The sequence below is a fragment of the Schistocerca cancellata genome, chromosome 3 (assembly GCF_023864275.1).
Source record: "Schistocerca cancellata isolate TAMUIC-IGC-003103 chromosome 3, iqSchCanc2.1, whole genome shotgun sequence".
NCBI classification, from domain to species: domain Eukaryota; kingdom Metazoa; phylum Arthropoda; class Insecta; order Orthoptera; family Acrididae; genus Schistocerca; species Schistocerca cancellata.
In genome coordinates this window covers 391,281,480-391,353,568 of record NC_064628.1, presented here as the reverse complement: position 1 = coordinate 391,353,568, position 72,089 = coordinate 391,281,480, and the positions used below count along the sequence as shown (strand labels likewise).

Genomic DNA, 72,089 nt, shown 5'->3' with positions numbered 1-72,089 from the left:
CCCAATCTAATCGCGCTTTTCTCCTTTCCTCTACCAATTTCTAGCATTCCTCATCAAACCACGGTTTCCTCCTGTTCTTCTTAATTGTACCTATTGTGACTTTCGCTGCCTCTTTGATATTATTCCTCACAGTGATCCACTGTTTATTTACATCCTCGTCTTAATTTTCTTGTGTCCTGAGAGCATCAAACCTATTTGAAATTTCTATCATGTGTTGTTGTTGTTGTGGTCTTCAGTCCTGAGACTGGTTTGATGCAGCTCTCCATGCTACTCTATCCTGTGCAAGCTTCTTCATCTCCCAGTACCTACTGCAACCTACATCCTTCTGAATCTGCTTAGTGTATTCATCTCTTGGTCTCCCCCTACGATTTTTACCCTCCACGCTGCCCTCCAATACTAAATTGGTGATCCCTTGATGCCTCAGAACATGTCCTACCAGCCGATCCCTTCTTCTGGTCAAGTTGTGCCACAAACTTCTCCTCTCCCCAATCCTATTCAATACTTCCTCATTAGTTATGTGATCTACCCATCTAATCTTCAGCATTCTTCTGTAGCACCACATTTCGAAAGCTTCTATTCTCTTCTTGTCCAAACTGTTTACCGTCCATGTTTCACTTCCATACATGGCTACACTCCATACAAATACTTTCAGAAGTGACTTCCTGACACTTAAATCTATACTCGATGTTAACAAATTTCTCTTCTTCAGAAACGTTTTCCTTGCCATTGCCAGTCTACATTTTATATCCTCTCTACTTCGACCATCATCAGTTATTTTGCTCCCCAAATAGCAAAACTCCTTTACTACTTTAAGTGTCTCATTTCCTAATCTACACTCCTGGAAATTGAAATAAGAACACCGTGAATTCATTGTCCCAGGAAGGGGAAACTTTATTGACACATTCCTGGGGTCAGATACATCACATGATCACACTGACAGAACCACAGGCACATAGACACAGGCAACAGAGCATGCACAATGTCGGCATTAGTACAGTGTATATCCACCTTTCGCAGCAATGCAGGCTGCTATTCTCCCATGGAGACGATCGTAGAGATGCTGGATGTAGTCCTGTGGAACGGCTTGCCATGCCATTTCCCCCTGGCGCCTCAGTTGGACCAGCGTTCGTGCTGGACGTGCAGACCGCGTGAGACGACGCTTCATCCAGTCCCAAACATGCTCAATGGGGGACAGATCCGGAGATCTTGCTGGCCAGGGTAGTTGACTTACACCTTCTAGAGCACGTTGGGTGGCACGGGATACATGCGGACGTGCATTGTCCTGTTGGAACAGCAAGTTCCCTTGCCGGTCTAGGAATGGTAGAACGATGGGTTCGATGACGGTTTGGATGTACCGTGCACTATTCAGTGTCCCCTCGACGATCACCAGTGGTGTACGGCCAGTGTAGGAGATCGCTCCCCACACCATGATGCCGGGTGTGGGCCTGTGTGCCTCGGTCGTATGCAGTCCTGATTGTGGCGCTCACCTGCACGGCGCCAAACACGCATACGACCATCATTGGCACCAAGGCAGAAGCGACTCTCATCGCTGAAGACGACACGTCTCCATTCGTCCCTCCATTCACGCCTGTCGCGACACTACTGGAGGCGGGCTGCACGATGTTGGGGCGTGAGCGGAAGACGGCCTAACGGTGTGCGTGACCGTAGCCCAGCTTCATGGAGACGGTTGCGAATGGTCCTTGCCGATACCCCAGGAGCAACAGTGTCCCTAATTTGCTGGGAAGTGGCGGTGCGGTCCCCTACGGCACTGCGTAGGATCCTACGGTCTTGGCGTGCATCCGTGCGTCGCTGCGGTCCGGTCCCAGGTCGACGGGCACGTGCACCTTCCGCCGACCACTGGCGACAACATCGATGTACTGTGGAGACCTCACGCCCCACGTGTTGAGCATTTCGGCAGTACGTCCACCCTGCCTCCCGCATGCCCACTATACGCCCTCGCTCAAAGTCCGTCAACTGCACATACGGTTCACGTCCACGCTGTCGCGGCATGCTACCAGTGTTAAAGACTGCGATGGAGCTCCGTATGCCACGGCAAACTGGCTGACACTGACGGCGGCGGTGCACAAATGCTGCGCAGCTAGCGCCATTCGACGGCCAACACCGCGGTTCCTGGTGTGTCCGCTGTGCCGTGCGTGTGATCATTGCTTGTACAGCCCTCTCGCAGTGTCCGGAGCAAGTATGGTGGGTCTGACACACCGGTGTCAATGTGTTCTTTTTTCCATTTCCAGGAGTGTAATTCCCTTAGCATCACCCGACTTAATTGGACTACATTCCATTACCCTCGTTTTGCTTTTGTTGATGTTCATCTTATACCCTCCTTTCAAGACACTGTCCATTCCGTTCAACTGCTCTTCCAAGTCCTTTGCTCCCTCTGACAGAATTACAATGTCATCGGCGAATCTCAAAGTTTTTATTTCTTCTCCATGGATTTTAATACCTACTCCGAATTTTTCTTTTGTTTCCTTTACTGCTTGCTCAATATACAGATTGAATAACATCGGGGAGAGGCAACAACCCTGTCTTACTCCCTTCCCAACAACTGCTTCCCTTTCATGTCCCTCGACTCTTATAACTGCCATCTGGTTTCTGTACAAATTGTAAATAGCCTTTCGCTCCCTGTATTTTACCCCTGCCACCTTTAGAATTTGAAAGAGAGTATTCCAGTCAACATTGTCAAAAGCTTTCTCTAAGTCTACAAATGCTAGAAACGTAGGTTTGCCTTTCCTTAATCTTTCTTCTAAGATAAGTCGTAAGGTCAGTATTGCCTCACGTGTTCCAGTATTTCTACGGAATCCAAACTGATCTTCCCCGAGGTCGGTTTCTACTAGTTTTTCCATTCGTCTGTACAGAATACGTGTTAGTATTTTGCAGCTGTGGCTTATTAAACTGATTGTTCGGTAATTTTCACATCTGTTAACACCTGCTTTCTTTGGGATTGGAATTATTATATTCTTCTTGAAGTCTGAGGGTATGTCACCTGTTTCATACATCTTGCTCACCAGATGGTAGAGTTTTGTCAGGACTGGCTCTCCCAAGGCCGTCAGTAGTTCCAATGGAATGTTGTCTACTCCGGGGGCCTTGTTTCGGCTCAGGTCCTTCAGTGCTCTGTCAAACTCTTCACGCAGTATCGTATCTCCCATTTCATCTTCATCTACATCCTCTTCCATTTCCATAATATTGTGCTCAGGTACATCGCCCTTGTATAGACCCTCTATATACTCCTTCCACCTTTCTGCTTTCCCTTCTTTGCTTAGAACTGGGTTTCCATCTGAGCTCTTGATATTCATACAAGTGGTTCTCTTATCTCCAAAGGTCTCTTTAATTTTCCTATAGGCAGTATCTATCTTACCCCTAGTGAGATAAGCCTCTACATCCTTACATTTGTCCTCTAGCCATCCCTGCTTTGCCATTCTGCACTTCCTGTCGATTTCATTTTTGAGACGTTTGTACTTCTTTTTGCCTGCTTCATTTACTGCATTTTTATATTTTCTCCTTTCATCAATTAAATTCAATATTTCTTCTGTTACCCAAGGATTTCTACTAGCCCTCGTCTTTTTACCTACTTGATCCTCTGCTGCCTTCACTACTTCATCCCTCAAAGCTACCCATTCTTCTTCTACTGTATTTCTTTCCCCCATTCCTGTCAATTGTTCCCTTATGCTCTCCCTGAAACTCTGTACAACCTCTGGTTCTTTCAGTTTATCCAGGTCCCATCTCCTTAAATTCCCACCTTTTTGCAGTTTCTTCAGTTTTAATCTACAGGTCATAACCAATAGATTGTGGTCAGAGTCCACATCTGCCTCTGGAAATGTCTTACAATTTAAAACCTGGTTCCTAAATCTCTGTCTTACCATTATATAATCTATCTGATACCTTTTAGTATCTCCAGGGTTCTTCCATGTATGCAACCTTCTATCATGATTCTTAAACCAAGTGTTAGCTATGATTAAGTTGTGCTCTGTGCAAAATTCTACCAGGCGGCTTCCTCTTTCATTTCGTAGCCCCAATCCATATTCACCTACTACGTTTCCTTCTCTCCCTTTTCCTACACTCGAATTCCAGTCACCCATGACTATTAAATTTTCGTCTCCCTTCACTATCTGAATAATTTCTTTTATTTCATCATACATTTCTTCAATTTGTTCGTCATCTGCAGAACTAGTTGGCATATAAATTTGTACTACTGTAGTAGGTGTGGGCTTCGTATCTATCTTGGCCACAATAATGCGTTCACTATGCTGTTTGTAGTAGCTTACCCGCATTCCTATTTTCCTATTCATTATTAAACCTACTCCTGCATTACCCCTATTTGACTTTGTGTTTATAACCCTGTAGTCACCTGACCAGAAGTCTTGTTCCTCTTGCCATCGAACTTCACTAATTCCCACTATATCTAACTTTAACCTATCCATTTCCCTTTTTAAATTTTCTAACCTACCTGCCCGATTAAGGGATCTGACATTCCACGCTCCGATCCGTAGAACGCCAGTTTTCTTTCTCCTGATAACGTCATCCTCTTGAGTAGTCCCCGCCCGGAGATCCGAATGGGGGACTATTTTACCCACGGAATATTTTACCCAAGAGGACGCCATCATCATTTAATCATACAGTAAAGCTGCATGCCCTCGAGAAAAATTACGGCCGTAGTTTCCCCTTGCTTTCAGCCGTTCGCAGTACCAGCACAGCAAGGCCGTTTTGGTTATTGTTACAAGGCCAGATCACTCAATCATCCAGACTGTTGCCCTTGCAACTACTGAAAAGGCTGCTGCCCCTCTTCAGGAACCACACGTTTGTCTGGCCTCTCAACAGATACGCCTCCGTTGTGGTTGTACCTACGGTACGGCTATCTGTATCGCTGAGGCACGCAAGCCTCCTCACCAGCGGCAAGGTCTATGGTCATGGTCATGTACCTTCTTCTAAAGTTTTCATCATTTAGCTTGTCAGTGTCGAACCTAACAAGTTCTGCACTGTGACACCTTGACGTTGCTATAGACAGCCGTTAGTGAACTTTGGCAACTACAAGAAAATGATCAGAATCGCAGTCTGCTCCCCTGAAAGTCCTAACATACTCTATGCTAATGTGCCATATCCGATCTACAAGAACGTGATCAATTTGGTTTCGGGTGTGCCGATCTGGAGAGACCCAAGTTGCTTTATGAATGTCCTTCCTTTTGAAATATGTGCTGTCAACAATCATGTCTTTTGAAACAGCAAAATGAACCACCCTTGTGCCATTATCATTCGAAATGTTATGCAAACTTTCTTTCCCAATTGTAGGCCGGAATGCTTCCTCCTTCCTTATCTTCACATTAAAACCATCTATGATTAATTTTGTATCGTACGAGGAGAACTCATCCCACAGTTGATCTAGTTTTTCATAAAAGCTGTCTTTAATAACCTCTTCGGTGTCCTCAGTTGGTGCGTGTACATTAATTACTACTAGTCTATTCCACCTGCCGGACAACATTATAACTGGTAGTCGGTCACTAATGAACCTTATATCTCTGATTGCGTGAGGCACTTTTCTCTGTACTGCGAAACCTGTTCCGAAACTGTGAGCTTTCGCACCTCCATAGAAAAATGTATAGTTACCCCTCTTTATGCTACCCTCCCCCTGCCACCGAGTTTCTTGAATAGCTATAATGTCTACATCGTATGTATCTAATTCGTCTAAAAATGTCTGGAACGTTCCTGGCCTGTTCAAACTTTTAACGTTCCATGTTCCCAACCTGAAAGTTCCTTTCGACCTGAATCTCTTCGAAGTAGGTTCTGCCCGGAGATCCGAATGGGAACCTAGTTTACCTCCGGAATATTTTACTTCAAATGGACCCATGCCCATTAATGTTACTGATTCCTGATGAATATATTTGATAGTAAGAGAAGAAGAAACAGGGATGGTTCATCACGCCATCGCCTGCTCCCCACCGGCTGTCCGCGACTGCTTATTTTTTGTATTCGCAACTACCCTTCATATCTGAAGCCCATATCCCCTATCCACAACCTGGGGACGCGCTGTTCCGTGGTGGTAGGGGCCCACGAGACAGATATTTCAGTGCGGTATTCAAATTGTTCCCACACTCCAGCGAGCATGTCTTGAGTTACAACTTCCACAGCTGCTGTTATGCGATGTCTCAGTTCATTCATTGTTGCTGGTAACAGAAGTACATTAACAGAGTCTTTTATAAACCCCCACAAGAAATAATCACATATAATCAGGCCAGTAATGTAAAGTCATTTGGTCGAGGGCGACCGATCCATCGTCCAGTAATCCTTTGATTTCAAAATTCCCGGACTTCCAGATGCCAGTGTGCTGATGCCCCACCCTGATTGAAAATGAAGTCATTCGAATCAGTCTCCAACTGTAAGAAAAGAAAGTTGTCAAGAATGTCGAGATATCTGCTTCCTGTAACAGTGTTCACGGCAATGAAAAATGGACCATACACCTTAACTCAAATAACTTAATAGTTAAGATTTTTTTTAAAAGTCAGATGATTCGTTTTGATGCACCATGTAAAACTCGAGAGTTTGCTCTTTCGAACAGTACGTTGTTCACGCACATATCTGAAATAACATAATACACTCCTGGAAATTGAAATAAGAACACCGTGAATTCATTGTCCCAGGAAGGGGAAACTTTATTGACACATTCCTGGGGTCAGATACATCACGTGATCACACTGACAGAACCACAGGCACATAAACACAGGCAACAGAGCATGCACAATGTCGGCACTAGTACAGTGTATATCCACCTTTCGCAGCAATGCAGGCTGCTATTCTCCCATGGAGACGATCGTAGAGATGTTGGATGTAGTCCTGTGGAACGGCTTGCCATGCCATTTCCACCTGGCGCCTCAGTTGGACCAGCGTTCGTGCTGGACGTGCAGACCGCGTGAGACGACGCTTCATCCAGTCCCAAACATGCTCAATGGGGGACAGATCCGGAGATCTTGCTGGCCAGGGTAGTTGACTTACACCTTCTAGAGCACGTTGGGTGGCACGGGATACATGCGGACGTGCATTGTCCTGTTGGAACAGCAAGTTCCCTTGCCGGTCTAGGAATGGTAGAACGATGGGTTCGATGACGGTTTGGATGTACCGTGCACTATTCAGTGTCCCCTCGACGATCACCAGTGGTGTACGGCCAGTGTAGGAGATCGCTCCCCACACCATGATGCCGCGTGTTGGCCCTGTGTGCCTCGGTCGTATGCAGTCCTGATTGTGGCGCTCACCTGCACGGCGCCAAACACGCATACGACCATCATTGGCACCAAGGCAGAAGCGACTCTCATCGCTGAAGACGACACGTCTCCATTCGTCCCTCCATTCACGCCTGTCGCGACACCACTGGAGGCGGGCTGCACGATGTTAGGGCGTGAGCGGAAGACGGCCTAACGGTGTGCGGGACCGTAGCCCAGCTTCATGGAGACGGTTGCGAATGGTCCTCGCTGATACCCCAGGAGCAACAGTGTCCCTAATTTGCTGGGAAGTGGCGGTGCGGTCCCCTACGGCACTGCGTAGGATCCTACGGTCTTGGCGTGCATCCGTGCGTCGCTGCGGTCCGGTCCCAGGTCGACGGGCACGTGCACCTTCCGCCGACCACTGGCGACAACATCGATGTACTGTGGAGACCTCACGCCCCACGTGTTGAGCAATTCGGCGGTACGTCCACCCGGCCTCCCGCATGCCCATTATACGCCCTCGCTCAAAGTCCATCAACTGTACATACGGTTCACGTCCACGCTGTCGCGGCATGCTACCAGTGTTAAAGACTGCGATGGAGCTCCGTATGCCACGGCAAACTGGCTGACACTGACGGCGGCGGTGCACAAATGCTGCGCAGCTAGCGCCATTCGACGGCCAACACCGCGGTTCCTGGTGTGTCCGCTGTGCCGTGCGTGTGATCATTGCTTGTACAGCCCTCTCGCAGTGTCCGGAGCAAGTATGGTGGGTCTGACACACCGGTGTCAATGTGTTCTTTTTTCCATTTCCAGGAGTGTAGGTATGATTTTTTTTTAGTTGGATGATTTCTTTTGATACAGCCTGTACTTGGGTATATTACCACTAATTCTACGGGGACGTTCTGAAAAGTAATGCCTCTGGATTCTCTATGTGGAAACTATTAGAATTTTTAAATACATCAAAATTTATTAACGTGCTACATCTTTAGCATTCATGTATACATATTTACTTCTCAGTACAGTCACTTTAACGACGAACACTTTTCTCCCACTGAGAGACCAGTTTGTTGATGCTGTCACTGTAGAATGTTTGACATTGTTGACGGAGCCACAACCTCACTTCTGCTTGCACCGCTTTGTCACTATCAAAGTGAAGCCCTCGAAGGTATTCTTTAAGTTTGGGAAATAGATGAAAATCAGCTAGGGCAAACTAGGACTGTATGGAGGATGGTCGGTGACAGTGAATCCAGGACGTCGGATTGTTGTAGATGTCGCAGCGCTCGTGTCTGGCCTCGCATTGTCATGCTGAAGGAGAGGGTGCTCCGTGTGTGGACGGTTGAAGCTCGATCACAGCTTGTGTCATGGTGCTAGGTGGCATGGTCTCCTGACCTTCATTTCTTACATATTCCGTCCTCACAATCGTATTCTGCACATCAAGACGCTTCACTCGAACCCAAACTCGATAAGGTAGAGTCAATTTTGTATGAATTCATGTAAGTGATATGCAAATCTAATAAGTAAATCGCAAGTGCGCACCGAGGTTGAAAAAGTCGAGGCTGTCGCACACAACATGACGCCCACAGGACTTTTCGTTCTGAAGAGGCACCCAGCCCACTGGGAGGCCCATCCCTTCAGAGGGGTGAGTCGACATACCTACTTCGTTCTGGAGCGACCGCCCAGAGAGAGGACAGCTTTTGCCAGAGCGAAGGGATAACGACCCCTGTGTTCGACTTAAAAGCAAATTCTGCTACATTGTGTGGGAGCACCCAGAAGATGAATTTTTTGACAGACTGAGAGCGTAGGTACGCTCTCACAGGAGGACAGTATATCCCTAACTGAGATGCTACATATTTCCGCATTGGTCGATTAAAACGATACGTCATTCTCCCGTTTAAAAGAGCAACCCTGATTGGCAGAATATTTCTGACACAAAGAGCCAGAGGAGTGAGGGAAGACAGCGAATGATATACCCTTGCAATTTTTCCAGAAAAGGGGCCATTCCATTGTCACTCTTGGAGCAGGAACACGTAACGAGAGCGAGTGTGTTCGTATGTGTACGCAAAGAGCAAGGAACAAAATCTCTCCTCAGTACTTCACTGGGAGAGCACCTCTGTCGTTAATGAATCAGAGTGATACTCTATATTGAGTCGCTCGGATTAAGCGTTGTTCACTGTGTTGGCTGCCACACTTATTGTGCGGTGTGTGAACATGGACAGAGTACTAGGTAAATGCCTGCGAGGGAATATTGAGTGGCATCGCAGTGGACTGGTTATCTGACTGGTCTACCACGCCAATAGTTAGTCTAGGGGCGGATAGGAGTCCTTGGCTTCATCAAGGCGTGGGGAGAGTTTGATTAGCAAAGGTCAATCCAGACAGAAAGAGATAGTTGTATTATTTGTCAGCAGCGAGCGACGCAGGCAGCAGTCGTTGCAGCTCGCAGTATTGTGCGCTATAGCGTATGTGAGCCCCATCTGTCTTCCATAATAATACACTCTATTACATTTCTCATGTGACAGCCTTGACTGTACCTAGAAAAATTATTCAAATTGTGTAGGCGCGGCTCTAAGCCATTCAGCCGAGTAAAAAACATTCTTAAAGGAAAGGAAGAAAAGAACCTTTCCATACTTTGTAAAATAATAGCATTCCTATCCATAAGAGGCAATCTACTGTTCCGAAAAGAACCCGGAAATTTATTATTTTATAAGAAAAAGTTTCACTTGATTTCTCAGAATTTTTTGCAATAAATAATATTTTTCGTTTGTTTAATGTTTTTCTTACACTAACTAGCAATACCCCAGTACCCAAGTATTCCACTAGTTACGTAAGAATATAGAATATTTTTGTGTCTTTTCCTTACAGCGGATGACTCTACAAGATATTTGTTGCTGAATATTTTTCAAGCAGTTCTTGTTGGTACATTAGGTGCGTCTGTCTGACTTCTGTAGTAGTGTGAGGTGGAAATTGTTTCTTGCAGGAGCCAAAGGGTACTTGTTGGATCAATCCATTGCGCAACTTGACAAAATAAAACCCACACACTTACAACGGGCCAGGAAAATCCACCGAGTAATATGCATGACATGTACCTCAAACGGTAAGGAGAACAAAATAAAAAATGTAGATATTTTACTTTTTAAGCACGTCCTCGTAATTACCAAGACACTGGTATTTTACAGAACTATCAGTGGCATTTTGCGAACCCAGGACAAGTCGAAGATATCATGAAACCTCTTGAAAACAGGCAGTAGTAGAATTTTGCACAGCACAAGAGCCTTTGGCGATGGGGCCTGCTTGGGGCCACATCTCAGGTACTTGCACGAGTTTATTATTGTAGCTAACATTCGGTTAGAGTGTAGTTAGTGCCCAAGTGTTCTGAATACTGCATCTAATGATATGAACCTTGATCTGTGCAGTTCAGCACACATAGGTGTAGAACAACTGTGCGTAGGTTCTCACACACTATCTGATCAAAAGAATGCAGACACTTATTACTGGACATTAACACTCTGCTGTCCACACGTCTCGTACAAATTTATTCGCTTGGCGCCGGCAGCGCCAAGTCGGATTACTTGGCTTGTCGCTGGCTGCTTTTCACCTTTCCGTTGATGACAAGCTTCAAACACATGGAGTTTTGCGCGCTTTAATTTTCCGGAAATCCTCTATTTTGTCGTATCGTTCCACAAACTCGAATTTTCTTTTCAAGTAACTTCTCTGCAAGTTCTACACTGTTATAATAATTATCCATGTAGAGGTGATTCCACTTTCCATCAGAAGGTGTCAATAGTTCCGTCACTGTTTTTGCTAAAGGCTGTCCAGCGCCGGAATATATCTTGAATGAGGAAATGTATTCCGTACTCGAATCACACAGCATCCGAATGAGTATGTCGTATTTCGCAATTTTCGACGGATTGTGAACTTTAAAATTTAACCGTCCACGCCACGGTAACATTCCTTCATCAATTGAGATGTTTTGACTTGGATTAAACGTTTCTTTAAACTTTTTGGAGAAGTAATCAATTACGAATTGCACTTTGACAAGCCGGTCGGCACTATCCAATTTATTATTGCTGTCTGAAAAATGTAAAAATGATAATATTTGTCTGAATCGGTTGCGGGACATCGTTTTGCGAAATATCGGTGTGTCTATCAACGGATTCGTTGACCAGTAATCATCGATCATTGTTTTTCTTACAATTCCCATAACGATAGCAAGCCCAAACCATTTTCTAAGTTCGGGTCCCGTAACGTCGACAAATTTGGCATTTTTTCAATCCAGTTTCCTTCTACTGCAAATTTGACCGTAGTACATTGTGGTTTCGTTGCTAATACATTCAAATAGATCGTCCCAATCTATTATTGTACGATGTCCTCGACGCTCTGTGTATATTTGGGAAATATGTTTGGACCCGGGGATCCTTCAAATTTATAATTGGTCCTGGCTACTGTGTACTGTCTTCTTCGTCTGATTCAGCCGAATGAGTTAGCAATCGTAGCGTTCGCCGAATTCTTCTTGGACGTATTTCACTATCTTCCTATGATTCTCCTTCAATTTTATTTTTTTGATATCCAGTGTCTTCTTCCCAATCAGCCACGTCGTCCGGAACGTCAGACAAGACGTCCGCGCATTCATCGTAAATAATCCTATTGTCTCTTTCGTCCGCCATGATGAAAGGGCACAAGTACTTATGAAAACAAAACACTTGTTGACGTGTGTAACTTATTGTAACCTAAACAAAACACCAACAGAATGCAAAAGATGCTGAAGTGCTGTCGCCGGCCACTGCGCGATACTATGCTCACGACACCACTCCGGTGTCGCCGGACGGCATAGTATTAATATGGGTCGTGTTCACACTTGGCTTCTATGACGGCTTGACCTCTGCTGGGGACATTTTCGATCACGTGTCTGAATGTGTGTGGAGGAACAGCAGTCCACTCTTCTTCAAGAGCCGAAACCGGACAATGTACTGCTGATCGACACTGGGGTTCGGAGCGAAGTCGACTTTCTGTTCCATCGCGTTCATGCCAGGACTCTGGGCAGATCAGTCCAATTCAGGAACGTTGTTATTCAGGAACCATTGCATCATAGATGCTGCTTCGTGACAGGGTGCATTGTCATGCTGATACAAACAGTCATCCTATCTCAACTGTTCCTCTACTGTGCACAGCGCACAGTGCTGTAAAATCGTTACATGGCAGCTTTTTTTCAAAAAACTGTCGTGTAACGTGTTTATCAATCCTACATACACTATGTGATCAAAAGTATCTGGAAACCCCCAAAAAACATACGATTTTCATATTAGGTGCATTGTGCTGCCATCTACTGCCAGGTACTCCATATTAGCGACCTCAGTAGTCATTTGACATCGCGAGAGAGCAGAATGGGGCGCTCCGCGGAACTCACGGACTTCGAACGTGGTCAGATGATTGGGTGTCACTTGTCTCATACGTCTGTACACGAGATTTCCACACTTCTAAACAGCCCTAGGTCCACTGTTTCCGATGTGATAGTGAAGTGGAAACGTGAAGGGACAGTTGCAAATACTATGATAGTTAGGCAGGAGATGACAAAACTTGGATTTCATGGTCGAGCGGTTGCTCATAAGCCACACATCACGCCGGTAAATGCCAAACGACGCTTCGCTTGGTGTTAGAAGCGTAAACATTGGACGATTGAACAGTGAAAAAAATGTTGTGTTGAGTGACGAATCACAGTACATGATGTGGCGATCCGATGACGGGGTGTGGGTATGGCGAATTCCCGGTGAAAGTCATCTGCCTTCGTGTGTAGTGCCAACAGTAAAATTCGGAGGCTGTGGTGTTATGGTGCAGCTGTGGTTTGTTTTGCGTGGCACTATCACAGCACAGACCTACATTGATGTTTTAAGCACCTTCTTGCTTCCCTCTGTTGAAGAGCAATTCGGGGATGGCGATTGCATGTTTCAACACGATCGAGCACCTGTGGTTACACGACAGTAACATCCCTGTAATGGACTAGCCTGCACAGAGTGCTGACCTGAATCCTATAGAACACCTTTGGGATGTTTTGGAAGGCCGACTTCCTGCCAGGCCTCACCGAGCGACATCTATACCATCCATGACTGAAGCTGCCGTTCCCCAAGAAAAATTCCAGCACCTGACTGAACTTATGCCTACGAGAGTGGAAGCTGTCATCAAGGCTAATGGTGGGCCAACACCATATTGAATTCCAGCATTACCGATGGAGGTCGCCACGAAGTTGTAACAAATTTTCAGCCAGGTGTCCGGATACTTTTGATCACATAGTGTACATATCCGTCTGGTAACTCAAGTCAAATCTCTAACGGTGCATGTGAACTGCAAGCATAATTAATCCCCATCTCTTTTCATCGTGGTGCAGTGATGGAGTCTTGCAATTATTGCAGCCTTGGGGCTTATAGCTGGATTACGAAAGCGAAATTTCACTTGTGGGATCGGCAAGTCGTAAAAATGTTTTGTACTGGAAGCCAGTTGTACTGTGCCACCCTTTAGATACCGCAGACTGGTCAGAGATATCCCATATGAACAGGATCCAACAGTACTGAAACATGTAAGTCAAAAGCAACCTCAGACAATGTAGCTTACTCTCGGAATACTACATAAGTTGTACTGACAAGACCTTACCTACAATCAACGGCGTAATCAGAGTGACTTGAAATAATCGTTTCTATTCACACAACGATATTACGTAAGATTTGATATTCAGCTTCTCACGCTATAAATCACACTATAGGTCCCTACGACATCACTATGTTCAAAGGGATGGGCACAATAACACCTTCGTGGTATAATGGAGGCTGTGGTAGCTATCTGGATGTTACACATCTGGCCATTAAAATTCCTACACCTCGAAGATGACGTGCTACAGAAGCGAAATTTAGCCGACAGGAAGAAGATGCTGTGATATGCAAATGATTAGCTTTTCAGAGCATTCACACAGGGTTGGCGACACCTACAACGTGCTGACATGAGGAAAGTTTCCAACAGACTTTTCATACACAAAAAGCAGTTGACCGGCACTGCCTGGTAAAACGTTGTTGTGATGCCTCGTGTAGCGAGGAGAAATGTGTAACATCACGTTTCCGACTTTGATAAAGGTCGGATTGTAGCCTATCGCGATTGCGGTTTATCGTATCGCAACATTGCTGCTCGCGTTGGTCGAGATCCTATGACTGTTAGCAGAATATGGGATCGGTGGGTTCAGGAGGGTAGCACGGAACCCCATGCTGGATCCCAACGGCCTCGTATCACTAGCAGTCGAGATGACAGGCATCTTATCCGCATACCTGTAACGCATCGTGCAGCCACGTCTCGATCCCTGAGTCAACAGATGGGGACGTTTGCAAGACAACAACCATCTGCACGAACAGTTCGACGACGTTTCCAGCAGCATGCGCTATCACCTCGTAGACCATGGGTGCGATTACTCTTGACGCTGCATCACAGACAGGAGCGCCTGCGATGGTGTACTCAACGACGAACCTGGGACACGAATGGCAAAACGTCATTTTTTCGGATGAATCCAGGTTCTGTTTACATCATCATGATGGTCACATCCGTATTTGGCGACATCGCGGTGAACGCACATTGGAAGCGTGTTTTCGTCATCGCCATAGTGGCCTATCACCCCGTGTGATGTTATAGGGTGCCATTGGTTACACGTCTCGGTCACCTCTTGTTCGCATTGACGGCACTTTGAACAGTGGACTTTACATTTCAGATGTGTTACGACCCGTGGCTCTAACCTTCATTCGATCCCTGCGAAACCCTACATTTCAGCAGGATAATGCACGACCGCATGTTGCAGGTCCTGTTCGGGCCTTTCTGGATACTGAAAATGTTCAACTGCTGCCAGCACATTCTCCACATCTCTCGCCAATTGAAAACGTCTGTTCAATGTCGGTCGAGCAACTGGCTCGTCACAATACGCCAGTGACTACTCTTGATAAACTGTGGTATCGTGTTGAAGCTGCATGTGCAGCTGTACCTGTACACGCCATCCAAGCTCTGTTTGACTCAATGCTCAGGCGTATCGAAGCCATTATTACGGCCAGAGGTGGTTGTTCTGGGTACTGATTTCTCGGGATGTATGCACCCAAGTTGCGTGAAAATGTAATCACATGTCAGTTCTAGTATAATATATTTGTCCAATGAATACTCGTTTATCATCTGCATTTCTTCTTGGTGTAGCAATTTTAATGGCCAGTAGTGTACTTCGTGCCACACGGCAGAACGGTGAGCGCAGACTACTACAGGGACGTTCTGGTGCGACAGCTACCTCGTGGCGTTAGGGAGAAACGTGCGCGTCTTGTGGATGGCGGAACTTTACTGCACGAAAACGCAAAACCACGCAGATCAGAATGCTTGCGGCGACTACTCCGGCGCTGGGGCCGCAGAGAACTGGAGCACCCCTATCGCACTCTCCTGACTATTCGCCCTGTGACGTTTATTTCATACGAGAGGCAAGGGAACCACTACGTAGTAGGCAGTTTACGACACGATAGGACATTGCCAGTGCTACCCGACAACATATGACTCAATTCAGAGATGGTGCACCAAGTGGCGACGGAGATGGTACTTAGCGCCTCCCACATCTTTGGCAGTGTGTGGTGAATGTTCCAGGGGAACACTTCGATGTCCTTTAGACCGAGCTTTGTCATGTCAGCTGTATGTCTGCCGCGCAATAACCATTTTCCACAATGAAACCAGATTTGTCCTGCACACTGCCGTAGTAGTAATGTGAAGCACAATGTTCGCGTATTCCTCTGCGTTCAATAAGCAACGCCCCAACTTAAAAAAAAAAGCCATTAATTTACATAGACAATCGTACTTGTTGATGCTTCACATTTGATGTTTGTTCTGTGCGCCGGTGAAGTTTCGAATCGTTCTGGTAGATGGCAGAGCCGTAGTACAGCGTCAATATCGCGTCTAAATACGACTCACATTACAAGCGTGCTGCTATTGAATTCTTGTGTACAGAAAAAGAAAGCGTGGTGAACATCCATAAACATATGTGTGCAGTGTATGGCGATGTTGCAGTTGATAGGCGTACAGTTGGGCGATTGGTAAAGTAAGTTACAGCCTCAGGAAATGCACAAACAGAGCTCCATGATCAGCAACGCTCTGGACGTCCTGTCACAGCCACTGCTCCAGACATGCTGAATCGTGCGGATGCCATTAGCCTGCCGACCGGCGCATCAGAACTCGACTATTGGCTCTTGAGCTGTCGGTCAGCACTGGAAGTGCGCGTGTGTGTGTGTGTGTGTGTGTATGTGTGTGTGTGTGTGTGTGTGTGTTGGGGCTTATGGGCGCTCAACGTCGCGGTCATCAGCGCCCTGACACACATTAAAAGGAACGAATGTGGACAGACCTAATAAAACTGAAGCACACACACAAAGAAAGCAGGAAAAGAAGGAAAATGCTACATAAGAAAGTAAAACGTAAGGAAAGGGAAAACGTAGCAACAAGAATGTCACAGGAAATTGTCATTGGCTGGCCACTTCCATAAAATATGGGCGAGCTTTTCACACAGTGAGCAAATTAAGATCCTCTCCCTAAAATCTTTGTAAAAACTTTTGACATGGCACAGGACTTTAACCACATTCGTCCGAGTGTTGCCTAAAAGAGATGGCAGGTCCGCTGGCAAGTCAGCCGCGGCCCGCTGGTCAGAAAATGAAACGCAATCCAATAAAACGTGGCGCACAGAGACCTGGACGCCACAAGCACCACACATTGGAGGGTCCTCTCGCCGGAGCAGGAAGCCATGCGTCATAGGGCTGTGGCCTATCCAAAGCCGAGTGAGGACAACCTCGTCCCGTCGACGAGGCTGAAAGGAAGTACATCAAACAAGCGTTGTGGGCTTCACTATACGGAGCTTATTGTTCGTCACTTCCAGCCACTCACACTCCCACCGACGCATGACTCGTGAACTCAACAGCGAGGTGAGTGCGTGCAGGGGGATAGCGCACACTGTATTCTTGCACAATTGCATCAATGGGGCTTTCGTGGCCGCCTCCCCATTTTCATTCGGTCTTTCCTGTCTCAGCGGTTTTTTCGGACCCGAGTTGGTAACACACTGTCTGATAGCTTCGAGCAAGAGAACGGTGTCCCCCAGGGCAGTGTTTTAAGCGTTACCCTCTTTGCCATAGCCATCAACAGTATAACGTCTACAGTGAGGAGTCCAGTACAGTGCTCCTTATTTGTGGACGACTTTGCTGTTTTCTGTTTCTCCTCCAGTGTTGCAACCGTGAGCCGTCAGTTGCAGCTAACAGTGCGGCGGTTAGAGGAGTGGGCTGCAAAGACGGGTTTTCCGTTTTCTGCCGATAAGTGTACGTGTGTTCATTTTAATCGTTCTCGTCGTCTTTTTACTTTGCCTGCCTTGCATATGGGGGATACTGTCCTACATTTTAGAGACTCAGTACGTTTTCTGGGCCTAATTTTTGACTCCAGATTGTCATGGCTGCCACACCTACGAGACTTGAAAGCCAGAACCCTGAAGACACTGAACATCCTCAAGTGCCTCAGCCACAGGTCTTGGGGAGCGAACAGGGCACGTCTCCTTCAGTTTTATCGGGTTTTTGTGCGTTCACGGCTGGACTACGGGTGCACAGTGTATGGGTCAGTGAGGCCGTCTTATTTGCAGATCCTTGACGCTGTCCACCATGCTGGGATTCGACTGGCCACGGGTGCTTATCGGACCGGTCCCATACCCAGCCTCTGTGCTGAGGCTGGAGAACCGCCACTTACCATCCGACGGAAGCTCCTGCTGGTGCGCCAGGCTTGTAAGTTTCTTGCAGCTCCAACCTCGCCTGCTCACCATATTGTTGCTCATCCACCTCTGGACCGCCTTTTTTCCCAAGTGCGTCTCCAAAGATCGAGACTCTCGGATATTCAAAGAGGTGCTCACAATGGGTTCCAGGAATACTCGCAGGGGACCACAAGATTAAAAGAAACGACATTCCATCTGAGTTGTAGGAGCATTTTGAGACCAACGGAGAGACCTCTCTGTCACGGAGCAGCGCGGGGTAGCCGGACGGTCTACGGGCGTCTTGCCACGGATCGCGCTGCTCTCCCCGTCGGAGGTTCGAGTCTCCCTTCCGTCATGGGTATGTGTGTTGTCCTTAGCATAAGGTATTTTAAGTTAGATTTAAGTGTGTAAGCCTAGGGACTAATGACCTCAGCAGTTTCGTCCCATAGGAACTTAGCACAAACTTCCAAATTTACTGTCACATATCGTTACGGGGGACGAAACTGGGTGCACCACTTTACGCCGGAAACAAAAAGGCAGTCCCTGGAGTGGCATCATCCTCATTCACCACAAAAGAAGAAATTCAAGGCAACCCCCTCTGCCGGAAAAGTCGCAGTGACAGTCTTCTGGGATTGTGATGGCGTCATTCTCGTGGTTGTGATGTCAAGAGGGTCAACCGTCAATTCAGAGGCATACGTGAAGACTCAAACTCAAGAATCGTTTCTGACGTGTTCGATCGGAACCAGCAGAAATCTTGCTCCAACATGATAATGCACGCCCATACACAAGTCTGAGAACCCGGTAACACATCGCCAAAATGGGTTGGACATAATTGTCTCATCCACACTACAGTCCAGACCTGGCACCCTCGGACTTCCATCTCTTTGGGCCGCTTAAAGATTCTCTACAGGGAACACACTTTGAAGATGACGAGAGTGTCAGTCATGCAGCGAAAACAAGAACTTCTACCAGCAGGGAATAAGTGCTCTTCCACAATGTTGGCGTATGGACATAGAACGTGATGAAGACTACGTAGAAAAATGGAACATGAACAAGACATGTTGATCTATATTTCGCCAAATTCTGATTCTTAAAAGTAAATACGTTCTGAGAATAAAATGTGGGGCATTACATATTGAACGACCCTCGTAATTGGTTCAAATGGCTCTGAGCACTATCGGAATTAACATCTGTGGTCATCAGTCCCCTAGAACTTAGAACTACTTAAACCTAACTAACCTAAGGACATCACACACATCCATGCCCAAGGCAGGATTCGAACCTGCGACCGTAGCAGTCACGCGGTTCCGGACTGAAGCGCCTAGAACCGCTCGGCCACAGCTGTCGGCCATTCTCAAGATCGTTAGCTATCCAAACACTAACCAGTTCTTGCATACATCAATAAACTGTGCGCTATTGCCAAGCATAATCCACTCCCGCTGTACCTATCCACACTCTCGCAGAGATTTTTTTCCACGATTTGTCATGGATCTTTCCTTTCTCTGCCCTAAACCGTTCCGCTTTAAAAGCTTTCTCTCTACTATTTCGTAGCTGATCCCACATCAACGAGAGTACGCACGTGGCTGTGGACAGCATCACAGACCCACATCATGGAATCCTTGATAACAGCTACCTCTGTATGCATAGATGACAGTAGAACTTCTATGATGATCGCTCTGGAAGTGTAGACGTGCAAAGGATTCATAATTCTCAAAAAAATTGCTCCAGATCCAGTGCCTAAAAAAATATTGTGAAGAAACTGAGGCACCATATTCCACAAGTCTTAAGAGCTTCGGCAGTACCCCCCACTGTATTCTGTTTCTCATACATGGCGCACTCCAGATGCCAGCTGGCGATCGTGTCAGTATGAACGGAACTAGTGCTGTGCGCTCATCCAGAATAACACCCAAGTCTGTTTCTTCCTTCTCCAGGTAACCTTCTGACATGACCGACGCGGAGCAGTACGTGTCAGCGAGCGCCGGGCAGCGCCAGTTCGCAGCCCAGGTGCTGGACGAGCTCTGCTCCAGCCTGGACTGGTCCCACCGGCTGGAGCGTCCAGAGTCCAGCAGCCTCCCTGTGCTGGACGTGGGCTGCGGCCCTGGAGACACCACGGTGCTGGAGCTGCTGCCACGCCTGCCCTTCGGCGTCCGCGTCGTCGCCGCGGACGCCTCCCTTGACATGCTGCACGAAGCCACTTCGAGGTTCCCCGAGTCCACAGTCGACTTCCAGCTTCTCGACATCGGCACGCCGTACCTCCGGGAGTCCGAGGTGTGGCGACTGGGGCCCTATTCCAAGGTCTTCTCATTCTTCTGCCTGCACTGGGTGCCAGATCAGAGGTACGCATCTACACACTGAGGTGACAGGTGTCATCGGATACCTCTTAATATCGTGCCGGACCTCCTTTTCCCTGGCGTAGTGCAGCAACTCCACGTGACATGACGTCTAAAAAGCTCGCGCTATTCGTCCACGAGACTCAGAGGGCCATAGACACGGGTTCCCAGGTAGATGCCGTGTTTCTTGACTTCCGCAAGGCGTTCAATTCAGTTCCCCACAGTCGTTTAATGAACAAAGTAAGAGCATATAGACTATCAGACCAATGGGTTCCCAGGTAGATGCCGTGTTTCTTGACTTCCGCAAGGCGTTCGATACAGTTCCCCACAGTCGTTTAATGAACAAAGTAAGAGCATATGGACTATCAGACCAATTGTGTGATTGGATTGAAGAGTTCCTAGATAACAGAACGCAGCATGTCATTCTCAATGGAGAGAAGTCTTCCGAAGTAAGAGTGATTTCAGGTGTGCCGCAGGGGAGTGTCGTAGGACCGTTGCTATTCACAATATACATAAATGACCTTGTGGATGACATCGGAAGTTCACTGAGGCTTTTTGCGGATGATGCTGTGGTGTATCGAGAGGTTGTAACAATGGAAAATTGTACTGAAATGCAGGAGGATCTGCAGCGAATTGACGCATGGTGCAGGGAATGGCAACTGAATCTCAATGTAGACACGTGTAATGTGCTGCGAATACATAGAAAGAAAGATCCCTTATCATTTAGCTACAATATAGCAGGTCAGCAACTGGAAGCAGTTAATTCCATAAATTATCTGGGAGTACGCATTAGGAGTGATTTAAAATGGAATGATCATATCAAGTTGATCGTCGGCAAAGCAGATGCCAGACTGAGATTCATTGGAAGAATCCTAAGGAAATGCAATCCGAAAACAAAGGAAGTAGGTTACAGTACGCTTGTTCGCCCACTGCTTGAATACTGTTCAGTAGTGTGGGAACCGTACCAGATAGGGTTGATAGAAGAGATAGAGAAGATCCAACGGAGAGCAGTGCGCTTCGTTACAGGATCATTTAGTAATCGCGAAAGCGTTACGGAGATGATAGATAAACTCAAGTGGAAGACTCTGCAGAGGAGACGCTCAGTAGCTCGGTACGGGCTTTTGTTGAGGTTTCGAGAACATAACTTCACCGAGGAGTCAAGCAGTATACTGCTCCCTCCTACGTATATCTCGCGAAGAGACCGTGAGGATAAAATCAGAGAGATTAGAGCCCACACAGAGGCATACCGACAATCCTTCTTTCCACGAACAATACGAGACTGGAATAGAAGGGAGAACCGATAGAGGTACTCGAGGTACCCTCCGCCACACACCGTCAGGTGGCTTGCGGGGTATGGATGTAGATGTAGATGTAGAAGTCGCTGGAAGTATCCTTCAGAAATGTCGAGTCATGCTGCATCCATAGCTGTCCGTAATTACGAAAGTGTTGCCGGTGCAGGATGTTGTGCACAAACTGACCTCTCGATTGCGTTCCGTAAATCTTCAATGCGATTTATGATGAACGATCTGTGGAAGACAAACCGTTCGCTCGAATGGTCCAGAATGTCCTTCAAACTAACCGCAAACACTCGTGAATTGGTGACTTGACATCCTTATTTGGGAACATGAATTGCGGAACATAACCGTTTCCAGTCAATGATCGGTTCAGTTGGACCGTAGTACACTGTCCATTTGATGTAAACATAGCCCACACCATCATGAAGCCACTACCAACTTGCACAGTGCCTTGTTTACAACTTGAGTCCTTGGTTTCGTGGAATCTGCGTCACGCTCGAACACTACTATCTGTTCTGATCAACTGAAATCGTGACTCATCTGACCAGGCCACGGTTTTCTACTTGTCTAGGCTCCAACCAATCTGGTGACGGGCCCTGGAGAGGTATTGCAGGCGATGTCGTGCTGTCAGCAAAGGCACTGCTGCCATAGCCCAGTAACGCTAAATTTCGCCACATTGTCCTAACGGATATGCTTGTCTTACGTCCCACATTGCTTTCTGCAGCTGTTTCACGATGTGTTGTTTTTCTGTTAGGACTGACAAGCATACGTAGACGCCATGGCTCTAGGTCGTTACCTGAAAGTCGTCGGCCACTACGTTGTCCGTGGTGAGAATTATGCCTGAAATTTCGTATCTTTGGCCCACACTTAAAGCTGTGGATCTCGGAATACTGAATTCTCTAACGATCTCCGGGATGGAATGTCCTGTGCGTCTAGCTCCAACTACCATTTCCGTCGTGCGCCCATAATCTTGTGAGAAACCTTTTCACACGAATCACCTGAGTTTAAATGGCAGCTATATAAGGCAACAAGTGCTTGGTGCAGTTGTTAGATCGGTTGCTGCTACTACAATGGTATGTTATCAAGATTTAAATGAGTTTGAAAGTGATGTCATAGTCGGCGCAGGAGCGACAGGACACAGCATCTCCGAGGAAGCGATGGAGTGGGGATTTTCCCATACGACCATTTCACGAGTGTACAGCGAACGTCAGGAATCCGGTAAAACATCAAATCTCCGACATCACTGCGGCCGGAAAAAGATCCTGCAAGAACGGTACCAACGACGACTGAAGAGAATCGTTCAACGTGACAGAAGTGCAACCCTTCCACAGATTGCTTCAGGTATCAATGCTGGGCCATCAACAAGTATCAGCGTGTGAACTATTTGTTGTGTACATAGTTCCGCGTAGTCAGCGAGTACACAACTTTCCCACTAGAGCGCGCCCCGCTAAGCACAACAGCGCAGGCGCAGCGCTCGTCCATCTCCACACTACGAGATGGCGCTGCCATAGAGACGGACCAAATTCTGCTTCCGCCGATCTGCGTATTAATATGTAACGCAGCCAATGAGATTGCTGCTTACGTAGAACCTTTTCTCCTCGCAGATCACACTCACACAGTGATACATGAACGTGCAAGGTATTATAACGAGTGTACAGACCTCCGATTAGTCAGTCTGCATTTGTCTGTACCAGTCTGTACCAGTCTGCATTTGTCTGTACCAGTCTGTACGAGTTCTACATTTGACTGTACCAGTCTATAGTCAAGTTTCAGTCTGCACCTAATAAGATTACCATATTCCTGTACATAGCCATGAAGATAAATGTTTAGACACTTTTGCCAAGTATCAGAGATATATGTGAGAATAAGATTTAACGTACCAATACCAAAGGAACTTCAGACTGTCAATTGTAAATAGCATCCTGAACCAAGTTAAGTAATTTTTATGCTTGTTATTATTTTAATAAATGTGTGTGAAAATTAATCAAGTTCTGTTTAAAGTTGGTCACCGTCAATCTGCTACTCTAAGCATGCAAGTGCCATTTCTATCGTCTGACCTAACGGCAGAAGATAAACATGCCACAATAAGACCACGAGACATATTGCTGACACTCGCCTACTTCGTTAGAGCGACAAGTCAAATAATCTGATGGTGTGTGTACTGAAGGTCTTACAGTACGCTCACCACACCATTCAACGAAACATCATCGATATGGACTTTCCCAGCCGAAGGCCCACTCGCGTACCCTTGGAAACAGCACGACACAAAACTTTACGCCTCGCCTGGGCCTGTCAACACTGACATCAGACTGTTGATGACAGGAAACATGTTGGTCTGATCGGACGAGCCTCGTTTAAAATTGTGTCGAGCGGATGGACGTATTCGAGTATGGAGACAACCTCATGAATCCATGGACCCTGCATACCAGCAGGGGACTATACAAGCTAGTGGAGGCTATGTAATGGTGCGGGGCGTGTGCAGTTGGAGTGATATGGGACCCCTAATACGTCTAGATATGACTCTGACAGGTGACACGTAGGTAAGCATCCTGTCTAATCACCTGCATCCATTCGTGTCCATCGCGCATTCCACGGAGTTGGGCAATTCCAGCAGGACAATGCGACACCCCACACGCCTAGAATTGCTGCAGAGTGGCTCCAGGAACACTGTTTTGAGTTTAAACACTTCCACTCTCCACCAAACCGCCCAGACAGGAACTTTGCTGAGCATATCTGGGATGCCTTTCTACGTGCTGTTCAGAAAAGAACTCCACCCCCTCGTACAGTTACTGGTTTATGGACAGCCCTGCAGGATTCGTGGTGTCAGTTCCCTCCAGCACTACTTATTAGTCAAGTCGTTGTCACGTCGCGTTGCGGCGCTTCTGCGTGCTCACGGGGGCCCTACACGATATTAGGCGGGTGTACAAGGTTTCTTTGGCTCTTCAGAGTATATCTTGTGCAAGCGATGCTAACGCTATCTGTGTACATTCATGTAGCTATCCCATGACATTTGTCACCTCACTGTATTACTAAGTGGCTAACCTGTTTAATAATTCAGTATGTTAATAGTTTGCCGGCCGGGATGGCCAAGCGGTTCTAGGCGCTACAATCTGGAACCGCGCGACCACTTCGGTCGCAGGTTCGAATCCTGCCTCGGGCATGGATGTGTGTGAACCATTTGAACCATGTTAATAGTTTGCGGGGTCAACAGTATTTCATGATTGAAACTGTGGTTAAGTTTATATGAAAATACAGAATCGGGAAAGAAAGGGAAGGGATGGATGGGGATTCGTGACTTCCAGCCGGACAGGGCATTGTGGTAATGCAATACCGAATGCTGAAAATATTGTGTAAGACAGTTACCACAATGTGCTCTGCAGCGTGAAGTCACGAATACCCACCCATCCCTTCCCTTTCTTTCCCTGTTATCCATTTTCATATAAATTTACCATAACTTCAAACATTTACGAAATTTTTCCTCTTTGACCCCCCTTTCCCCTATACAAAATGATGAAAGTATATAAGTTAATCGCTTACTACATTTTGATGTTCATGAAGTAAAATTTGTGCATGAGCATGATGTTTTTAATTTATTAGTTCTTATCTTATAACTCTATTCGGGGAAGATTTTGTATACGGTATCCACATATATTACTGAATGTGCCTACAAAACTGAATCATTGTATGACACACACTACAGCAGATGTGACATCATAAATACTGAAAAATGACATGTGTGACGAAGGCCTCCCGTCGGGTAGACCGTTCGCCTGGTGCAAGTCTTTCGATTTGACGCCACTTCGGCGACTTGTGCGTCGATGGGGATGAAATGATGATGATTAGGACAACACAACACCCAGTCCCTGAGCAGAGAAAATCTCCGACCCAGCCGGGAATCGAACCCGGGCCCTTTGGATTGACAGTCTGTCGCGCTGACCACTTTTTTTTTTTTTTTACAGATCTCCAACCCCCCTTTTTTTATACAAAATTAGGCAGTTTACAAACACTAAATGAAATGCATCCTCTGCAAAAACAAAAAAAAACATTATAAAACAAATCACAAATGTAAAGGAACAGGGATATAGGGATGTTGTTTTTACTTATTTATTTATTTATTTTCCATAAAGATCACTCTGTTAAAAGGAACATGTAGATCATTTCATGGTATAGTATGTGCATTATATATGGAGCGGTGAGAGAAGCGTGAGGTTCATTATCAGTTGTCAAATGTGCACACCGACTGCACCCGGCACATCCCAGCTGCGTGGGGGTTCGAGGAAGACAGCCTGAAGATAGTTGGCAAAGGTTTTCCGATAGTGTGACCATCTATGAACCTCATTGTGGGCTTGCTCCAAGAAATACCAAAAGTCGAGTCGCGACTTGGCAGCATCCCCATAGAGGTACGCGATCGTCCAACCTCTGACCCAGATGATCGAGTGTGATTTAGTCGCCGGAAACTAATCACTCTCCGGATGTAAGAAGGAAGCAGGTGTAATATGTTGCGGGGTCACACGGAGGTAGCAAGCCACCATCTGTCTTCCTAGGAGCCAGACGTCCTCCACCGCGATACAAGTTAAGTGGTGATGGTCGTCATCCACTTGGCGACATTTCGGACATAGTGGAGTGTCCACTAGTCCAATTGCATGGAGTCGTTGGTTGGTGTTGAACTTGCCACAGGTGACAGAGAACCACAGTGCCCGAACGAAGGTAGGAAGGAATTTTTGCTGCACATGTCCCCAAATCTTCGGCCAATGCAACTTGGGGTGTTTGAGTTCAATGACATTACGACTTATCCGTCGTAGCAGCCAAATCATAAAAATCCTTCGCGCAAGGCGGTCTCGTGCGCAGAAGCTCGTCACTGATATAACTAAGTTCCACGATAAATGTTGATACATGCGCTAAATGTGACGTAATGTTGCCCACCGCCACCGGAGGTGTGAGGGACGCTGAACTAGGAGATCCAGTAGGCGAGATGTAAGGGAATCACGCCCGCTACGCCATTGCTTGTACATAGTGGCTAGAAGGCAGTGAACATTCGTAAGTCCGAGTCCCCCCTTGTCCGTAGGGAGCGTGAGCGTTGTGTATCGCACCTTGAGGGGCGATCCAATCATCACAAAATAGCCTAGTACTGATTGAAGTCGACGTCCGAGCGTGAGTGGTAGGGGCAGGATCTGCGAAATATGCACCATTCGAGAAACCACATAAGTGTTCAGATATTCGACTCGCTGCAAAGTATCAAGGCGCCGTAGGAGATGTAGTCGGACCATGGTACGTGTTGTCTGTAAAATACATCGGTAGTTAACTGCCGCAGTATGTTTTACAGATGAGGTAAAGTCTATGCCGAGATAGCGGAATCGTTGCACATAAGGAAACGGACTGATTTCTTCCGGCGTAAGGCCCCTTCCAACCGGCATTGCCGCCGATTTGTTCATGTTCACTGCACTACCCGCCGTCACACTGTGGTCCAATAACAGTTCAAGGACCGTCTTCACCTCTTCCTCAGAACGAACGAGCAGCAGGAGGTCGTCCGCATAGGCACGACATTTGAAGGTGTAGCCCCGCAGTTCCATCCCAGAAAGAGAATTTGTTAGCCTCCAAATTAATGGTTCCAACGCTATCGCGAACAGCAGCATTGAAAGAGGGCAGCCCTGGCGAATGGATCGTCGAATTTGAATGGGCCCTGCTATACGCCCATTAACCTGTACCAAGGATTGTGCGCCCCCATAAATCCTTCTAATGAGACCAGTAAAACGGTCTGGAAATCCCATTTGTTCCAGTACAGCGTATAGATAGTTGTGGCGCACTTTATCAAAAGCACTGTCAAAATCAACCGCCACCATCGCCGCTTTAAGCCGGCACTCCTCCGCCAGCGCTATCACATCACGGCATTCGCCAGTAGCTGTTTGCACATTCACCGATCCACCCGGTGTCGTCTGTTCTGGAGAGAGAACGCTACGAATTAACATACGACATCGGGACGCTAGCAACCGTGCAAAGATCTTATAGTCGGCATTAAACAGGGTGATGGGGCGATAATGTGTGACCGTAATTCCTGGCTTCGGTTTATGTACTGGCACCAAGAGGCCGGTGGAATAGGCACATCGGAATTTAACATCTCGTTGTACATTTCTGTCCATCGCGGTGCCATTTCGTTGCGTAATTCTCGATAAAATTCAGCAGGAAGTCCATCAATGCCTGGGGACCGATTCAACGCACCCTTTGCGATCGCATCATGTACTTCCTCATAGCTAATGGCTTCCAGTAAGGTTCCCGCGGCTTCCACCGTCATCGACAGGGGCTGCTTCTTCCCGATACATGTGTTGGTAATGGTCGACGAATGCAGAGACAATGTCTGCTTGACGCGTCACTCTTCGGTCTTCGCGGGTAATTAATTCCCGTACCAAAACGCGTCGTCGGTGCTTTCCTTCATTCACGACGTGGTGCATGGAAGGAATCTCGTGCATTATCGCATCGTGACGTCTGGCGCGCACCATGGTTCCCTGAAAATGTTTCCGAGCTAAAGCCACTAGTTTAGCTTTTATCCTTTTGCGTTCGATCCAGACGTCCTGTCCCGGCGGACCATCGTCCAGGTCGCGCAGCGCTGCAAAATAAAAGTCGGTCGTACGGCGGCGCCATTCTGCCATCTCCCTGCTATATGAGATGAACGTACGGCGAAGCGCCGGTTTAGCACAAGTTAGCCACCAATCAAGCTTCGTCGCATACCTTCCAACCCTTCGCTCGCACATCGTCCATGTCTCAAGGATCCGATGACGGCATTCCGGATCATGTAGATGTTGAATGTTTAATTTCCACGGGGCCTTACTGTTCCACACCTCTCTACGGGGAAGAAGCACCGTACAGATGTAAGCGCTGCGATCGGAAAATGCCAATGGCCAGCGTTCCCCGTCCTGGACATCATTTGCATGAGCGCGTGAGATATAAATGCGATCTAACCTGCTCGCCGAATGAATTGTCACATAGGTGTATCCCGGTGCATCTCCATGTCGTAATTCCCACGTGTCACTAAGTACAAGGTCGTTGACAACGATTCGCAACTCCTGGCTGATGTTTGCTTGCGGCCATTGGTCTTTCTGGCTGAGAACACAGTTGAAATCTCCACCAATTATAATTATTACACATTCATAACGTCCATGGAAAAGTGGGGCAATGTCTTCTGCATAAAATCGTGCCCTTTCCCGCCGCCGATTGTTTCCCGACGGTGCATAAAGATTGATGATGCGTGTCCCAAACGTCGTGAAAGCCATTCCCCTAGCCGACGGAAGGTAACACACGTCTTCCGCTGGGAAGCCATCTCGCACGTAAACTGCCAGCCCACTCCCGTTATGATCTCCATGTGACGAATAGGATTGGTAGCCTGCAATGTATGGGAGTGCAGCTATGTGGACTTCCTGCAGCAAAGCAATATCCACGTCAGATGCCCAAATCGTTTCCTTCAGTAGGTGTATTTTGGCCGATGAACGCACGTCATTTATATTTAATGTCGCAATACGGTTCGCATGGCGTTGAATCCCACTCTGTCGATGGGCAACAACGTCTCCCTGCATTGGCGCTGGGGGCTGAGTTAGAAGACGTTCTCTCGCCCCTCTCCCTTCACCTTCAGCGATTATTAGGCTGTCTTCGTGAGTGCCGGCTGCCTCTGTATGACGTCCGGCGCCTCCTCAATATCGTCATACCACATCATTACAGGCAGTGATATATTCGTGTCCATTGCCACAGCAGCTGCGTCTGGAGAGCCAACTGGTCGTGATTCCTCTTCAGCATCACCACGTCCCGGTACGGTCAATGTGACAGACCGCTGCGGGTCTGATCTAACAGTTTCCATTTCCTCATCCTGTTTCGTAGAGGCTGTTGTGTCGTCTTGGTCCACAGGCACATCGTCGTCGGGGCAAGGGGAGTCATCCCTAGGAGATGTCGTGCGACGACGCCGTTTCCTCCTTTTCGGGGAACGTTGTGTGCGTGATCTTCCTTCCGTGTCCTCAGATTGTAGGGAATCACGGCTGCCCGACAGAAAAGCATCCGTAGGAACTGGAAGTGTTTCGAGTCCCATCGTTGTACTTGGCGGGAGTTCGGTCGAAACTGATGTTGTCGTCACAGAGTGCGTTCCAGACGGAACAGCATCCGTAGTGGCTGGAACTGCTTCGTGTACTATCGGTGTGCTTGGTGGGAGTTCGGTCTCATCTGATGTTGTCGCCGTAGATTGTATGCTCAGTGGAGCAGCATCCTCTGTCATCCCGACGTCTGCTACAAGGTTTCGGAGAGTGCCATCTTGATCTTCCACCGGGGCTGTGTCTTTTCGGTCATCAGCGGACGCAGTGAGGGCTTTGGCATAGGTGATCGGTAGTACTGTCATCGCCGGCGACGGCTCCCGCACATCTGAAGGCAGTTGCGTAATCCGCCGTTGCATACAGTCCGACCTGAGGTGTCCCTCCTGGCCACAGCCAGAACATGTACGTGGTTGACCATCGTAAATCACCACCGCCCGACAACCACCAATTGTCAGATAGGACGGTACATGCTTCTGAAGATCAATAGTGATCTGTCGCACTCCGTTAAGAACGGGGTACGTGGCGAATTGTGTCCAGCGTTCTGCTGTGTGACCATGTACCGTGCCGTATGGCATAAAAGCCTCGATAACTTCGTCAGCCGGGAGCTCAAATGGCAGCTCAAAAACACGTATTGTCCGTACACCCAGACCAGCATGTTCTACAGTTACCGTGCCGACATTCCCGTCACTATGGCAAAATCGGAGACCTGCTTTTGTCGCCTGTAGAATTCTCTCACACGCCGCGTCATTTATCATCTTAACATACAGCGTGGGACTAACGATGGACAGGTGAATTCCGACAATATCGTTTGGCGGTATCTTGACGTCCTCTCGAATGAATCGTTCCACTGCTAAAGCCTTTGGTCGTTCGTAGTCTTTGCAGAAATTGAATCGTAATGTAGTTTTCCTGTACTTGTTCGCCATGATCGTTGTTACTAGCCCGCGCGCAGACTAAGTCCACAAGTAAAAAACACTCGCACACGCCGCACAGGCGGAAGTACCGGACCTCCGCTTCGCACGGCCGCTAGCGCCGAACTGCCCACTCAGCTACCGGGGGCGGATCATAAATACTGAGATGCGTTAAAAACTAGCTGTCATTAAAAACTGAGCGCAATTTATCCAGACTAGACTCAATTAGCGTTTGGTAATGAGAGCACTTAGTGCCTTCCAACAAAATTTAAACATACAATAATTTCAGACGTTTTCGAAGCTTCTTCTCTCTTACACCTATAACTTCAAATTTTTAACGCATTAACTCATAAAGTAAAGTAATCGGAAATTTAAACCAGTTTTATACATGGTAGTTGGATTCTTCAATGAATCTGAGGCTTACTGGTTGTAATTACCACTCGCGAAAACCAAGTCGGCACTCGATGAGGTAGCCGATGGCAACGACCATGAACGCGTTTCATATTTACGGTCAGTCCCATCAGTCACCACTCTGACGACGTTGTTTGCGCGAACAGTGCAAGGTTTAGACAAAATAAGTGAACATCAGGCTAACACGGTGCAGAGTCGTCTTTGGCTTTCACAGTAAAGTGAATGTTGCTGGAATATGCACATAGATCCTGAATGTCTTTCAATACCGATTTTCTACATTCATCATAGACAAACTTCGCCAGCTATTGAGAGATGCTGCTGGACTGTAATGGGTCTTTAGTTCTTATTCCGATACAGTTTATAAATGTGCTTGTGGAGGCGAGAATAGACTTTTATTTCTTTTTCCAAATTACTTACATTCCTCTATACGAGGGGCGGTCGGAAAGCTTCTAGCCCGAGATAGTTACCGTAATGTCTCGCATAAACAGCACCACCTACTTTTACGGTGACCCTTCGTGGGTATGCAAGTCAAATTTCGCGGCTCCAGCTTCGCAGTTTATGCCGCTAGGATGCGTTGTATACCGTAGTGTAAGCAAAATGGTGAATATCGAGTCAAGAACCATGATATAATTGAATATCTTCATTTGAAGTGAATAACACGCAAGGAAATTTCGGAGGACATCGGAATACACTTATGCAACAGTAAAAAACTGGGTGTCCGACTTCAAACGTGGAAGAACGAGTGTGGAAGATGCGTCAAGGAACGGAAGGCCTGTCACCGTTGCCACTGATGTATCAGTGACTGCAATTCACGATACGATTTTTCAGGATCGTCTAACAACGTTGCATCACATTGAAACCACATTTGGAATCTCCCATGGGCGTGCTCATGACATTGTTGTTGGTATTTTGGGAATGTGTAAAGTTTCATCTCGGTACGTTCCGAAAGACTCGAAAGCAGATCAGAGACCGGAGCGTGTGCTGTGTTCTGAAGAAATACTCCTCCAATTTGAAGCGGATGAAGACGGCTTTCTTGCAGGGTATGTGACAATTGACGAAACTTGGACTCCCCTCTTTGATCCTGCGACAAAACAATAGTCACAACAATGGAAACATCCTTCATCCTCTACCCGAAACAAGTTGCGGGTGCAAAAATCAGCCGGTAAGGTGATGGTACCGGTCTTCTGGGTTGCAGAAGGGGTAATTATGGTGGATTACTTGGAAAAGGGCGTAACTACCAATGCATCATACTATTGTACCCTCCTGCCCCGTTTGACAGAAGAGATAAAGAAAAAAAGTCGCGGAAATTTGGCGCGCGGAGTTCTTTTGCATCAGGACAACACACCGGCGCACAAACCCTCGCAGCGCTGGAAACTCTGCGTGATTGCGGGTTCGAATTGTTATGTCATCCGCCATTTTCTCCAGACTTGGGTCCATCAGACTTTTTTCTTTTCCCAAACCTAAAGAAAAAGACCTCAAACGACGACGATTTGACAGTGGCGATGCAGTGATTGATGCTGTGAACACAATTTCGGACTCAAAATCGAAGACCTTTTAGTTGAATGGTTTCCAGAAGTTAAGTGAGCGTGCCCGCGAGTATATTAGTGTACGCGGGTATTATACTGAAAAATAAACTGGTGTTACGAAATTTCTGTCATTCTTTATTTGTTAGGTTAGAAACATTACGACACCCCTCACCCCCCTCGTACACTGTTGTGTAAAACTTCAGGACGAAAATAATCTTCGCATGACGCGTCACTGGCAACCAACAAAGCTCGATGAAACTTGGCGCACACATAGAAAGAAATTATTGTATAAGATATAAGGAACCGGGAAGTAACACGCGGCGAGACAAATTGAAATGCATTTCTTCATATACTACAACTACATTGGTCCGGCTAAACGCAACAAAAAATAAATACTTATTGGTAGAGATTAGTAGGACGCGAGAGTGAAACATTCTAGTCACCACAAGACATTATTTAAAGAGTACTCGCGAGAAAGTGACTGCGAGAAAGCAGCATTATCGCTGACGCTCCCTCTATTCCTTGAACTAGGAGAGCTTTGCTTCGATGTTAACTATTGTGAAAAGATATAGCCTAGCTTCTGATCTTAATGAGTATGGACGAATTTATTACGGCTTAAGAGAGAAGGTATTGTTGCGAGACCGCCATCTTTAATTGGAAGGCATTTTCTGATTTTGTGCGAGAATAATAAGCCAATAATACAATTTGTCGGCAGCAGAAACAAGGTGTGTATTGCGTAAATTATTCTCCATCTTATGATTTCACATTTTCAAATATTTGTGCATGCCTACGAGACATTTCTTTGGACTGTGGAAGCTCTAACCTGCAAATTCTACGTGTAAAGACTCTTAAACAAATCCACTTCGACGGACAGGCTTCCATAGAAAGGAGAATTGGACCGTAGTTAACGTAGACAAAGATTCCTACAGATTCAGACACAGTTCGACGACTGGCAGAGACATCGAGTACCGCTTACAGTCGGCGTGCAGTGGCAGATCTCTAGTCTACTGTGGACAATCCCCTGAACATGAACGTCGTCTAGTGAGATCTGTTGGGTTATTTATTCATTGCAAGGACCTATACTCTTTTCTTAGAGAGACTGAATACTAAAGACCTAATTCCTTGAATCATTAGTAATAATAACTCATTAAGTCCTTTCTGGTTCTGCCTTGCTCTGAACCCACTATCCAACATGCTAAATAATACAAATTATGGATACAATATTACTGGAACATACCTACACAAAATCACACATTTGCTATACATGGATGATCTAAAACTACTGGCAGCAACAAATCAACAACTCAACCAATCACTAAAGATAACAGAAGTATTCAGCAATGATATAAATATGGCTTTTGGAACAGACAAATGTAAGAAAAATAGCATAGTCAAGGGAAAACACACTAAACAAGAAGATTACATATTGGATAACCACAGCGATTGCATAGAAGCGATGGAAAAAACAGATGCCTATAAATACCTAGGATACAGACAAAAAATAGGAATAGATAATACAAATATTAAAGAAGAACTAAAAGAAAAATATAGACAAAGACTAACAAAAATACTGAAAACAGAATTGACAGCAAGAAACAAGACAAAAGCTATAAATACTTATGCTATACCAGTATTGACCTACTCATTTGGAGTAGTGAAATGGAGTGACACAGACCTAGAAGCACTCAATACACTTACACGATCACAATGCCACAAATATAGAATACACCACATACATTCAGCAACAGAAAGATTCACATTAAGCAGAAAGGAAGGAGGAAGGGGAGTTACCGACATAAAAAACCAACATTATGGACAGGTAGACAATTTAAGAGAATTCTTTATAGAACGAGCAGAAACTAGCAAAATACACAAAGCAATCACTCATATAAATACATCGGCTGCACCACTGCAATTTCATAACCACTTCTACAACCCTCTAGATCACATAACATCAACAGATACGAAGAAAGTAAATTGGAAAAAGAAAACACTACATGGCAAGCACCCGTATCGTCTAACACAGCCACACATCGATCAAGACGCATCCAACACATGACTAAGAAAAGGCAATATATACAGTGAGACGGAAGGATTCATGATTGCAATACAGGATCAAACAATAAACACCAGATATTACAGCAAGCATATTATTAAAGATCCCAATACCACAAAAGATAAATGCAGACTTTGCAAACAACAAATAGAAACAGTAGATCACATCACAAGCGGATGTACAATACTAGCAAATACAGAATACCCCAGAAGACTTGACAATGTAGCAAAAATAATACATCAACAGCTTGCCTTACAACATAAACTTTTAAAACAACACGTTCCCACATACAAGTATGCACCACAAAATGTACTGGAGAATGATGAATACAAATTATACTGGAACAGAACCATTATAACAGGTAAAACAACACCACATAACAAACCTGACATCATACTCACCAATAAAAAGAAGAAATTAACACAACTAATCGAAATATCCATACCCAATACAACAAATATTCAAAAGAAAACAGGAGAAAAAATTGAAAAATACATCCAACTGGCTGAGGAAGTCAAGGACATGTGGCATCAGGATAAAGTTGACATTACACCAATTATACTATCAACTACAGGAGTCTTACCACACAATATCCACCAGTATATCAATGCAACACAGCTACATCCAAATTTATATATACAACTACAGAAATCCGTAATTATTGATACATGTTCAATTACCCGAAAGTTCCTAAATGCAATGTAACATATACCGTACAGTTAAAAGGAAGTCGCGCTTGATCAAGGTCCGCGTCAATTTCCATTTTTAACTAGACATAACGTGTGAGAAAAGAAAGAATAATAATAATAAAATGAAAGCAGTAATTAATAATAATAATAATAATATAGCAGTTCACCGAGGTTACTTGTCTCTGAAAGGAAATTTTCAACACAGATATTCATACAATAACTGGGTTCAGGGCGAAATAATGACTCCTCTCATAAATTATAACAATTTACCTTTCACGTGAGAGGGAGTTACACACTGAAGTCACCGCGATTTGTTACGGTCCCCTGGACTTTACAAAAGGCGGGACACAATTTTTAAGAGGCTGTGTGATCGTCACAGATGGCAACTGCAGCGTGCTCCCATGCTGGTCACGAGGTTGGTTAGCAGTTCCTGTGGTAGGGCGATCCATTCCCCCAACTGCTGGGTGGTCTTTGGTGCCTGTGGACGTGATGCAACCCGTCTCTCCAACTCATTCGACACGTGCTCGATGGGATTTCAGTCGGTGGAACGGGCGGGCCAGTTCATTCGCCAAATATATTTTCCGAGAGCTCCTTGACGTGCTCGGTTGGAGCCGGTAGCGCACTGCCATCCATAAAAATAAAGTCATGGCGGAATGCACCCCCACCCCCCCAAAACGCGCATGAGGAAGGAGTACAGTGTGACAATAGCGTTGATTTATTGCCGTGTTTAAAGATTCGTAGGTCAGTACGCCCGTACGACATTATGCTTCTTGAAAGACTGCAACTCAAGGAGGCTTGCGTCCTATCATTTTTAATTAAATCAGTCATCAGTACATACGAGTCTATTGCAGGATTATCGAAATATGGAGGTAGAAGGACAGAATGATATTTAATAAAGTGGTCGAAGGTGGTAGTAAAGCGCTTGCCTCAGAATCTAGTTTTCCTGGGTCATTAGAAGTGACGGCTCTTTCTCTCTGTCGAGCAATTTTGAGAACTGTTTGTATTGGCACCGTGCGGGGACAAACACGCTGCTCGGAGAGTGCCTGTGTTAGCAGGCTGCAGTTCTGGGCAGGCGGAAACGAGGAGGCGCTGGTACAGCTGCAGAGTAGGAGGGGCAGTGCGGGAACCGGTCGCTGTTTTCGCATCACGGGGCGGCTAACACAATACCCCACCATGGCGCATTTTTCCCAGTTTTTTTACGTCTTTCAGGCCATGGCGTACGACGAGCCGGCGACCATGAAATTGATTTCTGTGAGCAGAAAAAATGTCATAAGAATTTCCACGTGTTTCCGGGACGGCCTTATAATCAACTTTCTTTGAGACAAGTGTACCTGATCGCCTTGTACAATGTATCTCCTCAGAATCTGAAATAGCACCGCACTTCTGGGTGCCAGACGCGGTGCCGCCAGCACACTCGGAGTGTTTTTGAGAGCTCTTTAGTTTTTCCCATGCCAAGCGGTTTCCTCTGTGCGCAAAAAAAAGCATCGTGATAGGAAATGAGGCGATGACGTCAGTAGACGTACCGTGGGCGACTGTAACTTTCCCTCTCTTGAGGGAAGTGCTTTCTCCTCCTCACGGAGGCAGGCTGCGTGTTGGAATATGTTTATCCGATTAGCGAAGAGTGTGCCTGTCGCACGTCAGTCGGTAGTGAGCATTTTCTGTGGTACTTACTCGTGGAGCGTATTTTGGGTGAGTAGCTTTTCCGGGATAATTTTGAGGGGAGTTCGTTTCGGAGATGGGAGAGAGGATGGAAATAGCAGAGGTCGCGGCGGAGTCCGTCGTTCGAGACCACCCAGTGCCACACTAGTCTCACAGTTTCAGATTTGGGGTGGCGAGCACGGAGCTGTTCACGGAAGACAGTAGTATATGGTGATCATCTATGTTGCCTCGCACGCGAGGAAGTTTCCAGATTTTGCATCACTCTCCAAAGCTGGTTCTTTCGATCTACAGCAGCAGTAGCCATTTGTTTAATTTATGTACCGTACTCTTACAGTTTAGTGCTTTGCACTTGCTGTTACTCAATGTAGAACCAATCAGACAGCATTAACGTTGGTGCTAAAAAAAGGGAAAGCGTCATGCAGAGAATTCCATCCCTTCCTGCCAACTTGGTCAACCTCATTAGTGCTTATAAAATTTTGATATATACACTGAAGAGCCAAAGAAAATGTACCCCTGCCTAACATCGTGTAGGGCCACCGCGAGCACGCAGAAGTGCTGCAACACGACGTGGCATGGACTCGACTAATGTCTGTACTGAAGGGAACTGACGCCACGAATCCTGCAGGGCTGACCATAAATCCGTAAGACTACGAGGGACTGGAGATCTCTTCTGAACAGTATGTTGCAAGGCATCCCCTATATGTCAATAATGTTCATGCCTGGCGAGTTTGGTGGTCAGCGGAAGTGTTTAAACTGAGAATAGTGTTCCTGGAGCCACTCTGTACCAATTCTGTACGTGTGGGGTGTGGCATTGTCCTGCTGGAACTGCCCAAGACCGTCGAAAAGCACAGTGGACACGAATGGATGCAGGTGATCAGACAGGATGCTCACGTACGTGCCATCTGTCATAGTCATATCTAGACGTATAATGAGTCCCATATCGCTTGAACTCCACACGCCCTACAAGATTACAGAGCCTCCACCACCTTGAACAGTCCCTTGCTGATATGCAAGGTCCTTGGATTCATGAGATCGTCTCTGTACACGTACACATCCATCCCGTCGGTACAATTTGAAACGAGACTCGACCGATCAGCAAACATGTTTCCAGTCATCAACAGTCCAATGTCAGTGTTGACGAGCCCAGACCAGGCGTAAAGCTTTGCGTCGTGCAGTCATCAAGGGTACACGACTGGACCTTCGGCTCCAAATGCCCATACCGATGGTGTTTCGTTGAATGGTTCACACGCTGACACTTATTGATGGCCCAACATTGAAATCTGCAGCAATTTGCGGAAGGGTTTTACTTTCGTCACGTCGAACGATTCTCTACAGTCGTCCTTGGCCTCTTTCTTGCAGGATCTTTTTCTGGCAGCAGCGATGTCAGAGATTTGATGTCTTACCGGATTCCTGATATTCACACTACACTCGTGAAATGGTCGTACGGGAAAATCCCCACTTCATCGCTACCTCGGAAATGCTGTGTCTCATCGCTCGTGCGCCGACTATAACATCACGTTCAAACTCATTTAATCCTTGATAACCTGTCATTGTAGGAGCAGTAACCGATCAAACAACAGCGCCAGACACTTTTTGTCTTATATACAGTAGGCGTTGCCGACAGCAGAGCCGTATTCTGCCTGTTTACATATCTCTGTATTTGAATACTCACGTCTATACCAGTTTCTTTGGCGTTTGAGTGTACGTCGCCATCAACATTAGTGAGACAGGCAGACGAGGTGTGGTCCGTTAGTTTTTAGTAAAATCCTTGTTGTTTTTGAGTGTCTGACGTAAGGTAAGTCATTTATTCTTGTTACGTGACTTGCAAGGAGAGTAATAATTTTTTTACCATGCAATGTTCAAACAATGTCCTTTGGCCTATGAATATAGTTGGCTCACTAATGCGGACATGTCGTCCGATCGGGACAAGTGGCCAAAGTGTTTACCCCAATAAGATTTACCTCCGAAAAAGACATGCTTTACAACATATAAAACTGACATCTAAACTCTTTTATATACAAAGCTAGCATCCACCTCTCTGTCCCCTTTGTGACAAATTTGAATTAATTAAATTCAATTATTTTTACATCTCTGTCATATTTGGCCCATTACAAACGGCCGATTGTAAACGGTCTGCTGCAGGCTCTTGGTATTCTTTCAGACAGTAGGGCGTGAAGATAACTAGAAAGTGTACCCCGAAGCCAGAAAACCGAATATGGGATCCTGTTGTGATGGCACTGGCCACAGTACCCGCCTAGGCACCGAAAATGAGTCACTTCGTATGCCTTCATGAAAATGCATGTAGATCCAGTATATTGCTTTCTGTTTCACTTAAAAATATTTCGTGTGATACTTTATAATACGAGGTGCATTCAAGTTCTAAGGCCTCTGATTTTTTTTTCTCCGGACTGGAAAGAGATAGAAACATGCGCATTGTTTTAAAATGAGGCCGCGTTCATTGTCAATTCGTCCCAGAGATGGCAGCACCGTACGACAGATGGAATTTTACCGCCAGCTGCGAGAATGAGAACTGTTTTAAATACTTAAAATGGCGACGTTTTCCTTACTTGAACAGCGTGCAATCATTCGTTTTCTGAATTTGCGTGGTGTGAAACCAATTGAAATTCATCGACAGTTGAAGGAGACATGTGGTGATGGACTTATGGATGTGTCGAAAGTGCGTTCATGGGTGCGACGGTTTAATGAAGGCAGAAAATCATGTGACAACAAACCGAAACAACCTCGGGCTGGCACAAGCCGGTCTGACGACATGATCGAGAAAGTGGAGAGAATTGTTTTGGGGGATCGCCGAATGACTGTTGAACATATCGCCTCCAGAGTTGGCATTTCTGTGGGTTCTGCACACACAATCCTGCATGACGACCTGAAAATGCGAAAAGTGTCATCCAGGTGGGTGCCACGAATGCTGACAGACGACCACATGGCTGCCCGTGTGGCATGTTGCCAAGCAATGTTGACGCGCAACGACAGCACGAATGGGACTTTCTTTTCGTCGGTTGTGACAATGAATGAGACGTGGATGCCATTTTTCAATCCAGAAACAAAGCGCCAGTCAGCTCAATGGAAGCACACAGATTCACCGCCACCAAAAAAATTTCGGGTAACCGCCAGTGCTGAAAAAATGATGGTGTCCATGTTCTGGGACAGCGAGGGCGTAATCCTTACCCATTGCGTTCCAAAGGGCACTACGGTAACAGGTGCATCCTACGAAAATGTTTTGAATAACAAATTCCTTCCTGCACTGCAACAAAAACGTCCGGGAAGGGCTGCGCGTGTGCTGTTTCACCAAGACAACGCACCCGCACATCGAGCTAACGTTACGGAACAGTTTCTTCGTGATAACAACTTTGAAGTGATTCCTCATGCTCCCTACTCACCTGACCTGGCTCCTAGTGACTTTTGGCTTTTTCCAACAATGAAAGACACTCTCCGTGGCCGCACATTCACCAGTCGTGCTGCTATTGCCTCAGCGATTTTCCAGTGGTCAAAACAGACTCCTAAAGAAGCCTTCGCCGCTGCTATGGAATCATGGCGTCAGCGTTGTGAAAAATGTGTACGTCTTCAGGGAGATTACGTCGAGAAGTAACGCCAGTTTCATCGATTTCGGGTGAGTTGTTAGTTAGAAAAAAATTCGGAGGCCTTAGAACTTGAATGCACCTCGTATGTTGAATCAAAGCATGTAAGCGGTAAGTGTCTATCAGTAGCCATGGGTTGCCGAAAATTGAATTTCTTTCTTTGAGTGATCGCTTTACCACCCCCACCCCTTTTCGTAAGAGGCCAGAGGTGTCGCCCTTCAGTATTAATATTGGCTCTTAAGCAGAACTACTGTTTTAAAACATCTTCTGTAGTGGGGGTAAGTGAGAAGTACGTGCTACTAACGTGGAGCTTCTGCCCTGCAACCCTCGTCGCCTGCTGGTGTAGTTTCTAATCTCTCCGCAGGACTGCGCTGTCCAACATTTGCGACCTGCTTGCCCCTGGAGGTGACGCCGTGCTGGTCATGGTCGGCCGTTGCCCGATCTTCGACGCGTACGAGCAGTTCTCCAAGATGCCGCAGTGGGCAGAATACATGCAGGTGAGCCGTAAACGACACTGAGCATTACTCTCTCTGTTAGGGTACTCACCCGTCTGATGAACTGGAACTGTGTGCCTCACACAGTTCCAGACCAAAACTGTTGCTTCTGTGAAATTTAAAATTCTCCCGGCGAATCAAATGTTCGAAGAGATTTCAGGATAGCAATCGATGGTCGTAAACTTCATTACACGATTTTTCGAGTGAACACCTGACAGTCATCTTCAGGTGAGCCGTCAGTCTTCGATATTTCAACTGGACACCTGACAGAGCCGCGCGGGATTAGCCGAGCGGTCTAAGGCCGCTGCAGCCATGGACTGTGCGTCTGATCCCGGCGGAGGTTCGAGTCCTCCCTCGGGCATGGATGTGTGTATTTGTCCTTAGGATAATTTAGGTTAAGTAGTGTGTAAGCTTAGGGACTGATAACGGTAGTAGTTTCTTAAGTCTCATACGATTTCACACACATTTGAACATTTTTTGAACACCTGACAGTCATCTTCAGGTGAGCCGTCAGTCTTATATATTTCAACTGAACACCTGACAGTCATCTTTGGGTGAGCCATCAGTCTTTGATATTTCAACTGAACACCTGCCAGTCATCTTCGGGTGAGCCATCAGTCTTCGATATTTCAACTGGACACCTGACAGTCATCTTCAGGTGAGCCATCAGTCTTCGATATTTCAGCTGGACACCTGACAGTCATCTTCATGTGAGTCATCAGTCTTCGATATTTCAACTGGAGGCCTGACAGTCATCTTCAGGTGAGCCATCAGTCTTCGATATTTCAACTGGACACCTGACAGTCATCTTCAGGTGAGCCATCAGTCTTCGATATTTCAACTGGACACCTGACAGTCATCTTCAGGTGAGCCATCAGTCTTCGCTATTTCAATGGACACCTGACAGTCATCTTCAGGTGAGCTGTCAGTCTTCGATATTTCAACTGAACACCTGACAGTCATCTTCAGGTGAGCTATCAGTCTTCAATATTTCATCTGGACACCTGCCACTCATCTGCAGGTGAGCTGTCAGTCTTTAATGTTTCATCTGGACACCTGCCACTCATCTGCAGATGAGCCATCAGTCTTCGATATTTTAACTGGACACCTGCCAGTCATCTTCAGGTGAGCCATCAGTCTTCGATATTTCAACTGGACGCCAGACAGTCATCTTCAGGTGAGCCATCATTCCCTCGATATTTCAACTGGACACCTGATAGTCATCTTCAGGTGAGCCATCAGTCTTCGATATTTCAACTGGACACCTGATAGTCATCTTCAGGTGAGCCATCAGTCTTCGATATTTCAACTGGACGCCAGACAGTCATCTTCAGGTGAGCCATCAGTCTTCGATATTTCAACTAGACACCTGACAGTCATCTTCAGCTGAGCCATCAGTCTTCGATATTTCAACTGGACACCTGATAGTCATCTTCAGGTGAGCTGTCAGTGGTCGATATTTCAACTGTACACCTGCCAGTCATATTCATGTGAGCTATCAGTCTTTAATGTTTCATCTGGACACCTGCCACTCATCTGCAGATGAGCCATCAGTCTTCGATGGCTCACCTGAAGATGATTTGCAGGTGTCCGATTGAAATATCGTGGAGTGAAGTTTACATCGACCAGCTGCATTCCAGAAATCTCTTCATACTCTTGCTTCTCATGGGCAACACTCTTTCCGATGGACCCGACTACAAATGGAGCTTCCATCTACAGACATTTTTGTTGTTGTGGTCCTCAGTCTGAAGATTGGTGATGTGCATTCTCCATACTACCATATCCTGTGTGAGCCTCTTCATCTCTAACTAACCGCTACAGTCTGCAAGTGTTTGAACCTGCTTGCTGTACTCGTCTCTCCGTCTCCCTCTACAGTTTTCACCTCCCACACTTCTGTCCAGTTCTAAATCGATGATATCTTGATGTCTCAGAATGTCTTCTATCTTCCAATCCCTTCTGTTAGTCAAGTTGTACAACAAATTTCTTTGCTCCCCAGTTCTGCCGTAGTACAATTGCTCCGGCTTTATTTACGACCAAGAGCTGGTTAATTGGGGAAATAATGATCGGATACAAACTAGAAAGGAAAGGCCATGCAAAAGCGGGGCAAATTTTCAAACGACAGCTATTGTCTTAGTACAATACTACTGCCTATATTTATGCCCAAAGAGCCGACCGAGTAAAACCCTGAGGTTTGGGTACAAACGAGAAAATAATAAGGAGGGCAGGTTGAAAATGAAACAAATCACCACGAGGATTACAGAATGTTACTCCCCTTTATCAGCAAGCAGTTCCATGGATCCACGGTGCGTCGCAGCGGTTACTGAGTGGTGCCGATGAAAGCCAGGTAGAAAAGGCCAAGTAAAGGGCAGCCAGGCCACGAGAGGTCATCCGACACGAGTATTGCCAACCAACCGACGGGATGTCGGCCTGCTGGTTATAGTCGACGCTGACCGGGTGAAGTACTCCGTTATCTTCGCTGTGCGCTGGCCCTCCTTGCACAGCTCGTGGCTTCGGCCGCTCGGACCTCGTGACCACCTCTTGTAGCGATGCTACCGTCAATCCACAAACTCGTGCCTCACTCTCGGGTCAGAGAACCCGTATATACAGGGTGGTCCATTGATCGTGACCGATCCAAATATCTCACGAAATAAGTGTCAAACGAAAAAACTAAAAAGAACGGAAGTCGTCTAGCTTGAAGGGGGAAACTAGATGGCGCTATAGTTGGCCCGCTAGATGGCGCTGCCATAGGTCAAACGGATATCAACTGCGTTTTTTTTTAAGGAGGAACCCTCATTTTTTATTACATATTCGTGTAGTACGTCAGGAAATATGAATGTTTTAGTTGGACCACTTTTTTCGCTATGTGACAGATGGCGCTGTAATAGTCACAAACGTGTAAGTATGTGGTACCATGTAACATTCCGCCAGTGCGGACGGTAATTGCTTCGTGATACATTACCCGTGTTAGAGTGGACCGTTTACCAATTGCGGAAAAGGTCGACATCGTGTTGCTGTATGGCTATTGTGATCAAAATGCCCAACGGGCGTGTGCTATGTATGCTGATCGGTATCCTGGACGATATCATCCAAGTGTCCGGATCTTTCGCCGGATAGTTACGTTATTTAAGGAAACAGGAAGTGTTCAGCCAAATGTAAAACGTCAACCACTACCTGCAACAAATGATGATGCCCAAGCAGGTGTTTTAGTTGCTGTCGAGGCTAATCCGCACATCAGTAGCAGACAAATTGCGCTAGAATCGGGATGAGAATGCTACGTCAACATCGATTGCACCTGTGCCATATTTCTATGCACCAGGAATTGCATGGCGACGACTTTGAACATCGTGTACAGCTCTGCCACTGGGCACAAGAGAAATTACGGGACGATAACAGATTTTTTGCACGCGTTCTATTTAGCGACGAAGCGTCATTCGACCAACAGCGGTAAAGTAAACCGTCATAATATGCACTATTGGGCAACGGAAAATCCACGATGGCTGCGACAAGTGGAACATCAGCGGCCTTCGCGGGTTAATGTATGGTGCGGCATTATGGGAGGAAGGATAATTGGCCCCCATTTCATCGATGGCAATCTAAATGGTCCAATGTATGCTGATTTCCTACGTAATGTTCTACCGATGTTACTACAAGATGTTTCACTGCATGACAGAATGGCGATGTACTTCCAACATGATGGATGTCCGGCACATAGCTCGCGTGCGGTTAAAGCGGTATTGAATAGCATTTTTCATGACAGGTGGATTGGTCGTCTAAGCACCATACCGTGGTCCGCACATTCACCGGATCTGACGTCCCCGGATTTCTTTCTGTGGGGAAAGTTGAACGATATTTGCCATAGTGATTCACCGACAACGCCTGACAACATGAGTCCGCGAATTGTCAATGCATGTGCGAACATTACGGAAGCCGAACTACTCGCTGTTGAGAAGAATGTCGTTACACGTATTGCCAAATGCATTGAGGTTGACGGACATCATTTTGAGCATTTATTGCATTAATGTGGTATTTACAGGTAATCACGCTGTAACAGCATGCGTTCTCAGAAATGATAAGTTCACAAAGGTACATGTATCACATTGGACCAACCGAAATAAAATGTTCAAACGTACCTACGTTCTGTATTTTAATTTTAAAAACCTACCTGTTATCAACTGTTCGTCTAAAATTGTGAGCCATATGTTTGTGACTATTACAGCGCCATCTATCACAAAGCGAAATAAGTGGTCCAACTGAAACATTCGTATTTCTTTACGTACTACACGAATATGTAATAAAAATTAGGTTTCCTCCTTAAAAAACGCAGTTGATGTCCGTTTCACCTATGGCAGCGCCATCTAGCGGGCCAACCACAGCGCCGTCTGGTTTCCCCCTTCAAGCTAGACAAGTTTCGTTCTTTGTGGTTTTTTCGTTTGACGCTTATTTCGTGAGATATTTGACCCAGTCCCGATCAATGGACCATCCTGTATATATCGGCAAGCAGAGACGTTCTAAGGACACAACCCACAGTTACCAAATCTTCCTCGTAGATGTTGGCAATGGGGCTGCAGGAGGGATAGTCGATACTACCTTTGAGCCAGTGGCACCAGACAGAACAGTGTACTAACTCGCCGGCCGGTGTGGCCGTGTGGTTCTAGGCGCTTCAGTCTGGAACCGCGTGACCGCTACGGTCGCAGGTTCGAATCCTACCTCGGGCATGGATGTGTGTGATGTCCTTAGGTTAGTTAGGTTTAAGTAGTTCTAAGTTCTAGGGGACTGATGACCACAGATGTTAAGTCCCATAGTGCTCAGAGCCATTTGAACCATTTTTTTTGTACTAACTCAATGGCGCCGCGGCTCACACACAACCAGATAATCGACCCAGCAGTAAAATACACAATACGATACATGCCATAAAATAAGAAATATGATTTCTTTTGAGATTGGATTCCATTGGGAAGTTTGAGCACCACGACCACACAACAAGTATGGCAAAGAATGGATAATTCTTCTATTGGAAATACCCAGCAATTGAGCTAGTTGGCATGTTCCTCACTTTGAGCAGCTATGTTTGAAGTCATATTTTGTGGATGATTATGTGAATCCATTGGACATAGTCGTGTACTGAAAATGATCACTGTGTGATTGAAATCTATATCCAACAATAAAAGAAATAGGTTTCAAATTTATACAACCAATGCTGGAGTTTCCCTTGTTTGCAATGATTTCAATTTGTGTATAAGGCCAGCAATTGATCTGTCTTGTGCAGTCTCTTTCACTTCCACACCCTTATGCGGTAGGGAATGTGGAGGTCGTAGGCTTGGCTGCTCTGTGAAGCAGGATAGGCGGCGGTCTGTGGCAGACCTGATGACAGAATACAGTGCTGGGGCAGGCACAAGTTATTCGGAGCACGCACTGGTGAAAACGGGACTCAGCAGCAGACGAATCTTGCGTGTTCTCACATGGACCGAGCGACAGCGTCAATTACGAGTCCTGAGGGCACGGGATGATCGAGACTGGACCGTGGATTGAAGGAATCGCGCCCCGCGATCGAATGAATCACGTATCTTGCCCATGGTTCTTGGTAGTGTCTGGATACTCTGTAATTGAAGCGAACGGCAGCTCCAAAGATGCGTCGTGCCACCAGCCTTGGTGGAGGCAATACTGTACTTTTTACGTCATATGACGAATGTTGATGCCCAGTCTTTTTTTTTTTTTTTTTTTTTTTTTCTGACTGGGTTTATGCTTCCCGCCACTGTGGCAGCCTCTTCATCTCAGAGTAGCACTTGCAACCTACGTCCTCTATTATTTTCTGGATGTGTTCCAATCTCTGTCTTTCACTACAGTTTTTGCCCTCTACGGCTCCCTCCAATACCATGGAAGTCACTCCCTGATGTTTTAAAGCGTGTGCTATCACCCTTTCCCTTCTCCTTGTCATGTTTTGCACACACTCCTTTCTTCGCCGATTCTACTCAGAACCTCCTCATTCCTTACCTTATCAGTCCACCTAACTTTCAACATTCGTCTGTAGCACCACATTTCCAGCACTTCGTTTCTCCTCTGTTCTGGCATTCCCACAGTCCATGTTTCACTACCATACAATGCCGTGCTCCGGACATACATTCTCAGAAATTACTTCCTCTAATTAAGGCCCATGTTTGATATTAGTAGACGTCTCTTGGCCAGGAATGCCCTTTTTGCCTGTGCTAGTCTGCTTTTTTATAGCCTCCTTGCCCCGTCATGCATTATTTTGCTGCCTAGGTAGCAGAATTCGTTAACTTCAACAACGTCGTGATCACTGATTATGATGTTAAGCTTCTCGCTGTTGTCATTTCTGCTACTTCTCATCACTTTCGCCTTTTTTCGATTTACTCTGTCCTGTAAATCTTGTTCACTTTCACTCAGGATAGTAATGTCATCAGCGATTCTTATCCCTTTCAGCTTGAATTTTAAGCCCACTCTTGAATTTTCTATTATTTCCGTCATCGCTTCTTCGATGTGTAGATTGAGCAGTATGGGTGAAAGACTACATCCCTAGCTTACACCCTTTTTAGTACGAGCACTTCGTTCTTGGTCGTCCACTCTTATTATTCCCTCTTGGCCGTTGTACATATTGTATATGACCCATCTCTCCCTATAGATCACTTCCACTTTTTTCAGAATTTCGAACATCTTGCACTATTTTACATTGTCGAATGCTTTTTTCCTATGAAGGTGTCTTGATTTTTCTTTAGTCTTACTTTCATTATTATCCGCAACGTCAGAATTGCCTCTCTCGTGCCTTTATCTTTCCTAAATCCAGACTGATCGTCATCTAGCGCATCCTCAATTTTCTTTTCCGTTCTTCTATTTATTATTCTTGTAAGCAACTTGGATGCATGAGCTGTTAAGCTGATTGTGTAATAATTCTCGCACTTGTCAGCTCTAGCCTTCTTTGGAACTCCGTGGGTGATGCTTTTCCGAAAGTCAGATGGAATGTCGCCAGAGTCATACATTCTACACATAACGTCAATAGTCGTTTTGTTGCCACTTCTCCCAATGATTTTAGAAATTCTGATAGAATGTTATCTTTCGCTTCTGCCTTATTTGATCTTAAGTCCCCCAAATCTCTTCTAAATTCTGATTCTAATACTAGATCCCCTATCTCTTCTAAATCGACTCCTGTTTCTTCTTCTATCACATCAGACAAGTCTAATTTCCGTTGCACTTTTAATGTTATCATCCTAACTTTTAATGTCACCGAATGTTGTTTTGTCCTTCCGCCAATCATTTCTTTTTCGGTGTCTTCACATTTTTCCTGCAGCCATTTTGTCTTAGCTTCCCTGCACTTCCTATTTATTTCATTCCTCAGCGATTTTTATTTCTGTATTCCTGAGTTTAACGGAACATTTTTTTACTTCCTCCTTTCATCGATCAATTTAAGTACTGAAACTTCTTGGCAGATTAAAACTGTGTGCCCGACCGAGATTCGAACTCGGGACCTTTGCCTTTCGCGGGCAAGTGCTCTACCATCTGAGCTACCGAAGCACGACTCAGGCCCGGTCCTCACAGCTTTACTTCTGCCAGTATCTCGTCTCCTACCTTCCAAGGCAAAGGTCCCGAGTTCGAATCTCGGTCGGGCACACAGTTTTAATCTGCCAGGAAGTTTCATATCAGCGCACACTCCGCTGCAGAGTGAAAATCTCATTCTGGAAACATCCCCCAGACTGTGGCTAAGCCATGTCTCCACAGTATCCTTTCTTTCAGGAGTGCTAGTTCTTCAAGGTTAGCAGGAGAGCTTCTGTAAAGTTTGGAAGGTAGGAGACGAGATACTGGCAGAAGTAAAGCTGTGAGGACCGGGCCTGAGTCGTGCTTCGGTAGCTCAGATGGTAGAGCACTTGCCCGCGAAAGGCAAAGACCCCGAGTTCGAATCTCGGTCGGGCACACAGTTTTAATCTGCCAGGAAGTTTCATATCAGCACACACTCCGCTGCAGAGTGAAAATCTCATTCTGGAATTTAAGTATTTCTTCTGTTACCCATGGTTTCTTCGCAGTTACCTCCTTTGTGCCTATGTTTTCCTTCCCAACTTCTGTGATGGCTCTTTTTAGAGATCTTTTTAGAGATCTCCATTCCTCTTTAACTGTACTGTCTACTGATATATTGCTTATTGCTGTATCTATAGCCTTAGAGAACTTCAACCGTATCTCGTCATTCCTCAGTGCTTCCGTATCCCACTTCTTTGCGTATTGACTCTTCCTGACTAATGTCTTACACTTCAACCTACTCTTCATCACTACTATATTGTGATCTGAGTCTATGTCTGCTCCTGGGTACGCCTAACAAACCTGTATCTGATTTCAGAATCTCTGTCTGACCATGACGTAATCTAACTGAAATCTTCCCGTATCACCCGGTCTTTTCCAAGTATACCTCCTCCTCTTGTGCTCCTTGAACAGAGTATTCGCTATTAGTAGCTGAAATTTATTATAGAACTCAATTAGTCTTTCTTCTCCCTCATTCCTTGTCGCAAGCCCATATTGTCCTATAAAATTTTCTTCTACTCCTTCCCCTACATCTGCATTCCAGTCGCGAATGACTATTAGATTTTCATCCCCCTTTACATACTGTATTATCCTTTCAACATCCCCATACACTTTCTCTTCATCTTCATCTTGCCACGTCGACATGTATACCTGAACTATCGTCGCCGGTGTTGGCATACCACGGCATAAAACCTTTGCGAACGTCATTCTGTGTACACAGTTTGACGGTAACTATGCCTGACAGACATATGCTTGAAAATATAAGCAGATGTCAGCATTTGAGAGAGACGTGTAGTTGGGCTCAAGGAAGTCATTTTAAGTAATCGGAAAATCAGTCGACATTTGAATAGGAGCGATGTGACTATTTAATGGTGTTGGCGGAATGAGTGAATCATAGCCAAACACATCGTCAGGAAGGAAGCAGTCGCCCTACGGAGACGGAAGAATGTGAGGTCCGAGATGTCATCAGAGAGGCCCTCAGAGCCCTGGGTTCATCATTATCATCGATCCGATGTACAACTGGTGCTCGAGTGACCAGAAGGGCCATTAGCATGTGGCTCACATGTAGGGGGCGGAGCGCAATCTCATTGACTGGAGTATAATTATCTCCAGTGATGAGTTCCACTTCGAACTGAGCCCCAATAACCAGGGAAGATGTGTATGAAGACACGCCAAACAGCAGTGGCATACCAATCTGAGTGTCGTCCATCATACGGCCCAGTGCCCAACATCCAGTAGTGATGGTCTGGGGTGTCATTTCATTCCATAGCAGGACCCATTTGGTTGTCATCCGCGACACCCTTACAGCACCCTTACAGCACAGCGGTACGCCGACGATATTCTTCGCCCCGTTTTGTTGCCCATCACAGCAAGCCATCTCGGGCTTAAATTTCAATAAGATGATGACGGGAGTTTCAGCTGGTTGTCTTCGTGCTTGCCAAACCCTATCTCAGACAGCGAGATCACCAGATCTCTCCCCAACTGAGAACCTTTTGAGTATTATGAGCAGGGCTCTCAAACCAGCTTGGGAATTTGACGATCTAACGCGCCAATTGGGTTGAATTTTTCACGATATCCCTCAGGAGAACATCCAGTAAATACATCAGTAAGAGCAAAGCAGATTAACTGCTTGCTTAATGGCGTTATTGACTTGCTCAGTCGAATGTTTCTGAAATTGTTATCACTTGTTTGTCTGTACACGTACATCACATCTACCGGTTATCTTTCGTGGTGAGACTGTACTTGGAATATTCTATATAGGTCTTCTGAGCTTAAACAGGAAACAGTTTTCTGGCTTGTCATAAGATATAATTGCTAAGTAACGACAAGTTTCAATTACTTCATTTTACATCAAGACATTTTTCTAATTTGCAACCTTTAGAACACATTATAGTTACAGGTAACAATACCAGCTTACCAATCAGTCTCTCCAGAATCATTATTGAAACAGTCTCTATAGACAGGACATGCTGGCTCTGTTAGTGTAGTTCAGTTTCTTTTTCGGAAAGGTCACCTAACGACTGGAAAAAAGCGCAGGTCATTCCCGTTTTTAAGAAAGGCCGTAAGACAGGTCCATACAATTACAATTGACGTCAATCTGTTGTAAAATTAAGGAACATGTGTTATGGTCAAGAATTGTGACGTTTTTGGAAAATGAACATCTCCTCTATAAAAATCAACTTGGATTCCGCAAACAGAGATCCTGCGAAACTCAGCTCGCTCTGTTCCTCCATGAGATCACAGCGCAGTGGACAACGGCGCTCAGGCTGATGCCGTGTTCCTTGATTTTAGTAACGCATTTGACATCGTCCCGCATTGCTGTTTAATGAAAAACATAAAATACGACCTTACCACGGAGTATCGGAGCAGACATGCGATTGGATTCAAGACTTTCTTGCAGATAGCACTCAACACGACGCTCTTAACGGACTAAATCGACACATGTAAAGGTAATATCCGGAGTACCACAGGGAAGTGATATAGGACCGTTGCTGTTTACAGTATTTATAAATGATCTAGTAGAAAGCGTCGGATGCTCTTTAAGGCAATTCGCAGATGACGCAGTTTTCTACACCCTACACCGAAGTAGCAACGCCAGAAGATAGTAAGAATTTGCAGAACGACCTGCAGAGAACTGATGACTGGTGCAGGCTCTGGCAGTTGACACTGAACGTAAATAAATGTAACATTTGCGCATACATAGGAAAAGAAATCCACTACTATACAGCTACACTGTTCGTGACAAACTGCTGGAGACAGCGTCTGCCCTAAAATATCTAGGCGTAACTATCCAGAGCGCCCTTATGTGGAATGACCACATCAAACATGCAGTGGGGAAAGCAGATGCCAGATTCAGATTCATAGGAAGACTCTTAAGGAAATGTAACTCATCCACGAAAGAAGTGGTTTACAAGGCGCTTGTTCACCCGATTCTTGAGTATTGTTCATCTATCTGGGATCCTTATCAGGTAGGACTGACAGAGGAGATAGAGAAGATCCAACGAAGAGTGGTGCGTTTCATCATGGGATCGTTTAGCTGACGAGAGAGCGTTACGGAGATGCTAAACGAATTCCACTGGTAGACTTTACAAGAGAGGTGTTGTGCGTCACGTAGAGATTTACTATTAAAATTTCGGGACAACACTTTTCAGGAGGAGTCGGACAACTTATCACTTCCCCCCACATACATCTCGCGTATTGACCACCAGGAGAAAATTCGGGAAATTAGAGCCAATACAGAGGCTTACCGACAATTATTCTTCCCACACACTATTCGCAACTGGAACAGTGTTGGGGGGATCAGATAGTGGTCTTCCAGTCTTACTGTTGCCTCCTGGTTCTTGCAAATATTGTATTTATCCGCCTTTCCCTATTGCTTGTCCCTATTTTTCTCAGAATTTCTACCATCTTGTACCATCTTACATTGTCAGACGCTCTTTCCAGGTGAGAAATCCTATAAACGTGTCTTGATTTACCTTCATTCTTGTTTCCATTATCAGCCGCAACTTCAGAACTGCCTCTCTGGTGCCTTTACCTTTCCTAAACTCAGTGTCAGTTACGGCCTGAAGATGATGCACTGAAACACCGAAACTGGTAGCCATACAATAAATAACATCGTAAGTACGGCTGTACGTGTTCCACTTTATTACATAAGTGAACGGCCAAAGTCCACAAAACCTCCAATCACGAGGACGGACGTACAAAAAATAAGAGGTTGGTTTGATAAGTCTGTTACGTTTCCATGAAGGAATGGAACATTTCTGTTTCGCTTTCATGGCTGGTAAGCTTGATTATTCCAAGGATCGTGTAAAGAATTACAACAATGTACGACGTACAATGTACAGGCAGCCATCTGGCTTTGTCAGTGTGTCGACTGTAATTGAAAATGGAGAAAACCGAGTTTCATGCTGTTACGAAACATTTTAATTTGTAGGGTTCGACTACTGAACGAATCAAAACACAACTGAATCAAGTTCATTGAAAGCCATTTACTTTCGGATTAATGAATTTAAACGTGGTCGGACAAGCACCAAAGAAGGAGCGCGGTCCGGAAGTCTAATCCAGGTCACCACAAGGGTAGCCGTTGACAAAATGCATGAGACGGTAATGCAAGACGGCCGAATATAAATTCGTGAGACTGCTGAGACTGTAGGCATCTCAAATGAGCTAGTGCGTAACATCCTGCACGGAAAACTGGCTACGAAGAAGCTGCGTGAGAGGTGGATTCCGCGATTACTGGCAGTCGACCAAAAGCGCATTAGCCACAACATTTCAACACCATGTCTTTCGATGTTTGGTCGCAATGTGCAAGATATTCTGCGTCGATGTGTGACTGTTGATGATACATGGATCCATCATTACACATCAGAGTCAAAACGGCCGTCAAAAGAATGGACAAGTCTGATGAAAGGATGCCGAAGAAGGAAAAGCTGGTAAGGTGATGGCCAATGTTTTTGGGATTCCCAAGGACTAATCCTCATGGATTACTTGCAAAAAGGCAGAACCGTGACTTGACCCTGTTGTGCTTCATTGTTGGAACGTTTGAAATTTGCATTAGCTGAAAAGAAGATCAAGTTTGGCACGCAAAAAAGTACTCTTTCGCCAGGATAATGCACCATCTCACACATCAGCGATAACAATGACGAAAGTGCATGAAATTCGCTTTGAATTGGTTACTCATCCACCCTACTCTGCTGACTTAGCCTAAAATGACTTCTTCCTGTTCCCTACCATGAAACTTTGGCTTACTGGGAAGAAGTCATCAAATAAGGAAGCGATAGTTGTAGTCAAAAAGCATTTTACAGAGTTTACCTTTTTTTCCGATGGGATGAAAAATGTGGAGGGTCAACAGAGTAAGTGTATATCCCTGAAAGGAGAGTATGTCGAGAACTAATATGAGCTGTTTACGAAACAAACAGGTTTTTTTTTTTTTTACTAGACTTATCAAGTCACCCTCGTACTTTCAGAAAAGACTTCCTGAAACTTAAATTTATACGTGATGTTAACAAATGCCTCTTTTTTCAGAAATGCTTCTCTTGCTGTAGACAGTTTACATTTTTTATCCTCACTATATCGTCCAAATACCAAAACTCATCTATTTCTTTTAGTGTACTCATCTATTTCTTTTAGTGTCTTATAACCTAGTCTGATCCCCACATTATGATCTGATTTAGTTCAACTACATTTCATTACTCTTATTTTACTTTTGTTGATGCACATGTTATATCCTCCATTCAAGACATTTGCCATTCCATTCAACTCCTCTTCCAAGTCCTTTACTGTCTCTGCCAGTATTACAATGTGGTCGGCAAACCTGGAAGCTTTTACTGCTTCTCCCTAAACTCTAATTCATTCTAAAAAAAAAATTGTATGGTTTCCTTTACTGCTTGGTGAACGTACAGATTGCCTAACACCGTCCAAGGAACATTTCAAATGCTCTCTCTAAATCTACAAATGCTATAAATGTAAGTTTGCCTTTCTTTAGTCTGTCTTCTAAGATAAGATGTAACTTCAGTATTGCCTCGCTTGTTCCTACATTTCTGCGGAACTAAAACTGACCTTCCCCGAAGTCGGCTTCTAACAGCTTTTCCATTCTTCTGCAAATAATACGGGTCAGTATTTGACAACCATGACTTATTAAGCTGATAGTCCGGTTATATGACCCTACGAATGAGCGTACGAGTGAGCGGCATGCCTTCGAGAGGAATAAGAGCTGTATCTTTCGCTTGCTTTCAGTCGCTTGCAGTTCCATCACAGCAAGGCCAGGGTGGCTATCTTTGTAAGGACAGACCACTGTTTTTCTTACTACTGCTCTTCCCGAACCCACATGAGTCTTTCTCTTCCATATTCCCCTGCATATTTGTTCATATTTGCCATGATGTCGGCGTAGAGCACATTAACCTGACTACAAAGATTACCCGTCAATTGTCTAATGAATACTGTTTATTGGCTAGAACGGTTTCGATACTTTCCTCGATTTCAATAATTACCTCCTAGCCGGTGACTCCGTCAGTACGTAGCAGCAGTAAACATTTTCCCCCAGCCTCGTATTAGACGAAACACATTCACTAACGGTCTCCTCAAACCACTGTAACACAATTTATCTTTTTGATTTGGATAATTATCCTGTTGGAAGATGCCATCGGCAACGGGAAGAATAAAGCATGAAGCGGTTCAGGTGGTCCCTAATGATGTTCAAGTAGTCCATACAGGTCACTGTGCCTCCGATTACTGTACCACAGGTTCAATGGAAGCCCAGGTCAATGTCCCCCATAGCTTGAAGAAATCTAGAAGGAAATGACTGTCGAAAGGACTGACTCAGCATACAGAAAAGTCGAAAATTAAAAGCAAGGTCGGCAACATTCAGAGTGCACTGGGAATTCTACAGTTTTCAGAAGATAGAGCAGATAGGTGGAGAGAGTACATTGAAGACCTCTGTGAGGGGTGGCGTGATACAAGAAGAAAAAGGAGCCGATAGGAAAAAGATAGTGGATTCAATATTAGAATCAGAATTTAAAAAGAGCTCTGGAAGCCTTAAAATCAAATGAGGCAGAAGGATAGATAACATTCCGTAAGAATATCTAAAATCATTGGCGGAAGTGGCAACAAAACGATTATTCACGTTGGTGTGTCGAATGTATGAGACTGGTGAAATACCATCGGACTTTCGAAAAAGCATCATCCAGACAATTCCGGATGCTGCAAGAGCCGAGTTGCCACAAATTTCTTGCCTCCTCCTTAGTTATGTGATTACCCACGTAATCTTCAACATTCTTCTGTAGCACCACATTTCGAAAGCGTCTATTCTCTTCTTACCTAAACTGCTTATCGTCCATATTTTACTTCCATTCATAGCTACACTCCAGACAAATACCTTCAGGAAAGACTTCATAAAACTTAAATCCATACTCGATCTTAACAGACTTCTGTTCATCAGGAATGTTTTTCTCTCCATTGCCAATCTACATTTTATATCCTCTCTACTTCGGCCATCATCAGTTATTTTGCTGCCCAAATAACAAAACTCATCTACCACTTTAAGTGCCTCGTTTCCTAATCTGATTCCCTTAGCATCATCTGATTTAATTCGGATACATTTCATTATCCTTGTTTTGCTTTTGTTGATGTTCATCTTATATCTTTCTTTCAAGACACTGTCCATTCCGTTTAACTGCTCTTCCAAGCCCTTTGCTGTCCCAGATAAAATTACGTCATCGGCAAATCTGAAACTTTTTATCTCTTTTCACTGAACTTTAATTCCTACTCCGAATTTTTTCTTTTGTTTCCTTTAGTGCTTGCTCAATATACAGATTGAATAACATCGTGGATAGGCGACAAACCTGTCTCACTCCCTTCCCAACTACTGCTTCTCTTTCATGCCCTTCGACTCTTATAACTGCCGTCTGATTTCTGTACAAGTTGTTAATAGCCTTTCGCTCCCTGTATTTTACTCCTGCTACCTTCAGAATTTGGAAGCAAATATTCCAGTCAACATTGTCAAAAGCTTTATCTAAGTCTACAAATACTGTAAACGTAGGTTTGTCTTTCCTTAACCTGTCTTCTAAGGTAAGTAGTAGGGTCAGTATTGCCTCATGTGTCCCTATCTTTCTCGGAATCCAAACTGCTCTTCCCAGAGGTCGGCTTCTACCAGATTTCTTCTGTAAAAACTTCCTGTCAGTATTTTGCAGCTGTGTCTTATCAAACTGATAGTTCGGTAATTTTCAGACTTGTCAGCAACTGCTTTCCTCCGAATTGGAATTATTAGCTATTCTTAAAGCCTGAGGGTATTTCGCCTGCATCTTACATCTTGCATTTCACCTGGAAGAGTTTTGTCACGGCTGGATCTCACAAGACTGTCGATAGTACTGACGGAAAATTGTCTACTCCCGGGGCCTTGTTTCGACTTAGGTCTTTCAGTGCTCTGTCAAGTTCTTCTCGCAGTGTCGTCTCTCATCTCATCTTCATCTACGTCCACTTTCCTTTCTATAATATTACCATCAAGTTCATCTCCCTTGTACAGACCCTCTATATATAGTTCCAACTTCCAGCTTTCCGTTCTTTGCTTTGGACCGGTTTCCCATCCGACCTTTTGATGTCCATGCAGTTGCTTCTCTTTTCCGCAAATGTCTCTTTAATTTTTCTGTAACCAGTATCTCTCTTTCGTTTAGAGATACATACTTCTAAATCTTTACATTTGCTCTCTAGTCAGTCCTGCTTAGCCATTTTGCGCTTCCTGTCAATCTCAGTTTTAAACGTTTGTATTCCCTTTCGTCTGCTTCATTTGCTGCATTTATATATTTTCTTCTTTCATCAGTTAAATTCATTACCTCTTGTCCTATCCAAGGGTTTCTACTGGGCCTTTTTTTTTACCTATTGATCTTCTGCTGCCTTCGCTATTTCATCTCTTAAAGCTAGCCGCTCATCCTTTACTGCATTCTTTTTCCCTATTCTAGTCAACCATTGTTAACGCCCCCTCTGAAACCCTCAGCAATCTCTCGTTCTTTCAACTTATCCAGGTACAACCTCCTTAACTTCCTGCGTTTTCCAATTTATTCAGTTCTAATCTACAGTTCATTACCAATGAATTGTGGTCAGAGTCCACGTCTGCTCCTGGAAATGTCGTACAATTTAAAATCTGATTTCGAAATCTCTGTCTTACCATCGTATAATGAATCGGAAGTCTTTGGGTATCTCCTGGCCTCTTCCACGTATTCAGTCTTCTTTTATGATTCTTAAACCAAGCGTTAGCAGTGATTAAATTATGCTCTGTGCAAAACTCTACCAGGCGGCTTCTTCTTTCATTCCTTTTCCGGAGTCCGTATTCACCTATTATTTTTCCCTCTCTTCCTTTTCCTACTATCGAATTCCAATCCGCCATCACAATTACATTTTCGACTCCTTCAACTATCTGAATAACTTCTTTTATCGCATCATACATTTCTTCAGTCTCTCCATCATCTGCAGAGTTAGTTGCCATATAAACTTGTACTACTGTGATAGGTGTGGGCTTGGTATCTATTTTGGATACGATAATGCGTTCAGTATGTTCTTCATGGTAGCGGCGTTCCTAGTTCCGTATTCAATGTTAAACCCACTCCTGCATCACCCCTATTTGATTTTGTATTTATAAAACTATATTCACCTGACCAGGCGTCCTTTTCTTTATATTCCTCTTTTTAAATTTTCTAGTCTACCTGCACGATTAAGGGATCTGACATTCCACTCTCCGATCCGTAGAACTCCCGCTCGGAGATCCGAATGGGGGACTATTTTACTTCCGGAATATTTTACCCAAGAGGATGCCATCATCATTTAACCATACAGTTAAGTTTCATGCTCTCGGAAAAAATTACGGCTGTAGTTTCCCCTTGCTTTCAGCCGTTCGCAGTACCAGCACAGCAAGGCCGTTTTGGTTGATGTTGCAAGACCAGATCAGTCAATCATCCAGACCGTTGCCCCTGCAACTACTGAAAAGGCTGCTGCCCCTCTTCAGGAACCACACGTTTGTCTGGTTTCTCAACAGGTACCCCTCCGTTGTGGTTGCACCTACGGTACAGCTATCTGTATCGCTGAGGCACGCAAGTCTCCCAACCAACGGCAAGGTCAATAGTTTGAAGGAGGGGGGGGGGGGGGGGCTAGAAACTGATTGAGGATATATAAAGGGCTATATAACGTAGAGAACATTTTTGTTCTACATAGTTATCCTACCGTCTGTTACTTCCAAACAAACAGTATTTATAGCAAGATGAAAATTGCCAATGTTTAACAGAGGCTTTATTTGTAATGTTGTTCGTCGAGTTTATATAAAACATGTTTCTGTTACCCACAATGAACTTCCGCATTTATCAATAATGACAGGAAACTCTTGCCTTTGATCGTGATGCAAAACATTATATTAAGTACAAAATGACAAAAATAATTATATACATTTTGTTTGTTTGTGCATTTAAACTCTACTTGCGTCAAACGTATTTGCTTTGGTTACATAAAAACGCAAAAGTTAGGCGATCAATTTCATTTTATTATTTATGAATTGCAATTTATATCCTGTGAGGATATAAGATACAGAATGGACTAACACTGATTTTACGCGGTTCTGATTATGTGCAAAACAATTAGCCAACAAACAAAAAGACAAAGAGAAATCGTCGGCTACCAGTTCCTCTCTTACACATACATTTACGTTTCTACGCTACTAGTGCTACCAATACTACCGGTAATGCTAACATTAATTACGTCATTTATGTCCTCTACCAAAACTATCGAATCGCAGTTTTGTTAGAGCGCTACTCTACTTGTGAGCAATCTGCCTTGTCGCCTGACTGCGTTTTTCCAGTATCGGGCCAATGAACCGAATTTTGTGTCCTGGTTTAGCTGTGACTGAACCTGCATGATCATTCCATTTCATATCCCTTCAAATTGTTACATTTAGCTATTTGTATAAGTCGACTTAACCGTATTATGACTTTTTGATATTGCAGTCATAGGATACTACGTGCGTAAATAAGCATTTGTGAACACTTAAAACACAGTCGCGTAATAGGTAATAGTTTGAGTTTTTTTTTCACACAGTGCTTCTCGATCTTAGTTAAACCTTCTCTGTGTGTTTCAGACTCATCTAACCGTGTTTCAACTAGTTCCAAGTGTGAAAAAGAATATTTACAGCAGTGGACGGAATTTCTCTCATGTCGCAATTACCGTGCTTGACAAAAATGGCAGATTTGTGTTGTTACTTCAGTACGGACCACCTGCCACACGAGACTGTCAACAGAACTGAATTCTAAATTACTGTTTTGACACGTTCTGAGATTTCCACCGTTGTGTATCCGTACATTCAAGTTTTTACTGCGCTTGCAGACGTCCCCCACCGGATTTCTACGATCGACTGGGATGTTGCATGTGCGTTTGCATTCTAACTCTTTAACGCCGTTACCCGATTGCCTACACAATGCACGGACAATTAAAAAGCCTATTAGAGCGGTAAAAACGTGGAATCACATCGCATTTGTCGACGCGAATTAGGAGGTGCGCTACAAATCGACAGATTCATAGTTAACGCCAAGATATGTCCCAGATGTAACCGAAAACTTGAGAGAAAACTCACTTCGTCAAGACGTACGTTCCACAATCGTACTGTCATCACCAAAGAAGGCTTTAGCCGTCCGACAATTATCTGGCATCACAGTTTTGTGAAACAATTACTCTATTCTTTCTTCGAAAACTAGCTAGAGCAGATAGTTCTGGAGCCCTCTCATGGGGGAAATGTGTTTGAGTTAACGGCAGGAAACAAACTTAACCAGGCTCAGGATGTCCATGTTGAAACTGATGTCAGTGACCATGAGGCGGCTGTAGAATAAAGATTACAAAGTACAGAAAACAGCTAAAACAAACATGAAGATTCACCTGTTCAGTAAACTAGATAAAAAAGGATCTGTGTCACATCCCAGTGAGAAACTTGAAACATTTAGTTGTGGATAGGACCATAAAGAGGAACTGCAACTGAAGTTTAGAAGAATACTTGACCAAACACTGGATACACATGTACCTAGCAGTACACTTAGTTATGGGAGGAACCGTCCATGACACACAGTCTCTGTAAAGAAACTTCTGAAGAAACGGACTAATACACAATAGGTGTAAAACAAAGTGTAGAACTGTAGATACAGATGTGTTAGTTGCAACACGTTCGACTGTTAGAAAAGAGCAATCTCTGAAGCCTTCAATGACGAACGTAGTAGAATTTTATCGAAAGATATCTTGGAAATCAAAAGAAATTCCAGTCACATTCATATGTAAAGATTCTCAGTGGCACACAGGAACTGAAATTGAGTGTAACAAAGCAAAAGCAGGAAGGCTGAACTCTGCTTTCAAAAATTTCTTTGCAAAGGAAAATCCAGGAGCAATGCTTCAGTTTAATTCCAATCAAAAATGAGTGATATCGATGTATGTTTCAGTGGCGTTGAGAAACAACTGAAAAGCTTCTGATTTTGATAAGAAACCCATTAAATTCTATAAGGAATTTGCGGCTAGTTAGCTTCTCTTTTAGTCATGATATACAGTAGATCTCAATAACAAAAAACAACGCTTAGTGATTGGAACGAAACACATGTCACGCCTGTCTACAGGAAGGGTAACAGGAGTGATCCACTAAACTACCGTCTAATATACTTGACATCCATTTGATATATTCTGAGCTGAAACGTAATCAGGTATTCCCCATGTCAACCAGCATGGATTCCGAAAAGTCTACAATGTGAAACACAACTCGTGATTTTCTCAGAAGACATCTAGAAAGCTTCTGATCAAGGGAGTCAGGCGGATGCAAAATTTCTTGATCTCACAGAAGTATTTGACTCAGTACCACAGTTACGTTCATTAACGATATTACTATTATATGGAGTACCAAAAGAAATTCGTGACTGGATTGGATATTTCATGGACAGGAAGGACACTACGTGCTGTCTTGAATAGGAAATCATCCACAGATGTAGAGACAACTTCAGGCGTGCTCCAAGAATTTGTGTTGGGACTGTTGTTGTTCATCTACATCTACATTACTACTCTACAATCCTCAATTAAGCGCCTGGCACAGGGTTCATCGAACCACTTTCACAGAATTTGTCTACCGTTAAACTCTCGAACAGCATGCTGGTGAAAAGAACAGTTAATTCTTTCCGTGCGAGCACTGTTTTCTCTTACTTTTTACGATGATAATTTCTCCCTATGTACTGGATGAAAAAAAAAACTATTTTTACAGTTGAAGGAGAAAACTGGAGACCGAAATTCCGTTACAGTGTCCCGGCAGAAGGAAAAAAGCCTTTGTTGTAATGATTCCCACCCCAATTCGCGTATCATATCTGTAACACACTCTCCCCTGTTTTACGATAACACGAAACGAGCTGCCCTTCTTTGAAGTTTTTCGATGTCATCTGTCAATTTTATCGGCAAGGATCGCATATCTCGCAGAAATACTACAGAAAAGGAAGGAGAAGCGTAGTCTCTGTAGTAGATATGATACGTCTTCGAAGCGTTCTGAACACACCACGCCCTCTTTGGTAATCTTTCCTACGACATTATCTAAATGATCGTTCCAATTTAAGTTGTTCGTAATTGACATCTATAGTTTAATTGACGGCCTTTAAGTTTGTGAGATTTATCGTGTAACCGAACTTTGGCTGGTGCCTTTCAGTACTCATGTGGATGACCCCACACTTTTCAGTACTTAGAGTTAATTGCCACTTTCCGCACCTTACAGATATCTTTCCTAAATACTTTTCTTATTGCTTTTGCTCTCCTGATGACTTTTCTGGACAGTAAATGATCTAAGACAGCTGCTCATATTGCCTCCTAAATCATTTAGGAACATTAGGAATAGTGTTGGACCTACAACATTTCCTCGGGGAACGTCCGATATCACTTCGTCTGCTTAATGTTAGTAACATGGCATACTATATCAATAGTCACCTCAGATATTTCGTAAATTATGTTGTTATCTGTAATGAAACACTACCTAAAAGGAGCTGTACAAATATTACATCTCTATGAGATTTCAAAGTGGTCCAAAGATTGGAAACTTGCTTCAAGTGTAGTCAAACCTATAACTGTGTACTTCACAAAATTAGAAGGAAAATGTATACGCTAACTACACCAGTAAGTAGTAATTAAAATCATTTAATTCATGCAAACTCCTAAATATAATAATACGGGGAGACATGATATAGAACGATCAGAGACTCCCGCTCGTAGGTAATGCCGGTACCAGACTTCTGTTCATTGGTGTTGCTGTTGCTGTTGTTGTGTTCTTCAGTCCAAAGACTGGTTTGATGCAGCTAAGCCTCTTCGTCTCCGAGAAACCACTGCAATCTACATCCCTCTGAATCTGTTTACTGTATTCATCTTTTGCTCTCTCTCTCTACGATTTTTACCCCCTCCCCCCATGCCTCTTTCCGCTACTGACTAGGTGATCGCTTGATGCCTCAGAATGTGTCCTACCAACCGATCCCTTCTTTCAGTCAGGTTGTACCAAAACTTTCTATCCTCCCCAATTCTATACAGTACCTCCTCATTAGTTACGTGATATACCCATCTAATCTTCAGCATTCTTCTGTAGCACCACATTTCAAAAGCGTCTATTCTCCTCTTGTCTAAAGCGTTTATCGTCTAGGTTTCTCTTCCTTATATGGCTACAACTCCACACAAACACTTTCAGAAAGGACTCCGTGACACTAAAATTTATACTCGATGTTAACAACTTTGTCTTCTTCAGAAACCCTTTCCTTGACGTTGCCAATCTGCATTTTATGTCCTCCCTACTTCGACCATCGTCAGTTATTTTGCATTCCAAATAGTAAAAAAAATCATCTGTTAGTTTAAGTGTCTCATTTCCTAATCTAATTCCCTTGGAATCACGAGATTTAATTCGACTACGTTCCATTATTCTCGTTTTGATATTGTTGAAGTTCATTTCATATCGTCCTTTCAAGGCATTGTCCATTCCGTACATCTTCTCAGTTACAATGTCATCAGCAAACGTCAGAGTTTTTATTTTTTCTCCGTGGAGTTTAATTCCTGCTCCAAATTTTCCTTTTGTTTCCTTTATTGCTTGCTCAATATACAGATTGAATAACACAGGCGATAGGCTACAAACCTGTCTCACTCCCTTCTCAACCACTGCTTCCCTTTCGTACTCCTCGACTCTTATACGAGTAATTGCCATCTGGTTTCTGCACAAATTGTAAATAGCCTTTCGCTTCCTTTATTTTACCCCTTCACCTTTAGAGTTTGAAAGAGAATATTCCAGTTAACATTGTCAAAGCCTTCTCTAAATCTACAAATGCTAGAAACGTAGGTTGCCTTTGCTTAACCTATCTGTTATGAGAAGTCGTAGGGTCAGTATTGCCTCGCGTGTTCCTACATTTCTACGGAATCATTGGTAGGATCGAGAAAAATATGCAGTGCATCTACAGTAGAGATGGATTACAAAACAACTGAGTGACCCATCATAGAATATCGCTCAGGTGTGTGGCACCCATACCAGATAGGGCTAGTAGGGCATACAGACTGTGTACGGATAAGAGCAGCGCGTATTGTCTCTGGTTGGTTTTACACATGATGCAGCGAGATGGAGGTGCTGAAAAACACAGAATGGCACACGCTTCAAGGTAGATGTCAAGAATCCTGGGAAGCCGATAGTCGGCGTTTCAAGAGCCAGTATAAAGTGAGGAATATAGGAGTCTCCTACAATCCCGCACTTGTCGATCCCGTAAGGACTGCGGGTACAAGAGCAGACAAACTACGGTGCTCACAGAGTAATTTAAGCAGTCATTCTTCACACACTCCATACATTACGGAGTGGGATGGAGCCCCAATAAGTGCTACAACAGTAGGTACCCTGTTCCATGCATTCCGCTGTGATTTGCAGGGTAGAGACGGAGGTGTAGATGTATGTGTAGATGCATAGTGGAGACTCCCAAGGCACATCAATGAGACACGTTGTAGCAACCAGTCCAGCCCTCTGACAAAGGAAGAGCGCCCTAATAAAATTTAACCATTACTTTTGGTACCACATTAGCTTCGTCTTTAGATTACGAGTCGACTGATATTAGTCACGAGCTGATCGGCCCAGTAGATTACAAGTCGAGTTAATTAACTGCCGATTAAATCATATCAAATGAATTTTCCCCAGCAATTAGGTACCTCCGTCGCCTTGCCTAACAACATGACTCCGGGCTCATGAATATATTATAATTTTCTGACCCCTAGTTTAATTAATATAAAATTGGTACAACATGGCATATTTATAGAAGGCTAAAGTAGTCGTTAGTTCGAATCTCAGATCTTCCTCGCCGCCGGCAGGGGCACACGCCGTTTTTGCGGAAGACCTTCTATTCCAGGTGCACCAACTGTGAGGGCGCCAAGAGTGCTTTCACGGGTCTGAACGAATACGCAAGAGGCACACCTATTAGGTTGGTCAAGGAGCATCTCTCCTTGTCGGCGGAGGTGGACGGTGCCGTAGGTCTTGGAACACTAAAATGACGGGAGGCGCTCTCGACACCCCAGTCGGAGCCAGTTCTTACAAGGAAACCCTTTAAGTGCGAGGTCGCAAGTTCAATCTTTACTAAGGCTCATTTGAAAGAGTTGTGTTAATGATCATGCGAGGAAAAATGTTAGCTGCTAGTCACTCAACTCGTGCGTCAGGAGGGCGACACAAAATGAGTGTCCGAGAGGCGAAGAGATTAACCTTCCACGGAATGTATGTGTTACACTACACAAAATGGACATCGTCGACATTCAAGAAATCTTCAAAACAAACCATTAATTTGCGCCATGAACACTAGTCAAACAATGGAGCGCCGCAGTGATCTCAAAGATTCGCTCCATCAAGATCGAAATGATAATTAAGTCAAGACCCTAAGCTGTCGACAGGCGTTGATATACATCAGCGGGGACAGTTAAAAATGTGTGTCCCGACCGGGATTCGAACCTGGGATCTCCTGCTTACATGGTAGACGCTCTATCCATCTTTTTTTTATCTCATTTTGTTAGTTCAATTTATTCGGTGCGGACGTCCGATGACACCCGTTCAGGTTCTTCGTTTATCCGTTCACTCAGTTTTTTATTACAGAGGGTAGCTAAACCTCTGACCGAGTATGCTGAGCTACCGTGCCGGCATATTTTTTTTTTTTTTTTTTTTTTGTATTTTGTTCGTTATAGCCATCTGAGCCACGGAGGACACAGAGGATAGTGCGACACTGCAGGGATTTGTCCCTCGCACGCTCCCCGTGAGACCCCCATTCCCAACTTAATGTCCACACACTACATTCGTAGTGCCCCTGCCCATTACACTCATTACTCGCGGCAGACAATCTTACCGAGTCTCGTAAGAGTTCGGGTAATGCATGTGCATCCAGCACATAAGAAGGTCAATGGACGGTTAGCCTTAACTATATGACAATGGTATCTGTTCTTTAGGACATGAGTGTAATGGGCAGGGGCACTACGAATGTAGTGTGTGGAAATTAAGTTGGGAATGTGGGTCTCACGGGGAGCGTGCAAGGGGTGTCCTCGGTAGCTCAGATGGACAGACCATCTGCCATGTAAGCAGGAGATCCCCGGTTCGAGTCCTGGTCGAGGCACACACTTTCAACCGTCCCCGTTGATGTGTACCAACGTTTGTCGACAGCTTAGGGTCTTGATTTAATTCTCATTTCGTTTTAAAAGAGCTGCATAGTCACCGATGGTATCTGTTCTTTCGGACATGTCCGAAAGAACAAATACCATCTTCATATCAAGATCGAAGGCGAATTCCTTGGAGTTACAAACCGTGCAGGACGTTCAGCTAGGTATCCACTCTTAATGACTGCATGTAACGGGGTGATGAGAAATTACGGAATGTGTTGGCATGCAGCCGAATGCAAAACAGTATGTCGTGGAGGTTATCGTGAAACTGGCTATCCTTTAAGGCGTAGCTGCAGGTAGTGCGATAATGTTTTATATGTACGGTTAAATCAAACATCCAGAGGCTGAATTTGTCGAGTGGTTCCTGGTGGTAAGAATTGCAATGCCACACACTTTTCGGGAGGGATAGATGCTCTAAAGGAGCACGATGTTTATACGCAGGTCAGAAGTCAAGCAAAAGCAAGTTATTTTGACCAGCTATGGTCCAAAAAAATGGTTCAAATGGCTCTGAGCACTATGGGACTCAACATCTCAGGTCATAAGTCCCCTAGAACTTAGAACTACTTAAACCTAACTAACCTAAGGACATGACACACACCCATGCCCGAGGCAGGATTCGAACCTGCGACCGTAGCAGTCCCGCGGTTCCGGACTGCAGCGCCAGAACCGCACGGCCACCGCGGCCGGCCTATAGTCCAAAAGCACTGCTCATACTATAGTTGTAGTTCTCTTACGTCCATTTTCCCATTGTTGCTTGCTGTGGCGTAAATATTTCATACTGTCCTTGCAAGATCACGCACACGAGAAAGAATAGTAGGGAGCAGAGCACCTCAGACTTCTCGCAGCACAGTAAATAATTTTGCAGCCAATTTACCATCCAGATTAACAGTCGGCATAATTGTATACGAATGCGTTAATGAAATGAGGCTACTTGATCATGATACAACTCATGGTACCTCTAATTTCCAGGGTTCCTTTGATACAACTTTCCTCTTCAAATCCCAATTGATCGGAGTTTAAAACAAATTCGTTACTGGGCGATACGATAAGTTTATCTCATCTACAAATTTTCGGACCGATTCCACAGTTTCCTGTGCATCGTCAAGTTGGCGCTTTGTTTGGAATTTCTTTATCTTATGTCTTCCAATTTTTTGAAGTGCATAACGTAGTAGGTCACTGTCATACACATCCTGTAAATTGTGTCGAGGCCACTCGAAATGCACAAACACCAGTTTCTGTAACAAGTGCGCCTTGTCGTTTCTTGACTACCCGTAGTTTTTCTTATGCACTACATTATCGTGTTGCTGAAGACTCAATCGAAATCTGTTCATAATTGTTCCTTTACTATGCTGCGGGTGATCTTCCACGCATATAATTATGTTTAGTACCTGCTCGTTGGACAACGATTGTCCTTTACTACGTTTCACTGCGGACGGTATTTGTGGATCCCTGTCAGACAAGGATGATGAATTACATGACTCGACACCTGTTTCAGTACCACTTCCACTTGCTCAGGACGTGTCGTCATCATTGTACTCCTCATGTACATGTACGCACTGTCGAGTATCTACGATACCAAACATTCCACTGACTGATCACGCAGAAACGCAAATATTTGATGTGCCACTTCTTTCTCGTTCTGCAACATTCCTGGGCTTCCTTTCTGACGAAATGTCAACTTCGGCAACCGTTGTTGTAGACATAATGCAACGTTTGCTTTGTTTATCGTTGCCATTGCTCTTCTTTGTTTATCGTTGCCATTGCTCTGCTTTGTATCAACACCGTTAGCATTGCTGGGAGTTACTTGTCGATTAAGCAGTTCAACGAAGTTCCATAGTCTCATGCTGTGCTCTCCACTGGGTACCTCCAGTCCTGCCCCCTGCTCCCAACATCAACCATTGTTGCTGTTGCGTGGTAGACAGTATGTGGGGCGTCGAATGCCGTAAATATCGTTGGCCTTTTGCAGCCTCGCACTCAGGCGGTACCTTGTTAGTAGGTGGAAGTTCGTGACCACCGTCCGCGAGCGTATTGCCGTCATCATGTACAAATATACATGTTGCTTACATCCATAGGCGCCATTGATCGCGCGACACAGTCCAGCACAGTCAGTGAACAGTTTCCGCGTGCTAATCGGTAGTAATTTCGACGCGACACGATAACGTGTACACCAAACGACTGTTGCGGAAATCATATCATGTTTCCTTGAAAGCAATTTCAGTGACCCCAGCGCAGGCCGGTCTCATCAATTCTCATGACTATTAGTAATTCAGCCATCTCTCGGTCCACTCTGTCTTAATTCAGGAGTTGGGACATTCAATACTTTCTCTGTAATTTGTATTACACTACTGGCCATTACAATTGCTACACCACGAAGATGACGTGCTACAGACGCGAAATTTAACCGACAGGAAGAAGATGCTGTGATATGCAAATGATTAGCTTTTCACAGCATTCACACAAGGCTGGCGCCGGTGGCGACACCTATAACGTGCTGACATGAGGAAAGTTTTCAACAATTTCTCAAACACAAACACCAGTTGACCGGCGTTGCCTGGTGAAACGTTGTTGTGATGCCTCGTGTAACGAGGAGAAATGCGTACCATCACGTTTCCGACTTTGATAGAGGTCGGATTGTAGCCTATCGCGATTGCGGTTTATCGTATTGCGACATTGCTGCTCGCGTTGGTCGAGATCGAATGACTGTTAGTAGAATATGGAATCGGTGGGTTCAGGAGGGTAATACGGAACGCCGTGCTGGATCCCAACGGCCTCGTATCACTAGCAGTCGAAATGACAGGCATCTTATCCGCATGGCTGCAACGGATCGTGCAGCCACGTCTCGATCCCTGAGTCAACAGATGGGGACGTTTGCAAGACAACAACCATCTGCACGAACAGTTCGACGACGTTTGCAGCAGCATGCACTATCAGCTCGGAGACCATGGCTGCGGTTATCCTTGACGCCGCATCACACACAGGAGCGCCTGCGATGGTGTACTTAACGACGAACCCAGGTGCACGAATGGCAAAAGGTCGTTTTTCGGATGAATCCAGGTTCTGTTTACAGCATCATGATGGTCGCATCCGTGTTTGGCGACATCGCGGTGAACGCACATTGGGAGCATTATTCGTCATCGCCATACTGGCGTATCACCTGGCCTGATGGAATGGGGTGCCATTGGTTACACTTCTCGGTCACCTCTTGTTCGCATTGACGGCACTTTGAACAGTAGACGTTACATTTCAGATGTGTTACGACCCGTGGCTCTACCCTTCATTCGATCCCTGCGAAACCTTACATTTCAGCAGGATAATGCACGACCGCATGTTGCAGGTCCTGTACGGGCCTTTCTGGATACAGAAAATGTTCGACTGCTGCCCTGGCCAGAACATTCTCCAGATCTCTCACCAATTAAAAACGTGTGGTCAATGGTGGGCGAGCAACTGGCTCGTCACAATACGCCAGTCACTACTCTTGATGAACTGTGGTATCGTGTTGAAGCAGCATGGGCAGCTGTACTTGTACACGCCATCCAAGCTCTGTTTGCCTCAATGCCCAGGCGTATCAAGGCCGTTATTATGGCCAGAGGTGTTTGTTCTGGGTACTGATTTCTCAGGATCTATGCACCCAAATTGCGTGAAAATGTAATCACATGTCAGTTCCAGTATAACATATTTGTCTAGTGAATACACGTTTATCATCTGCATTTCTTCTTGGAGTAGCAATTTTAATAGCCAGTAGTGTATTTGATTATTATTGTGTCTTGATCTGCAGCAAGACGAGTCTTGGCAGTTTCTTAACTTAGTTTCTTAACTTTTTCGGCGAGGAGTAACCGTTATTCACGTGTAACACCCTACCTGTCATTTAACGTGTTGCCTTCAAACACTATGTGTCAACATCGTATCAGATTTGCCTGTTTGTTTTCTTCGTTTGTGGCTTCCCCTGTTCTCTCTTTCTTGATCAGTTAATCACTAAAACCAAGCCAGACGTGATGGAGCCTGACGGCGGCCGCGGCCGGGACAACAGAAGAATCACAGGTGAGATTTAATTTCACCAGTTCAGAGGGGCATAAGAAGAACGGACAACCAAATTAATTACTCAATCATTGTCCATTGACCTTCGTAAACCCCCACCACCAGCCACAACGTGAAGATGCGTGACTTCTACCAGCTGTAAGTAAGACAGGTTCATGACGAAGACGTGACTAGTGCGCGGACTTACTGAAAGACCGGTTACAAACAGCGCTTTTTCAACACGCCTGTTTCGTTACGTTTGCAGGACTACAAGAATTTCGTGTCGCCGTACCATCTCCAGCTCGACCGCGTGCAGCACCTGAGGAGCTTGCTGGTTGAGAGCGGCCTCACAGTGAAGACGTGTCGTGAGGAGAATGACTTCGCCTTCTCTTCCCCACACCAGCACGAGATTATAGGTACCATCTACACCTGCTTGTGTCGATCAGTCTATTTCTAAACGTTTTTCCTTGGCGCTGCATGCACTCTTCTCTATATTGTTTTTTCCTCTTCGTTTCTTGATAGCTGTGACATTGCATTAACGCTAGTCGATCATCAAGTATTTTCTTTCCTAGCCTGCCCTTGCTTTTCTCACCCAAAAAGTTTACTTCCAACTAATTTTTTTAAAAATGAATTCCTATCAGCAACCATCTGAGACCTACAGCTGAATGGAGGGCTACTCTAGGGCTACCCACACATCACAATCTTCGTCTGCTAGTGCATAACGTCACTCCTGCATTTTTTCTTATGTCATCTATCCGCCTTCCATTAGGTTTTCACATCGGAATTTTTGTAGATCTTGCAATTAAGCATGATTAACCTTGGTCTGTCTACCATAACTCACCTCACTACATGTTGCTCACAGTCATAACCACATCTTACATTCCAGTTTCTTTTTGTGTGGATTCTGGATGGTACTTACCGTTTTACCACGACAATGCAACCCATCAGTTATCTGTGCCAACTTGTTTCAGAAGGGTGCAAACGTTCAACTCGCCAGTCTTCTGTTTTCTTTCAAAATGTACTTTTAAAAGGACTCTGCCTAGCTCTTTGCCACATTAATTCTGTGTAGCCGCACATAGTACGTCTCTCGGAGGACGAGGACTTTGCCTCGTCAGAGTCAATCAGGGACCTTAGCGTAGATTACAGTTTGAGAGAGATTAGTGTGTCGAAGGGACGCCATTCTGAGCTAACTTTTTGTGTTTTACGGACATTGGTCTGGTGTATCACTTATTTAGGTGACATGGCTACATGCTCCTTGCTTGAACCACGTTTTCGACTCAAACTTAGCTTACATTTCTTGCAGAATATATTAATTTTGAATTATGTTTCACTTGGAGCAATTTCTAGCCTTGCATGTTTATTTAAATTCCAATGGACCACAGTACTCCTTTGTCTTAGGATCGGAAAAATGGGCCCACGTGGATAAAGATACCCAGTTGTGGATCTCACATACGTGAGCCCTTGTGCAAATCAGTCCCTCTTTCTCTCTCAGCTGTTAATAAACACACTATCTTGCTCATACTATTTCTTTGCTAGTGCAGTAAAATTACGAACTTGATGGATTTTGAGCAACTTCTGAAGCTTGCACTCATCGATTGAGACTTGCCTTGCATGTGACCAAACTACTTGCGTATTAGATCGTCTTTATAGGAAATGTCAGCATTTGTCTACTCACTATGTTTAAGGTTCCCCTTGTGCGAGCATGAAACAATGTGGTTTTGCTTATTCTCGAATCAGTTGTGAGTAACTCGTGACACTTTGTCCCATTTGACGGCTTTCTTGCTACATTTGCTACATGTAATGTGCGCTCTTTTTTACCGCCACTCACTACGCTTTGTGCTACGTAATATTTTCAGCTCCACGCTAAGTACTGCTGTTGCAGCT

General features: G+C 45.0%; 1 protein-coding gene across 1 annotated transcript; it reads left to right on the top strand.

The window, feature by feature from the left end:
- Positions 1–19,908: 19,908 nt before the first annotated feature.
- On the top strand, positions 19,909–70,662 carry LOC126176328 (juvenile hormone acid O-methyltransferase-like). The gene is made up of 3 exons (XM_049923479.1): positions 19,909–20,300; positions 40,865–40,997; positions 70,471–70,662. Exons 1-3 carry the CDS (start codon positions 19,909–19,911, stop codon positions 70,660–70,662), a joined length of 717 nt encoding a protein of 238 aa, XP_049779436.1.
- Positions 70,663–72,089: the final 1,427 nt, after the last annotated feature.

Coding starts and splice junctions, on each gene's coding strand:
- LOC126176328 (XM_049923479.1), top strand. CDS start 19,909: ATGACCGACGCGGAGCAGTACGTGTCAGCGAGCGCCGGGCAGCGCCAG. Junction 20,301..40,864: donor CACTGGGTGCCAGATCAGAG/GTACGCATCTAC, acceptor ATCTCTCCGCAG/GACTGCGCTGTCCAACATTT. Junction 40,998..70,470: donor AGTGGGCAGAATACATGCAG/GTGAGCCGTAAA, acceptor TTACGTTTGCAG/GACTACAAGAATTTCGTGTC.